The sequence below is a fragment of the Lotus japonicus genome, chromosome 4 (assembly GCF_012489685.1).
Source record: "Lotus japonicus ecotype B-129 chromosome 4, LjGifu_v1.2".
Classification (NCBI taxonomy): domain Eukaryota; kingdom Viridiplantae; phylum Streptophyta; class Magnoliopsida; order Fabales; family Fabaceae; genus Lotus; species Lotus japonicus.
This window is the reverse complement of record NC_080044.1, coordinates 28,915,810-28,987,898: the sequence shown is the minus strand read 5'-3', so window position 1 is coordinate 28,987,898 and position 72,089 is coordinate 28,915,810. Positions and strand designations below refer to the sequence as shown.

The window sequence follows — 72,089 nt, the reverse complement described above, 5'->3', positions numbered from 1 at the left end:
TCTACCTTGAGGATTTGAGACGGCAAGGCTATGAGATTTATATGGATGAATTCTTCAAGAAACTCCCAGATCCTCCTGATTTTGAATCTCCAGGAAGAGGAAGAGCAAGAGAAAGAAAGTTGAAGCCTCTGAGGAGAATGATCCCTCTGATGGTGATGACCATGATGATGAAGAACCACCGCCTCAGAAGAAGGCCAAGAAGGTCAGGATTGTGACTCAAGTCACTCATCTGCAACCAACTCAGGAGCCTGCTAGACCTGCACCCTCTACCAGAGTCACAAGATCTGCAGCTAGAGCTTCAAGTAAGTTTGTTGTTCTTTCAGATGATGATTTCAATTTGCTTGATGCAATTCATGATCAAACCAATCCTGAACCCACTCCAATCAATCAACCAACCTCTCCTCCTTCACCCCCTAGGGCTTCATTCTTCCAAACTTCCATTGAAGAAGAACCCCTATGGAAAATGCTCCAAGCAAACAAACCCTCTGCTTCCACCTCACCTATTATCCTTCCATACAATCCAGAAACCTCTGAACCACAAGTCATTGAAACACAAGCCTCCGATAAAACCACCTCTGAACCTAATACACACACTCACTCTGAACGTGAAATTCTTTCTCCTGGTCCCTCTGTTTCTTTTCCAACCAATGTTCCTTTCTCTTCTCCCTCAAATGAATCTGAAGCCAATCGCAAATTCTTTCAAATTGCAAGAGAAATGATTTATAAAATTCCTGCACATTTCATAACTGTTCCTAGTCCAAACCGCTACCCTGGACCAAGGCCAGAACCTCTGGTTGCTCCGGATTTCCCAATCCAAGCGGTACCTCTGGCCTCATTGCCACCTCCTCCTCCTCATTCTTTGCTTCCAGAAAATGCTGAATCAGTCTCAAACTATTCCTCAGATAAATCACCAAACCCTGAGACTGAAACCTCTCATCAAAACCCTGAGACCAAAACATCTGCACATCAGACTCTGCAGGTTGGCTCTCCATCTTAGGTAGCAAGTAGCAACCACTCTTCATCACCTGAACCAAACCTCTCACTTGTTCCCTACACCTACTATGGACCAACCACCCTCCTTGATTGCATCAACTCATTTAATTATGAAGCATCTTTAAAGGTTCGCAATGTGCATGGTCGCACTGACCTAAGTGAGCATCCAGACATGGTTGTTGAGGATTGGGATCGTCTGTTTTCTTGGATGGTTGACCAAGTTCTGGTGATGGTTGGATTTTTAAATGCTGAAAAAGATAAGTGTGTTGAAGCTGCAACTCAACGCCTCAGAAGAAGAAAAACTCTGAATGAACAGCTGATGAGAGAACAACTCTATACTGTTATTGAAGAAACCAGAAGGAAGAAAGAACAAGAAGAAAAAGCTGCACGGATTGAGGCAGAACAACTTGAAGTTGCAAGGTTGCAAGCTCTGGAGCAAGCATCAATATAACAAGCTGAAGCTGAGGCACTCAGAAATGAAGCACTTAGAATTGTTCCAGTTACTGATGTTGCTTCCACATCTGCTCAAGTTCCTCACTCTGATGAAGCTACAACATCTGCTCAACCTCAGTCAGATTCAAGGATTGATATCAATGAACAAAGGCTCAACTCTAATGAAGTTCTTCTTCAGAGTTTGAAAGAAATGTGCACAGAACTGCTTCGGAGGACACCTAAACCCTAGTTTTAGGAACTCTCTTCTCTTCTGTTTTTCTCTGTGTTGATTTATTTTCTTCCCGAATTATTTGTCTTGAACTATGTTTCTTTACCTTTTTCGTGTTATTCTATTATCATTTTCATTATGTGCTGCATAATATTTGTTCATCATAAAAATTTATTTCCACGCATTCTCATTAATTAATAAACAAACTTTTATTCATTAATAAGAAACTGCATTCTAAGCATTGCTACATTAAAAGAGAGGATTTCTCCTCATTTCTCTACACTGCCTACGCATCGCTGCTTTCTCAAGCTCTAGACGATGCTGCCTATACTCTAAGAGGACTAAGCTCTGGCGCAGCTCCTGCCTCTGAGGACCCGCCGCCACCGTCTCCAGAGCCGCCTCTATTGCTCTGATTTCCTCATACAGCTCCATCTCCTTCTGGAAGCAGACTTGCATTTCCTCCACGAATCTGAGGAAGCTCCTAAGGATGATGTCCATTTCTGGACTTAGGCTCATGCCTAATAGCTGGTTTGTAAGGGTATACACGCTCGGTTCCTCTGGATGGCGTACATTGATGAAGAGATCTTCATCAAAGGCTTTCTTTCTCAACTGCTCGATGCTTGCAATGAAGGATGCCATTGAAATTTTAAGATCAAGACAAAATGAGATGTGAAGACTGATATGGTTTAACTGCTATTTATAAGCTTAGTTCAGTCTACAGAAATTAATGTTGAAGCAGTTTCTCGAGGTTTATTTATTGGTAACAGAAGTTTACCTTAATTCCTTGGCCGGTGGTAAACGTTCAACCTCTTCACTTAATCTTCTGCATATGCATTAATTAAATACATTTTCATTAATTTTTTTTAGTTTCTCCATCTTTTTAAACTTAGACCTTCTCTAAGGGGGAGTACCTTGTACTTCAAGCTAAGTTTTTCACACCCCATACTTTTTGCTTGTAACACCCCGATTTCGGTGGCGTCACTTTAGTAACCAAAAATAAACTTAATGCGGAAAAACGTGAATATTTTTTTTTCGTCGATAATATAAACAAGACTGAAATAAATTAAATGCAAGTGCGAGAGATAACAGAACTAATATACAATATATATTACAGCCCCCGCTGTAAGTAGCAACCTCGTCACGAGTAACCTCCAGTGACGGAAAGTAGAAAGTGTAACGCCCGTAGGCAATATATACAAACCAACAGGAAAGGTTAAGTGTCCGCAACACAACCTTCAAAAATGAGACTAAGTTGGCCCAATGGCCTGAAAAGAAGACCTCATAAGTCCAACCAACTCTCTGTGATTCCTGTAAGGAAACCACACAAAAAGCTATAGGCGGGAAACTACCTTGTCCCCAAAGAAACAATGACAGTCAGAGCTAAGACTCTACTCCTACACTAATCCAATCTCGAGGAGCTCACACCAGCACTCCAAACTATGTGCTAGCATGATCGTCGTCTGAATCAGAATCCAGAACGACCAAGTCTATATACACTACCTGTCCTCCTCTCGCATCCGCGATGCGCTCCGGTGCTGGACTCACGGGCTTAGGGCCCGATCCATGATCATCTATAACAGCAACGGTGGGTGAACTGGACTCTGCAGAAATCCCTCCCACAGGCTCCTCCTCTGAGGGGTCCTCATCATCCGAAGACGACGGTGGTGGTGGTGCTCCTCCTAATCCTGGTCCGCAGTGCACACCGGGTGGCAAGTTGAAACTGACAGTGCATCTCCGCAGCACTCCTGACGTCAGGTATCCTACCCTATCTACATGGTCCTCCATGATCCGCCCCGAGTACGTCGCTCGATGGCTAGCGGGGTCAACCACCCACGAACCGGGGTCGTCCTGGTCTATCATCTCGTATCTAATCCCCCCCGAAGGGTGGACCATTGTGAACCAGTCCGCTATGGACATCTGACAAAGGGCGTTGTCCACCAAAACACACACAGAAGACGCGAGGGTCAACTCCAAAGAATTATGTAAATATTAAACCCAATAGGTACAGATAAGAGAATAGCCACTTAGGCTTATAACTAGAGATAGCATCCTAGGGTTGCATATTCCATAACGAACATAAATGACAGTAATAACAATTAACATGTTCCAAATAGGATTAACAAGTAACAATCACACTCAGCAACTAAGTTAGTATGCATGTTGCATGATATGAAGATGCCGGTTAACCCAGTTAACCAATATGCATTCCGGAACGGATGGACATCAACGGATCAGCCCTAGCACCAGCCACGGTGGGACCATTTCGGCCCGCGTGCCTCTTATACCAACAACAACGGTAGTCAGATCAGCATAAAACCCGAAGGCCTGCCATTTCGGTCTGCTACTAAGAGTCGCCTAGCAGCGCTCTTACGCGGAAATTCGGGTCTTATGACCATTTTGGAATCCGCCGTGGTCCGGCATCTCACCGTGTTTAAACCACTTAATGAGTGCATGCAATGCAGTGATTAGCCAAACAACGTCTCCGACCTCACTCGACACGTCGCCACGTGTTCTAGCTAAATTAATGTCTCTAAAAGCTTACCCTAAGGTAAAGTCGATTCTGCGACAAAAGACACTTCTTTACAACAACATAGTTACTCATGATGATCTCCAAATCATCCGACTCATCTCAATCCGATGGTCAAAACTGCTCAACGAGCAAAGAGTATCAACATACTCGGAAACTATCTGCTTCCCAGCTTATCTCTCAGATAGCCCAACAACACAACTGCTCCCAGTGCACAAGAGTATCAACATACTCGAAACTTCTTGATATTCTCAACACTTGGATCCAACGACACTTCTCGCTTTTCAAAACTAAGATTCGCATCCTAAGCTTCCTTTCGAGTTTATTATCATTATTTGAAGATTTAGAGGTTGTTTAATGTCTTATGAGTTTTCTTTACAAAATAATATCCTTTTAGTCTTATCGCAAATCTTATGAGTTTTCAACATCCAAATATCCCAATTAATTCCCCGAGAATGTCTCGATCCATATAACCATAACAAGACCCGAATCTCATTCGTCCTATCAAACTTTCCCCAAAATCTCAAAATAAAATCGGCATGACCTGCCCGCTATTCTCACTACTCAGAATCACAGATATCAGTGCAAGGACATAATTAAATCAGCACAATCAACAAACATCTCATATATCAACACATTCTAAAATAACCACGTAGCACTTAGCATATAAAGCATGCATCACACATCCTAGATTACCCACTTAGCACGTACCATGTAATTCAATCTCAAAAACATTCATTAGATGAATCATCTACATTGTCAGCCGAAGCCTCAGAAAACATTTTTCCAATCAAACACAAACAAGTGCATAAACAGTAAATCAATGTCGAAAGCATCGACCCTAAGTATTAACTAAAGATTCAGTGAGTAGCCCTCACCTGTTGATTCTCCAGGGTTGTCCTCGAACTCTTCTTCACAAGCAAAACCTTGTTCCTCGGGAAACTCTTCAAATGAACCTTTAAAGTAAAACCACAGAATTCTATCGGAAACTAAGCTATCAATGCTCACTAAGGTTACCCGAAGTAATACATACTCCGAGGTACGATAATCTAGCGCGAAAGGACAAGTTTTCGAAAAAGAAATTTTCCTTCCTCCCCCCTAGGGTGCTCGGCCACTATTGGTAATTAGGTGGGTCGATTTTTCTTCGATCAAACTTGGTTCCTAGGTTATTATTAGTCGTAACTAAGGGTATTCTAAACTCGGAAAAATTATCGGATCGAAAACTGTCGCAGGGGTATTTTGGTCAATATTTTTAACTCAGAATTTCAAAACTGAAATACCGAAAGGCAAATTGGATGGGGACGTCACCAACGACGTTTATGACAACTAATCCTACTAGCACTAAGCTAAGGCGATAGTTTTCAGCCCAAAGGACGAAGCTTTGCCCCAAAATGGGTATTTTAAGCAGAATTGAAACTCGACGGTAGTTTTTCGAGAATCGGCGCAGTATTATTAGCTAAACATACTCTGGAGAACGTAGGGAAGATGTTTAGAATCAAAAATGGAATTATCAGGATAGTTTTGCAAAAACCTCAAAACTATGAGCACAGAAAGACATCGAGAAAAGCTATGGAAAAGACGATCAGAGGTAAGGATTAGCGACTATACCTCGATACCTTCAAGCAGCAACTGTCGAATCAACGATCAAGCAAGAAATGAACAAAATCTTCTTTTTTCCTCCTCCTAGCAAACTCGCGGCCTTCTTGGGAGCAAATGGGTGAGTTTTGTGATTTTTTTCTCATTTCCTTGCTATATATAGAGGATGGAAAAACGCGGTAAAATGAAAGTTTCGCGATTCCGATTTTTCCGGCTTCATTCTCCGTGAATTCTAAGATATGTTTTGGCGAAAGAATTCCAAAACTAAAAAGAGGTCTCATTGTATTTTAGGCGACTAATGCAAAGTCGGTGTAAAACTATTTTACCCGATAAGTTGCTTTTTGCATCGGATGTCGGAATAGAAAACTTCCTTCGGAAGAAAGATTGAAATCATCAAGAGAAATGGGTGTACGCGTGTGGAATCTTCATTTGAAGCTCCGAATAGAAAAAGTCTTCATCGTCGGTTGATTCTAGGGTTTTTGAACTATCAGGGTTTTAGTTTCGGCAAACTTCCGATGATTGGAATCGGACGTTCGTAGATTCTAGAGTTTCGCCTCGAAACGATTGTCGTATAAGGAATAAGAGAAATTCTAACATTTCTCTGAAGATTTTTGGAATTAATTTCCATCGTGACTTTAAGTGAAAACTAGTTATTTACTAGGGTTTCTGACCTAGGTTTAAGCGTATATCGATCGTGCTATACCTTTTATCGATTTTGATACAATCCTTAGACTTTTCCTGAACTTTCTCCTTCACAAATTTATTCCTTCCGATAAACTCTTGTTCAGGTTTTTCTTCATGATACATCAAGCCTAGTCGTAAATGGAAATCTCTTCCACTTATTCTAAGCTTAAAAACTTGGGTCTTACATTGCTTATGACAAAAAGGGGTAGTATAACCCAGTTTTTCATGTGTAAGCTGTGCTAGTGTGATTTTTTTTCTTTTGGAGAATTTAAGAGTTCCACTCTTATGACCATAGATATGTCACTGAGCAAATACAAGGAATACATTTTCACTTCCTCTGAAGTGATACTAGTTGACTCTGATACCTTTACTCTGCTCATGATACTTATGCGCTCTGATTATTTCACTTTGTCTATGTCATAAATTATCACTCTGAACTCTTTTATGATTTAGCTCAGAATCTAGATATTACTAATATTTTCATTAAGTCCTAGATTCAGGGGGAGCTAAGCTTAGAATCAAGCTGTGACTTGGATTCGATATGAGCAACATAAACCATTCACCTCAGGATAAGTTTATCTCCATTCTCTAAACTCTAAGTGAATTCAGTTTATTGTTTAAGAATTGTTCATCAAAATACTTGGTTTTGTCATCATCAAAAAGGGGGAGATTGTAAGATCAAGTTTTGATCTAGTAGTACAACTCTATGTTTTGATGATTACAAGTTAACCTTTTGATATGAACAATTGTGGTACTCTAACGTGTTTTTCTGAGTGTGCTATTTACAGGCTCTGACCTCAACTCAATCTCACACAAATCAGAAGCACTGTGTATAAAGGGTAACCCAAGCAACGCTTTCGCATTCACCATGTTCAGTATGAACAGTGGAAAAGCTTCAGAAGTTCTGGAGCTATACAAACTCTGATGTGGACTCAGTCGCTAGAAGCTCTGAAGATCCAGAAGTTCTGATAGCCAAGAAACACTGAAGGTTCAGATGTTCTGATGGTGTAGAAGACTCTGAAGATCCAGAAGCTGAATAGTGGAAACTCTGAAGTCCAGAAGCAAGAAACTCTGAAGGCCATGTTCTTCCCTCTGAGTTCAGAATCAGAAGATACAATGGTCAGAGGATCTGTGCTTTCCCTCTGACTCTGATCAACCGGCTTCACAAGTTCCAATATGAAGCATTCCCCTGATCAGAAGTCTCCTAGGTTAAAAGGTCAAGTCGCTATCCAAGTACAAAAGCAAGTGTACCTTCCTGACGACCTACCTAACGTTCTCAGCCACAGCAGAAGCTGGATTTTCCAGAACTGCCCTCCAACGGTAGCATTTCCCATGCAACGCTCAACCCTAATCCTTGGAGTATATATAGAGGCTGAAGATTGAAAGAAGCGGCTAAGAAACTAAGAAGAAGCAATACACACGCGCAAGACATATTCAAAATATTCTAAGCTTTCTTTCATCTGAAATTCATTGTGTTTACTATCAGCTTTTTAGAAGCAAATCTCTTGTAAACATTTCCTTGATAAACAGTTTGTTTAGTTCCTTTAGGAGATCAAGGTTGATCGGATCCTAGAGAAGACTAAGAGAGTGAATCTTAGTGTGAGCTAAGTCAGTGTAATTGTTAGTCACTTGTAGGTTTCAAGTGCAGTTGTAACTCTTACCTGATTAGTGGATTGCCTTCATTCTAAGAAGGAAGAAATCACCTTAACGGGTGGACTGGAGTAGCTTGAGTGATTTATCAAGTGAACCAGGATAAAATCCTTGTGTGCTTTTCTATCTCTTATCTTTAGCACCTAAGTTCTCGAAAGATTTGTATAAATCTTTAAGGTGGTAGTTTTGTACTGAAAACGTTATTCAAACCCCCCCTTTCTACCGTTTTTCATACCTTCAATTGGTATCAGAGCGCAAGTTCTGATTACCACACCTAACAGTGTTCAGTGATCCGGGCCGGTGTGAAAAACAATGGCTGCCACCACCAGTGAAACTCAAAGGGATGGTTACAACGCAAAGCCTCCTATGTTCGATGGTCAAAGGTTCGAATATTGGAAAGATAGACTAGAAAGTTTCTTTCTGAGTTTCGATGCAGATCTCTGGGATATTATTGTGGATGGCTATGAGCGTCCAGTTGATGCAGATGGCAAGAAGATCCCAAGGTCAGAGATGACTGCAGATCAAAAGAAGCTGTACTCACAACATCACAAAGCAAGAGCAATTCTTCTAAGTGCTATCTCCTATGAGGAGTACCAGAAGATTACAGATCGTGAGTTTGCTAAAGGCATTTTTGATTCTCTGAAGATGTCTCATGAAGGAAACAAGAAAGTCAAAGAATCAAAGGCATTGTCTTTGATCCAAAAGTATGAATCCTTCATCATGGAGCCAAATGAGTCCATTGAAGAAATGTTCTCCAGATTTCAATTGCTTGTAGCTGGCATACGACCTCTCAACAAGAGCTACACAACAAAAGATCATGTCATAAGGGTCATCAGGTGTCTTCTTGAAAGTTGGATGCCTTTGGTGACTTCAATAGAGCTCACAAGAGACGTTGAGAATATGAGTTTAGAAGAACTCATCAGCATTTTGAAATGCCATGAGCTGAAGCGCTCAGAGATGCAAGATCTCAGGAAAAAGTCCATAGCCTTGAAATCCAAATCTGAAAAGGCTAAGGTTGAGAAGTCAAAGGCTCTTCAAGCTGAAGAAGAAGAATCTGAAGAAGCATCAGAAGATTCTGATGAAGATGAGCTGACTCTGATCTCCAAGAGACTCAACCGCATCTGGAAGCACAGGCAGAGCAAGTTCAAAGGCTCTGGAAAGGCAAGAGGAAAGTCTGAATCCTCAGGTCAGAAGAAGTCATCAATCAAGGAAGTCACTTGCTTTGAGTGCAAAGAATCAGGGCACTACAAAAGTGACTGTCCAAAATTGAAGAAGGACAAAAAGCCAAAGAAGCACTTCAAGACCAAGAAGAGTCTGATGGTAACATTTGATGAATCAGAGTCAGAGGATGTTGACTCTGATGGTGAAGTCCAAGGACTCATGGCAATTGTCAAAGACAAGGAAGCAGAGTCAAAGGAAGCTGTTGACTCTGACTCAGAATCAGAAGGAGATCCTAACTCAGACGATGAAAATGAGATATCCTTGATAGCTCCACTGAAACACCAATCATGGTATCTGGACAGTGGATGCTCGCGTCACATGACGGGAGAAAAGCGTATGTTCCGAGAGCTGAAACTTAAGCCTGGAGGCGAAGTTGGCTTCGGAGGAAATGAAAAGGGTAAAATTATTGGTACTGGTACTATTTGTGTAGATAGTAGTCCATGCATTGATAATGTTTTATTGGTAGACGGCTTAACACATAACTTATTGTCTATAAGTCAATTAGCTGACAAGGGTTATGATGTTATATTCAATCAAAAGTCCTGCCGGGCTGTAAGTCAGATCGATGGCTCTGTTCTGTTTAACAGCAAGAGGAAGAACAACATTTATAAGATCAGATTATCTGAGTTGGAGGCTCAGAATGTGAAGTTCCTTCTGTCTGTTAATGAAGAGCAGTGGGTATGGCATAGACGGTTAGGGCATGCCAGTATGAGAAAGATTTCTCAGCTGAGCAAGCTAAACCTTGTCAGGGGCTTACCCAATCTGAAGTTCGCTTCAGACGCTCTTTGTGAAGCATGTCAGAAAGGCAAATTCACAAAAGTCCCTTTCAAGGCAAAGAATGTTGTCTCAACCTCAAGGCCGTTGGAACTTCTGCATATCGACCTGTTTGGACCAGTGAAAACTGAGTCTATAGGTGGCAAGAGATATGGGATGGTTATCGTTGATGACTATAGCCGCTGGACATGGGTAAAGTTTCTAACCCGCAAGGATGAGTCTCATGCTGTGTTCTCTACCTTCATTGCTCAAGTGCAAAACGAGAAGGCTTGTAGAATTGTGCGTGTCAGGAGTGACCATGGTGGAGAGTTTGAGAATGACAAGTTTGAGAGGTTGTTTGATTCCTATGGAATTGCACATGATTTCTCTTGTCCCAGAACTCCTCAACAAAATGGTGTTGTTGAGAGGAAGAACAGAACTCTTCAGGAGATGGCTAGAACCATGCTCCAAGAAACTGGCATGGCTAAGCACTTTTGGGCAGAGGCAGTAAATACAGCATGTTACATTCAGAATAGAATCTCTGTAAGACTAATTCTGAATAAGACTCCTTATGAATTGTGGAAGAACATAAAACCCAACATTTCTTATTTTCATCCTTTTGGCTGTGTTTGTTATGTTCTCAATACTAAGGATAGATTGCATAAATTTGATGCTAAGTCTTCTAAGTGTCAATTACTTGGTTATTCTGATAGATCTAAAGGTTTTAGATTTTATAATACTGATGCTAAGACTATTGAAGAATCTATTCATGTTAGATTTGATGATAAGCTTGACTCTGACCAGTCAAAGCTAGTTGAAAAGTTTGCAGATTTAAGCATTAATGTTTCTGACAAAGGCAAAGCTCCAGAGGAAGTTGAGCCAGAGGAAGATGAACCAGAGGAAGAAGCTGGTCCCTCTAACTCACAAACTCTGAAGAAGAGCAGAATCACTGCAGCTCATCCTAAGGAATTGATTCTGGGCAACAAAGATGAACCAGTCAGAACCAGATCTGCCTTCAGACCCTCTGAAGAGACCTTGCTGAGTCTGAAAGGATTGGTGTCCTTAATTGAACCCAAGTCCATAGATGAAGCTCTTCAGGACAAGGATTGGATTCTGGCCATGGAAGAAGAACTGAATCAATTTTCCAAGAACGATGTTTGGAGTCTAGTGAAGAAGCCTGAGAATGTTCATGTTATTGGAACAAAATGGGTATTCAGAAACAAGCTGAATGAGAAAGGAGATGTAGTCAGAAACAAGGCAAGGCTAGTTGCTCAAGGCTACAACCAGCAGGAAGGAATAGACTACACTGAAACATTTGCTCCAGTAGCAAGACTGGAGGCAATCAGACTATTGATTTCTTTCTCAGTAAATCACAACATAATTCTACATCAGATGGACGTAAAGAGTGCCTTCCTAAATGGTTATATCTCAGAGGAAGTCTATGTTCATCAACCCCCAGGTTTTGAAGATGAAAAGAAACCAGACCATGTGTTCAAATTGAAGAAATCACTCTACGGTCTGAAGCAAGCCCCCAGAGCATGGTATGAGAGACTTAGCTCATTCCTTCTGGAGAATGCGTTTGTAAGGGGTAAAGTAGATACAACTCTCTTTTGCAAGACTTATAAAGATGATATCTTAATTGTACAAATTTATGTTGATGATATTATATTTGGTTCTGCAAATCAATCTCTATGCAAAGAATTTTCTGAGAAGATGCAGGCTGAATTTGAGATGAGTATGATGGGAGAATTAAAGTACTTTCTGGGAATACAAGTTGATCAAACACCAGAAGGAACATATATCCATCAGAGCAAGTACACTAAAGAACTTCTGAAGAAGTTCAATATGCTGGAATCTACAGTGGCCAAGACTCCAATGCATCCAACATGCATTCTGGAAAAAGAAGATATAAGTGGTAAAGTATGTCAGAAGCTCTATCGTGGCATGATAGGTTCACTTCTATACTTAACTGCATCTAGGCCAGACATATTATTTAGTGTTCATTTATGTGCTCGTTTCCAATCAGATCCAAGGGAAACCCACTTAACTGCTGTTAAGAGGATCCTAAGGTATCTGAAAGGCACCACTAACCTTGGCTTGATGTATAAGAAAACATCAGAGTATAAGCTTTCAGGTTATTGTGATGCTGATTATGCTGGAGATAGAACAGAGAGAAAAAGTACTTCTGGAAATTGTCAATTTCTGGGAAGCAATCTAGTCTCATGGGCAAGCAAGAGGCAATCAACCATTGCACTATCAACTGCAGAGGCAGAATATATCTCAGCAGCAATATGCAGCACTCAGATGCTCTGGATGAAACATCAGCTGGAGGATTATCAGATCCTTGAGAGCAATATCCCAATTTATTGTGATAACACTGCTGCAATCTCGTTGAGCAAGAATCCTATCTTGCATTCAAGGGCAAAGCACATTGAGGTAAAGTATCACTTCATTAGAGATTATGTGCAGAAGGGCGTACTTCTTCTGAAGTTTGTTGATACTGACCATCAATGGGCAGATATCTTTACAAAGCCCTTAGCTGAAGATAGATTTAATTTTATTCTGAAAAATCTAAACATGGACTTTTGTCCAGAGTGAAGATGGATCAGAACCTCTGACTATGATACTTCTTGATCAGAAGATGTCTAGTTCAGAAGGTAACTCAATCAGAGTGTGTGTGCCCACTGGTACTGACTCTGAAGCTGAGACAACAACACGTGCGTCAGAATTTCTGATGCATAGTTCCTTGTGCCCGTGTGACAGTCTGTTATGATTGCGTGTAGATATGCTTATCTCCTGTGTGTGATTGTGTATTTTACTGTTACTATCTATCTTTAATTTTCAACCGTTGATCTTAAAGTGCTTTTTGAATCAACAACGGTTATTTGATAAAACCCACTATACACACACGTTCTCTCTCACTTCCGGTTTTCACTCTCGCACTCTCTGCTTTTCAAAACCGCCTCCTTCGTGATTTCTCTCTCGATCTCTCCTCATCCTTCAAACTTCATCTTCTACCTCAAACCTTCAACCTCTTCAAAATGGTGAGACAAACCAGAAGATCTACTGCAGATGCACCTCAGTTCCCTCACATGGTAGTCGGTTTGGCAACGGGTCAACAGGGCTCTGAGAACCCAGCACAAGAACAAGCTCAAGCTCAAGAGGAGATTGTTCCTATTGCAGAACGGGGCTGTGCCGTTCACTGTGTATTTCCTCCTGAGGAACTCCAAGTCCTTGCAGAATGGAGATTCAACCTCGACAACTTGGCTGCAAATGGGTTTGATCTTCGTCCTGAAGTCCAAGCTCAAGGTTGGGGAAACTACTTCAATCGACTTCGAGGACCGGTGTATGAGAAGCTGGTAAAGGAATTCTGGAAGCACGCCAACTGTGATGACACTCAGGTGGTTTCTTACATACTGGGTAGGAAGATCATCATCACGGAGAAGTCATTCGTGAATCTGCTAGGTGCAGAAACTGCTCATGGGTATCGGTTCTCACTGACGGAATCGAAGCTGAAACCTAGAACCAAGGACATAGTCAACAAGGCCCTGTACACCACCTTCAAACCGGGCAAGACGAGCTACAAGGTGATGGACCTTCACCCCAAACTGAGAATCTGGCACAAGATCCTGCTCAACTGCATCAATCAGAGACCGAAGGGCAGTTCTCCAGATTACATCAACTTCAACCAGAAGGCGATGCTGTTTTTCATTCAAGACAAGGAGAAGATCTGCCTTCCCTACTTCTTGTTCTCCTATTTGAAGGAATGCATCCGGAAGTCTCGCACCACCGCCTCCATCAAGTCTGCAATCAAATATATCCCTTTTGGGAGGCTGCTCTCAGACTTTCTCATTGAAAGCAACTTGGTGCGAGATTTGATCGATGCTGGTTGCACAGAGGACTTGAGCACAATTGTCAGCGATGTCTTCACTGCCAACTCTCTGAAGAAGATGGGTTTGGTCCAGAAGAAGATTGCTCCTGCTCATGAGGACACATCTTCTGAGATCAGAGGAAGAAGAATGCCTCTGAATGACTACCCTCTGTGGACTCAAGCAGACCATCCTGAAGCCATCAGATGCTATGTTGAAGACCTCAGGGCTCAAGGATTCGAGATTGACCTTGATGATTTTGTCAGCAGACTTCCACCAGCTCCAGAGTATTCTTCTCCTCCAAAGAAGAAAACCAAGAGGAAGATGGTTCTGGAAGAATCCTCAGAGGAATCTGATGTCCCTCTGGTCAAGAAACCGAAGAGCAAGCCTGCTGCTGATGATGGTGATGATAGTGAGGATGGTCCTCCAAAGAAGAAGCAGAAGAAAGTCAGAATTGTGGTGAAGCCTACTCGGGTGGAACCAGCTGCTGCAGAGGTCAGAAGGACTGAACCTCCTGCCAGAGTGACTCGATCATCAGCACATACAAGTAAGCCTGCACTTGCCTCTGATGATGATTTGAATTTATTTGATGCACTCCCAATTTCTGCCTTACTCCAACACTCTTCAAATCCCCTCACTCCTATTCATGAAACCCAACCAGCCGCACAAACCACCACTCCACCACATTCCCCAAGATCTTCCTTCTTTCAACCTTCTCCTACTGAAGCACCTCTCTGGAATTTGCTTCAGAACCAACCCTCTAGGTCAGAAGATCCAACCTCTCTCCTTACCATTCCATATGACCCATCTCTTTCTGAACCACTCATCCAAAACCAACCAGAACCCAAACCAACAGAACCACAACCCAGAAGGTCTGATCACTCTGCTCCCAGAGCATCAGCACGTCCTGCTGTCAAAACCACGGATACAGACTCTTCATCAGCCTTCACACCTGTATCCTTCCCCATCAATGTGATTGACTCTCCTCCCTCCAATACCTCTGAATCAATTAGAAAATTCATGGAGGTTAGGAAAGAGAAGGTATCTGCCTTGGAAGAATATTACCTTACATGTCCAAGCCCTAGGCAATATCCTGGCCCTAGACCTGAACGTCTAGTTGACCCAGATGAACCTATCTTGGCCCATCCTATCCAAGAGGCAGATCCCCTAGTTCAACAAGCTCACCCTGTCCCTGACCAACAAGAGCCAATTCAACCAGACCCTGAACCCGAACAATCAGTATCTAACCAATCCTCGGTTAGATCACCTCACCCTCTGGTTGACACTTCAGACCCTCACGGTGGAACCTCTGAACCCAATGCTCCCATAATTAACATTGGTTCTCCACAAGGGGCCTCTGAAGCTCATAGCAGCAATCACCCAGCCTCTCCTGAGACCAACCTCTCCATAATTCCCTATACTCACCTTCAACCCACATCTCTCTCTGAGTGCATCAATATCTTCAATCATGAAGCCTCCTTGAGGCTCCGCAATGTGCACGGTCAGACTGACCTCAGTGAGAATGCTGAACATGTGGCTGATGAGTGGAACAATTTGAGCACTTGGCTGGTGGCTCAGTTTCCCGTTATGTTGCAGCTCCTGCATGCCGAGGGAAGTCAGAGCATTGAGGCTGCAAAGCAAAGGCTTGCTAGGAGGGTGGCTCTTCACGAACTAGAACAGAGAAACAAGCTTCTTGAAGCCATTGAAGAAGCCAAGAGAAAGAAAGAACAAGAAGAAGAAGCTGCACGTCAAGCAGCAGCTAAGGCTGAACAAGCCAGACTTGAGGCAGAGCGTCTTGAAGCTGAGGCTGAGGCAGAGCGACTTGCACCAGTTATGTTTACTCCTGCTGCTTCTGCTTCCATTCCAGAACCTCAAGCTGCTCAGAACGTTCCTTCCAGCTCTACTCCGACTAGCTCATCCAGACTCGACATCATGGAACACCGTCTTGACACTCATGAATCCATGTTGATTGAGATGAAGCAAATGATGATGGAACTTCTGCGCCGCACTGACAAACCTTAGTCTTAGGATCTCTTCTTTTTATTCTTTCGTTTACTTTGTTTTCCTTTTTGTTAAACTCTGTTTCTTTTTTATTTACTTATTTTCATTTGTTCGTTTGTGATTCTATATGCATCTATCTATATATATTTGTGTCACATATGTTTGCAAAACCTGTTTTATTCATAATTGTTCTATGTTTACATCATAATTCTTTCCATCATACATTATTCCCTATATCTAGAATGGAGGATCCTTCCTCATTCTTCTGCATTCTTGGCGCTGCTCCACTCTTTCCTTCTCCAGACGATCCAGTGTATACTCTATGTTGCCGAGTCTGATGCTCAGCTCATCTCTCTCTAGACCCTCTTCTGTCGTCTTAAGTCTCTTTTCCACAGTCTCCTTCTCTTCCAGCAGATTCAGCTCCCGCCGGCAAAGCCCCTGAATCTCCTCCACGAAGCAGAGGAACTCCTTCAGATCTTTCTCCATCTCTGGACCAAGATCTTCTTCCAGCAGTGTCTTCGTCAGCTCTTGTATGGTCTTTGTACCATCGGGATGTCTAATATTGAGGAACATATCTTCCTCAAACGCCTTCCTTCTGAGCTCTTCTAATGCCATTCTGTATGATGCCATTTTATTTTCTTCCTGAAAATTATTCGAGGTGTGAAGCTTACCTTTCTCTCCAACGTTTTTTATAGGCTTCACTTTCTCTCTGAAAGTTAATGCTCCTACAGTTTCTCGAGGTTAAGTTCTTGGTAACTGACCCTTCTATTTACTCACTTGACCGGTGGTAAACGCTCATCCCTTGCATTAACTCTTCTACGTATTATCGCCTAACTCTGATTCTTACATCGTCTTCATTTTCTTTCAACTTAGACCTTCTCTAAGGGGGAGTACCTTGTACTTCAAGCTAAGTTTTTCACACCCCAAGCTTTTTGCTTATGACAAAAAGGGGGAGTACACCCAGTTTTTGATGTGTAAGATGTGTTAGTGTGACTTATTTTTATTTTGGAGATTTTAAGAGTTCCACCTTCATGACCATAGATGTGTCACTGGGCAAATACAAGGAATACATTTCACTTCTTCAGAAGTGATTCTAAGTTGACTCTGATACCCAAGACTCTGATACCTTGTCCATGACTCTGATCACTTATGCGCTCTGATTATTCGTTTTTCATCTATGTCATAAGCTTTTCACTCTGAACTCTTATATGTTTTAGCTCAGAATCTAGACTTTACTAACGTTTTCATCAAGTATTAGATTCAGGGGGAGCTAAGCTCAGAATCAAGCAGTGACTTGAATTCAGAATGAGCAAGATAAACTATTCACATCAGGATAAGTCTTATTCTATATCTCTAAACTCTAAGTGAATTCAGTTTAATGTTTAAGAATTGTTCATCAAAAATCTTAGTTTTGTCATCATCAAAAAGGGGGAGATTGTAAGATCAAGTTTTGATCTAGTAGTACAACTCTATGTTTTGATGATTACAAGTTAACCTTTTGATATGAACAATTGTGGTACTCTAACGTGTTTTTCTGAGTGTGCTATTTACAGGCTCTGACCTCAACTCAATCTCACACAAATCATAAGCACTGTGTATAAAGGGTAACCCAAGCAACGCTTTCGCATTCACCATGTTCAGTATGAACAGTGGAAAAGCTTCAGAAGTTCTGGAGCTATACAAACTCTGATGTGGACTCAGTCGCTAGAAGCTCTGAAGATCCAGAAGTTCTGATAGCCAAGAAACACTGAAGGTTCAGATGTTCTGATGGTGTAGAAGACTCTGAAGATCCAGAAGCTGAATAGTGGAAACTCTGAAGTCCAGAAGCAAGAAACTCTGAAGGCCATGTTCTTCCCTCTGAGTTCAGAATCAGAAGATACAATGGTCAGAGGATCTGTGCTTTCCCTCTGACTCTGATCAACCGGCTTCACAAGTTCCAATATGAAGCATTCCCCTGATCAGAAGTCTCCTAGGTTAAAAGGTCAAGTCGCTATCAAAGTACAAAAGCAAGTGTACCTTCCTGACGACCTACCTAACGTTCTCAGCCACAGCAGAAGCTGGATTTTCCAGAACTGCCCTCCAACGGTAGCATTTCCCATGCAACGCTCAACCCTAATCCTTGGAGTATATATAGAGGCTGAAGATTGAAAGAAGCGGCTAAGAAACTAAGAAGAAGCAATACACACGCGCAAGACATATTCAAAATATTCTAAGCTTTCTTTCATCTGAAATTCATTGTGTTTACTATCAGCTTTTTAGAAGCAAATCTCTTGTAAACATTTCCTTGATAAACAGTTTGTTTAGTTCCTTTAGGAGATCAAGGTTGATCGGATCCTAGAGAAGACTAAGAGAGTGAATCTTAGTGTGAGCTAAGTCAGTGTAATTGTTAGTCACTTGTAGGTTTCAAGTGCAGTTGTAACTCTTACCTGATTAGTGGATTGCCTTCATTCTAAGAAGGAAGAAATCACCTTAACGGGTGGACTGGAGTAGCTTGAGTGATTTATCAAGTGAACCAGGATAAAATCCTTGTGTGCTTTTCTATCTCTTATCTTTAGCACCTAAGTTCTCGAAAGATTTGTATAAATCTTTAAGGTGGTAGTTTTGTACTGAAAACGTTATTCAAACCCCCCCTTTCTACCGTTTTTCATACCTTCAGAGATTGTAAGATCAACTTTTGATCTAGTAGTACAACTCTATGTTTTGATGATTACAAGTTAACTATTAAGTATGAACAATTATGGTACTCTAACGTTGTTTTCTGAGTGTTCAAATAACAGGCCATGACTCTGGACCTATCTCACAAGAATCAGAAGCACAATGCTCAAAGAGTAACCTCTGCAACGCTTTCGCACGTACTAAGTTCAATCTGAACAGTAGATCAAGCTTCATAAGATCTGAAGATTACAAAGCTCTGATATGGATTCAGCTCACTAGAAGCTCTAAACGATCAGACGTTCTGAAGGATCAGACGCTCTGAAGGATCAGAAGCTCTGAAGGATCAGACGCTCTGAAAGATCAGACGCTCTGAAGGATCAGAAGCTCTGAAGCATCAAAAGCTGAGTAGTGAAGACTCTGAAGTCCAAGAGTAAGCTGGCTCTGAAGACCAAGTACTTCTCCTCTGAGTCCAGAAGCAGAAGGTACAAAGGTCAGAGTATCCAAGCTTCCCTCTGACTCTGATCATCAAGCTTAACAAGTTCCAAGATGAAGCATCACTCTGATCAGAAGTCAACAAGGTTGAAGGTCATGTCGCTATCCAAAGTACAAAAGCAATTGTACCATTCCTGACGACCTTAACTAACTGATTCAGCCATAGCAGAACTTGGAAATTCCAGATCTGTCCTCCAACGGTAGCATCTCCATGCAACGTTCAAACCCTAATCCTTGGAGTATATAAAGAGGCTGAAGATTGAAAGATGTCGTCCAAGAAACCTATTCACGCGCAAGAAATATTTCAAATCTTCTTAGCAATCTTTCTTCAAATAGAACTAAGTGTGTTTACTATCAGCTTTTGAAGAAGCACTTATTTGTAAACCCAAAAACATTCAAACAGTTGTTTGATTTACCTTTAGGAGATCAAGGTTGATCGGATCCTAAAGAAGACTATGAGAGTGAATCTTAGTGATAGCTAAGTCAATGTATTGTTAGTCACTTTTGCAAGTAGCAAGTGCAGTTGTAACAAAACTCTGATTAGTGGATTGCCTTCATTCTAAGAAGGAAGAAATCACCTTAACAGGTGGACTGGATTAGCTTGAGGGATTTATTCAAGCGAACCAGGATAAAATCATTTGTGTGTTTTCCTTATCTCTTATCTCTGCACTTTTTTCACTAGTGTTTGAAAAGATTTATTTAAATCTCAAGTGGGTTGAGTTTTTAGTTGTAAAACGCTATTCAAACCCCCCTTTCTATCGTTTTTCATACCTTCACTTTGATAAGGGACTTTGTTGACGAATACATTGATTTCGTCTCCGCTGGTCTTGCACACGGAGCTGTGATTTTGATCCAGCTTGGGAAAGTAAAGATGAACCCAGGTATGATGCGTGTATAATTTTTCATTGACAAATTAGTGTTTTAAAATTTACTATTTAGTTATTTCGTAATTTATAAAATATATGTGCTGTTCACCGATGTAGGCACTACTGACAAATATATAGCTGCAATATTTGGTCCAACCAGAATTTTTTATCGAGCAGCTATTTGAAGAAGATTTAATGGTGAAGTAGCGCTCCCAGATCGTAGTCACCTTAACAGAATGAAGACCCAATTAACATAATAATTTCCAGCATTTTAAGCATTTGAGTTGTAGTGAAATTTTGAGGAGCTTTGTTTCTGTTCTTCACTATGATAAACCTAATTCATTTGTCAGTACTATTATGAAGATTTGTTTGGTTTATTTTGTTTTTGGAAAGAGAAGATGTCATACTTTTCCATAGTAACATATTGCACCACTATAGATGTCATTTGAAATTTAGCAAAGAGTACAAAGAAAATGAAAGCTATATGTTTCACCATGATTCTTATCATGATTCTTATCATAGTAACAACATTGACATGCCTTTCATAAAGATTTAAATGATCAATAGTTGCATACACATCATCCACAATTTCAAAAATACATCATCGACAAGATCTGTTTCGTTTCTTAATAGGCTACATCACAGGGAATTGAACTATTTTTCAAATAATTTGTGGACTGGACGAGACCTTAGGGTCCCTCGCCCAGGAGACCTGACCTTGGGTAGGGGACACGCCATGACCTTGGGCCTCCTTTCCCGAGGCCTTATTGGCCCATTTGGATAGGATAGAGGCGCCAAAGCCCAACTCCCGAATCTATAAATAAGGAGCGGTTACCAATTGTAAAGGACTCTTAGCTCATTGGAGAAATAGCAGCATTGAGATTCAGTTATATTTTCTCTCTCTAAGCAGTTAGAGTTTCTCTCTCTAAGCATTCACATCACTTTCCTCATACTTTGGGTACTAACTTCCCTCTCTATATTCTAGCACAGAACATTTGGCGCTATCTGTGGGGATGGTAGATTTCGATTCCCGGACTATGTGGATCGTGATTCGGTTGAGTAAAGCTCGTTTCTTAGTGCGATTTCTCTCCAGTTTTTCTTGATGGATCGTGATTTGGTTCCCGCGCGATTCACAATTTGATTTCGAGAAGTTCATGTTTCTGTGAAAATTGGTGCGATTCAGAGGCTTGTGGTTGAATTCTTGGTTCGTCAATAGAACCTGATGGAGCCATCTCACCGACGACGTGGCAAGGAACCAGAGCGAAGTTACATTTCTTCCCCGCGCACTGCGAGGCTGGATAGACATCGCTGTGCAGAAGCACCTCGAGCGTTAAGTGGCGACTTGAAGATGCAAAATGAGTGTTTACAAGAGCAGTTGAGGTACTATCACCTTCGGCAGTGGAATCAAGAGGAGGAGGAAGGTGCGGCTACGGCCGGAACCAAGCCTTTCTCGGCGGCAGTACGAGAGGTGACTGTCCCGGAAGGCATGACGAACCTCGTGTTGGAGGCGTACGACGGACAAACCAGTCTAAAGGATCATCTGTCTCATTTTGATGCGAAGATGGCGAAGTACACGGTTTCCGACGCTGTGAAATGCAGGATGCTTCCATCAACGTTTTGAGGCGCAGCAAAGGAACGGTTCACGAATCTGCCTCCAGGATCCATAGCTAAGTTCCGTGATTTCTCATCAAAATTCCTTGACCATGTCTCTGCAAGGACGTTCGAGGATCTGTTTGGTATTCGGCAGGAGGAACGTCAAACCTTGAAACAATATGTGAAACGATACAGTGTTGTATCCGCGAGGTTCGAGGAATTGCAGCCACGCGTGTGCGTGTGCGCTTTCAAAGGCGGTTTGGCCCAGGAAGAATTCTATTGGGAGCTGAGTAGGGAGCTGGCATGCTCAATGGTGGAAGTCCGCGCCCGAGCGCAGAACTACATCTTAAAAGAAGAAATTCAAGCGCACGAGAGGAGGGGCGAACGAGTGGCAAAGGTGTCGCTGACAAGGAAAAGGATACAAGACAAGGAAGCAAGTCACGAGCAGAGGTTTGAGGAAGCTGGCCGGTTCATAAAGAAGAATAAAGGATAGCTACTCCGCCCGAAAACGAGGGATAGAAAGCACTGGTGCCCTCGCCGAGAAGCGAAGGTAAGCCAGCGAATGAGGTCGGAGGGATGCTCAAACAAGGAGTTAGCAAAGTTACTTCTCGAGGCGGAAATTGAGAACATGAACAGAGTCGGCGAGCGCAGAAAGGACCCCGGAAGCAAGGCGAGGAATCCGCCGAGGTGGTGTGAGTACCACAACCTAGAGGGCCATAACACCATCGACTGTTTCATGCTGAAGGGACGAATCAGGCAGCTGATCAGGGAGAAACGGCCGCAAGAGGCGAAGGGGAAGGAATTTGAAGAAGCTAATAGCGGCGAGGGCGGAGGAATGATTGAAGCAACGAACACAATCGTTGGAGGTTTCGAAGTTTGTAACGACGTATCGGCGGCGGGCCGGGAGACAGTGGGGGCGACAACATCGGTACAGGTGTATCCAGAACCATTTGGGTGCCCACATCCAGAAATAGTGACATCCACCGCGGATTTCGAGGGAATCAAGGCCCATACGGACGATCCGGTAGTCGTAATAGTAAGAATAAAAGGTTTCAATGTACAGAGGGTGCTTTTAGACCAGGGCAGCTCGGTGGATATAATCTTTGAGGACGCATTCAGACAGATGGGGCTGACAGACAAGGATTTAAAGCCATACGCGGGAAGTTTGGTAGGTTTCTCCGGGAAGCAAGTTCAGTTACGTGGCTATGTAGAGTTGGATACAGTTTTCGGAGTGGGCGAGCACGCCGAGCTCTTGAGGATAAAATATCTGGTCCTACAAGTCGCGGCAGCTTATAACGTCATCATAGGGCGAGGTACCTTAAATTGCCTCCATGCAGTGATATCTACGGCCCACCTTGCGATAAAGTATCCCTTACTTTGCGGAAGGATAGGAAAACTGGCAGTACACCAAAAGGGGGCGAGGAAGTGCCATAGCCATTGCCTCAACCTGTATGGCAGAAAAGGAGCTGGCGACGGGCACAGGTGCCACGAGGTTGGGACGTCTGAAGGCGGTGAAGGCGAACAAGAGCGTTTGGGAGCACAGAGCCAGAGCGACGACGACGAAAGGAAGGGGAGAAATCAGGGCGAAGAATCCCGTAGGATAAGAGAAGGCAAGCTGGGATGACGAGGACTGGGACATGAACGCTACCAGTAGAGGAATACTGGAAATCGAGCCTAGACTCACCAAGGACCAAGTGTAAGGCCCGAGTTTTTAAGTTTATGCTAAGTGAATAAACTTCCTATTCACGATTAGGGTTGATGTAATGTGAAGGGAAACCTGAACGAAAGTTTATTAAATGAACTATATTTATGAAGGAGAAAGTTCAGGAAAAGTTCAAGGATTGCATTATGATCGATAAAAGTTATAGCACGATCGTTTTACGCTTAAACCTAGGTCAGAAACCCTAGTATATAGCTAATTTTCACTTTTAGGCACAACGGAAGTTAATTCCAAAAATCTTCAGAGAAATGTTAGAACTTCTCTTTTTCCATATATCACAATCGTTTCGAGGCGAAACTCTAGAATCTACGAACGTCCGATTCCAATCATCGGAAGTTTGCCGAAACCGAATCCCTGGTATGTCAAAACCCTAGAATCAACCGACAATGAAGACTTTTTCTATTCAGAGCTTCAAATGAATATTCTACACGCATACACCCATTTCTCTTGATGATTTCAATCTTTCTTCAGAAGGAAGTTTTCCATTCCGACATTCGATGCAAAAAGCAACTTATCGGGTAAAATAGTTTTACACCGACTTTGCACCGACTTTGCATTAGTTGCCAAAAATACAAGGAGACATCTTCTTAGCTTAGGAATTCCTTTGCCAAAACCTATCTTAGAATTCATGGAGAATGATGCCGGAAAAATCAGATTCGCGAAACTTTCATTTTCCCGCGAATTACCATTTTCTATATATAGCAAGCAAGTGAGAAAAAAACACAAAACTCCTCCATTTTCTCTCCAAGGCCGCGAGCTCCATAGAAGGAAGAGGAAGAAGAGCTTTTCTTCATTACTTGCTTGATCGTCGATCAATCAGTTGCTACTTCAAGGTTTCGAGGTATAGTCGCTAATCCTTACCTCTGATCGCTTTTACCATAGCTTTTCTGTAGAGTTTTCTGAGCGGATAGTTTATGGGTTTTTGCAAAACTATCCTGAATCTTTCATTTCTGATTCTAAACCTCTTCTATATGTGCCCAAGATCACTTCTGCCGGATTAGATTTTCCGTTATGTCGCCGGAATTCCGCCGGAATCAATTTTAGCCTTAAATACCCATTTTTGGAGTTTTTGGAGTAAAGCTTCAACCTTTAGGCTAAAAACTATCGCCTTAGCTTAGTGCTAGTAGGATTAGTTGTCATAAACGTCGTTGGTGACGTCCCTGCAAAATTTTATTTTTGGGATTTCAGTTTTGAAAATCCTAAGTTAAAAATCATGACCAAAATACCCCTGCGACAGTTTTCGATCCGATAATTTTTCCGAGTTCAGAATACCCTTAGTTACGGCTAATGATAGCATAGGAACCAAGTTTGATCGAAGAAAAATCGAGCCCCATAATTACCTAAAGTGGCCGAGCCCTATTAGGGGGGAGGAGGAAAATTTCCTTTTCCGAAAACTTGTCTTTTCGCGCTAGATTATCGTACCTTAGAGTATAGATTACTTCGAGTAACCTTAGTAAGTATCGATAGCTTAGTTTTCGATAGATTCTGATAGTATTTCTGTGACTTTGCTTTAAAGGAACTTTTGAGGAATTTCCTGAGGAGCAACGCTTTGCTTGTGAGGAAGAGTTAGAAGATAATCCTGGAGAATCTGCAGGTGAGGGCTTCTCACTGAATCTCTAGTTAATGCTTAGGGTCGATGTTTCGACATTGTTTACTGTTTATGCACTGGAATTGTGTGTGATTGGAAAATGTTTTCTGAGGCTTCGGCTGACAATGTAGATGATTCATCTACTGAATGTTTTTGATATTGTCTTACATGCTATGTGCTATGTGGGTAATCTAGGATGTGTGGTGCATGCTTTATATGCTAAGTGCTAAGTGTTTATGATGCGATTTATTGATATATGACATGTTGTTGATTGTGATTATTTAAATATGCTCTGTACTGGAATCTGAGATTCTGAATGGTGAGAATAGCGGGCAGGTCATGCCGATTTTATTTTGAGAGTTTTGAGAAAGTTTGATAGGACGAACGAGGTTCGGGCCTTAATTTTGTTTAGTGGATCGAGACATCCTCTGGAAGCGACTTGGGATTGGGAGATCCTGCAAATGTATAAGACTTGCGATAAGACAAAATGGAATCTATTTTATAAAGAAAATTCATAAGACCTTAAATAACCTCAAAATCTTTAAGTAATGATAACAACCTCGAAGGAAGGCATTGGAAGTCAAGTCATAGTTTTGGAAAAACGAGGAGTGTCGTCGGATCCAAGTGTTGAGGAGTTTGGTAAGTTCTGAGTATGTGGGTACTCCTTCGCTCGTTGAGCAGTTTGTTAGCCATCCAAGGGATGAGCCGAGAAGCTTCACTGAGGCGTGAGACCTTGTGAATGCGTGATACTCCACTGAGGCGTGAGACCTTGTGGAAAGCATGGACCTTCACTGAGGCATGAGACCTCGTGAACAGCATGAAGCTTCACTGAGGCGTGAGACCTTGTGAATGCGTGATACTCCACTGAGGCGTGAGACCTTGTGGAAAGCATGGACCTTCACTGAGGCGTGAGACCTCGTGAACAGCATGAAGCTTCACTGAGGCGTGAGACCTTGTGAATGCGGGATACTCCACTGAGGCGTGAGACCTTGTGGAAAGCGTGGAACTCCACTGAGGCGTGAGACCTTGTGAGAGCATGAAACTTCACTGAAGCGTGAGACTTCGTGAGAGCATTGATGACCCGAAGAGTCATCGTGAGTGGTTGCACTCATTTTATGATTATTGTATTTTGTCGCAGAATCGACTTTACCTTAGGGTAAGCTTTTAGAAACTTTAATTTACCTAGAACACGTGGCGACGTGTCGAGTGAGATCGGAGACGTTGGTTGACTAATCATCCTGCATTCATGCAACATTAATGGGGTATTAACACAGGACGTACTCTGGACCTCGTCGGATTCCAAAATGGTCATAAGACCCGGATTTCCGTGAAAGAGCGTTTGTAAACGTCTCTTGTAGCAGACCGAAATGGCAGACCTACGGGTTACGGCTGATCTGACTACCTTTGTGTGGTGTAAGAGGCACGCGGGCCGAAATGGCACCACCGTGGCTGGTGAAGGGCTGATCCGTTGATGTCCATCCGTTCCGGAATGCATATTGGTTGACTGGGTTAACCTGCATATCATTTCATGCAACATGCATACTGGCATAGTTGTTGAGTGTGTTTGATACTTGTTAGTTCTACTTGATGCATGTTAACTGTGATTTACCGTCGATATATCCTTGTGGAAATATGCAACCCTAGGATGTTATCCCTAGTCATAAGCCTAAGTGGCTATTATCTTATTTATTTTTATTGGTGTTATTATTTACATAATTCTTTGGAGTTGACCCTCGCGTCTTCTGTGTGTGCTTTGGCGAACAAACGCCCTTTGTCAGATGTCTTTGGCGGGCTGATTCATGATGGTTCATCCTTCGGGAGGAAATAGGGTTGAGATGCGGGAACTGGAGCGTATCGCGGTAGCGAGAGGAGGACGGATGGTGTACATAGACTAGGTCGTTCTGGATTCAGATTCGGGCGACGATCATGCTAGCATGTAGGTTTTAGTGCTGGTGTGAGCTCCTCGAGATGGGATTAGTGTAGGAGTAGAGTCTTAGCTCTGAACATCATTTGTTTTCTTCGGGGACAGGGTAGTTTCCCACCTATAGCTTTTTGTGTGGTTCTTTACGAGAATCACAGAGAGTTGGTTGGACTTAGGAGGTCTTGCTTCAGGCCGATGGGCCAGCTTATTCTCAGTTTTGAGGGATGGTGTTGCGGACACTTGACCTTTCTTGTAGATTGTACCTTTTGCCTTCGGGCGTTACACTTTTCTTTCCGTCACTGGAGGTTTACTCGTGACGAGGTTGCTACTTACAGCGGGGGCTGTTTATATATATTGTATATTAGTTTTATTGCTTTTCGCTTTTGGGTTTTATTTAATTCAGTCTTGTCCTAGTTATTATGAAAAAAAAATATTTACGTTTTTCCGCATTAAGTTTACTTTTGGTTACTAAAGTGACGCCACCGAAATCGGGGTGTTACACCAAGAACAACGCTTGAGTGAACTCGTAGAAGATAACGTTGACCTCTTCAATTGGGGTGTGAGACCCAAGTTTTTAAGTTAGAATAAACTGAATAAAATTCCTATTCACGATTAGTCGATGTAACGTGAAGGAAAAACCTGAACAAGTTTATCGAATGGAATCAATTTATGAAGGAGAAAGTTCAGAAAAAGGCTAAGGATTGTATTAAAGTCGATATAAGTTATAGCACGATAAATATTTACTTATATTCGGAACGAGAGTGATCCTAAACAATTAAATTATAATTAAAGACACGATGGAAATTAATTCCAAAAATCTTCAGAGAAATGTTAGAACATCTCTTGATCATCTATAAACAAGCGTTTCAATACGAAACCCTAGAATGTATGAACGTCAAATTCCAATACTCGGAAGTTTGCCGAAACTAAATCACTGATAGTTCAAGAAACCTAAAATCAACCGACAATGAAGACTTTTTCTATTCGGAGCTTCAAATGAAGATTCCACAAGCGTACACCCATTTCTCTTGACATTTCCAATCTTTCTTCAGAACGAAGTTTTCTCATCCGACGTCAACTGCAAAAAGTAATTTTTCGGGATAAATCGATTTACACCGATTTTGGATCGTTTGATTTAATTCCAAGAAACCTGTATTGAGTTCAGGAATTCTGTCGCCAGAACCTATCTTAGAATTCTCCGAGGAATACGTAGGAAAAATCGGAATCGCGAAATTTTCATTTTTCCGCATTTTCCAAAACCTATAAATAGCAAGAAAATGAAAAATTTTGCAAAAACTTCACCATTTTCTTCCCAAAACCCGCGAGCAACCCAAGAGGAGGAGGAGGAAGTGATTTTCGCCGTTTCTTGCCCGATTGCTTCACCGTTCGTTGCTATTCGAAGACTACGAGGTATAGATACTATCCCTCACTTCTGATCGTCAATTCTGTCGTCTTTCTGTGCTCAAAGTTTTGAGCTTTTGTAAAACTGTCCAAATAGCTTGATTTTAGTGTCTAAACATATTCCCTACGTACCCAAGAGTACTTCTAGCGGATTACATTTTGCCGAATGTCGCCGAAATGCCGCTGGAATTCATTTCTGTTGGAAAAACCCATTTCTATACAAAGTCTCATCCTTTAAGCTGAAAACTCTCGACTTAGCTTAGCGCTAGTAGGATTAGTTGTCATAAACGTCGTTGGTAACGTCCCCATCCAATTTGTTTTTCGAAATTCAAATTTTGAAATTCTGAGCTGAAAGTATTGACCAAAATACCCCTGCGACAGTTTTCGATCCGAAAATTTTTCCGAGCTTAGAATCGTCTTAGTTACGACTAATGATAACCTAGGAACCAAGTTTGATCGAAGAAAAATCGACACACACAATTGTGATGTGTGGCCGAGAGCTCCTCCTTAGGGGGAGGAAAATTTCATTTTTCGAAAACTTGTCTTAACGCGTTAGATTATCGTACTTCGAGGTTTATAATGCTTTGTGTAACCCTAGTCTCCCTAGAAATAAACGAATGTGTTGCACCGGAATCGAAAAGTACAGTTAGGAGATTACCGTCAATCTCGCAATTCCCTCTGATCAGACCATCAACTCCCTCAGCCTCTTCACCATCCATGGTGTAAACTCTTGCTTTGGCAGCAAGGCGCTTTCCTCGAGCAGTGTTGACAGACGGTTCAGTCTTGGGTGAAGGTATAAAAAACGGTAGAAAGGGGGGGTTTGAATAACGTTTTCAGTATAAAACTTCCACCTTAAAGATTTTGACAAATCTTTCGAGAACTTAAGTGCTAAAGATAAGAGATAGAAAAGCACACAAGGATTTTATCCTGGTTCACTTGATAAATCACTCAAGCTACTCCAGTCCACCCGTTAAGGTGATTTCTTCCTTCTTCGAATGAAGGCAATCCACTAATCAGGTAAGAGTTACAACTGCACTTGAAACCTACAAGTGACTAACAATTACACTGACTTAGCTCACACTAAGATTCACTCTCTTAGTCTTCTCTAGGATCCGATCAGCCTTGATCTCCTAAAGGAACTAAACAAACTGTTTATCAAAGAATTGTTTACAAGAGATTTGCTTCTAAAAAGCTGATAGTAAACTCAATGAATTTTCGATGAAAGAAAGCTTAGAAGAATTTAAGATTGTCTTGCGCGTATGTGAATGCTTCTAGCCGCTTCTTTCAGTCTTCAGCCTCTTTATATATACCAAGGATTAGGGTTGAGCGTTGCATGGGAAATGCTACCGTTGGAGGGCAGTTCTGGAAAATCCAGCTTCTGCTGTGGCTGAGAACGTTAGGTAGGTCGTCAGGAAGGTACAGTTGCTTTTGTACTTGGATAGCGACGCGACCTTTAAACCTAGGAGACTTCTGATCAGGGGAATGCTTCATATTGGAACTTGTGAAGCCGGTTGATCAGAGTCAGAGGGAAAGCCCAGATCCTCTGACCATTGTTTCTTCTGATTCTGAACTCAGAGGGAAGAACATGGTCTTGAGAGTATCTTGCTTTTGGACATCAGAACTTCACTAATCAGCTTCTGGATCTTCAGAGTCTTCTACACCATCAGAACATCTGAGCCTTTAGTGTTTCTTGGTTATCAGACTTTCTGGATCTTCAGAGCTTCTAGTGACTGAGTCCACATCAGAGTTTGTATACCTTCAGAACTTCTGAAGCTTTTCCACTGTTCATACTGAACATGGTGAATGCGAAAGCGTTGCTTGGGTCACTCTTTATACACAGTGCTTCTGATTTGTGTGAGATTGAGTTGAGGTCAGAGCCTGTAAATAGCACACTCAGAAAAACACGTTAGAGTACCACAATTGTTCATATCAAAAGGTTAACTTGTAATCATCAAAACATAGAGTTGTACTACTAGATCAAAACTTGATCTTACAATCTCCCCCTTTTTGATGATGACAAAACTAAGATTTTTGATGAACAATTCTTAAACATTAAACTGAATTCACTCAGAGTTTAGAGATATAGAATAAGACTTATCCTGATGTGAATAGTTTATCTTGCTCATTCTGAATTCAAGTCACTGCTTGATTCTGAGCTTAGCTCCCCCTGAATCTAATACTTGATGAAAACGTTAGTAAAGTCTAGATTCTGAGCTAAATGATATAAGAGTTCAGAGTGAAAAACTTATGACATAGATGAAAATCGAATAATCAGAGCGCATAAGTAATCAGAGCCACGGACAAGGTATCAGAGTCTTGGGTATCAGAGACAACTTAGAATCACTTCAGAAGAAGTGAAATGTATTCCTTGTATTTGCCCAGTGACACATCTATGGTCATGAAGGTGGAACTCTTAAATTCTCCAAAAGAAAAAATAAATCACACTAACACATCTTACACATCAAAAACTGGGTTTACTCCCCCTTTTTGTCATAAGCAAAAAGCTTGGGGTGTGAAAAACTTAGCTTGAAGTACAAGGTACTCCCCCTTAGAGAAGGTCTAAGTTTAAAGAAAAAGAAAATTATGCAAGAATCAGAGTTAGGCGAAATAAATAGAAGAGTTAATGCAAGAGAAGAACGTTTATCACCGGTCAAGGGAGTAAAGAGAAGGGTCAGTTACCAAGAACTTAACCTCGAGAAACTGTAGGAGCATTAACTTTCAGAGAGAAAGTGAAGCCTATATAAAGTGTTGGAGAGAAAGGTAAGCTTCACACCTCGAACAATTTTCAGTAAAAAAAAAATGGCATCATACATCGTAGCACTAGAAGAGCTGAGGAAGAAGGCCTTTGAGGAGGACTTGTTCCTGAACATCAGGCATCCAGAGGGTACAACGACCATCGCGGAGCTAACACGGACACTGCTGGAAGAGGACCTGCGTCCAGAGGTGAAGAGAGACCTGAGGGAATTTCTTGCCTTCGTTGAGGAGGTGCAAGAACTCAGCCGGCTTGAACTCAAGCTGCTGGAAGAAAAAGAGATCTTGGAAGAGAAGCTCAAGACTTCAGAAGAGATTCTGGAGAGGGATGAGCTAAAGGACAGGCTCAACAGCATCCAGCATGCACTGGAGCGTCTGGAGAAGGATAGGTCAGAGCAGCGCCAGGAGTGCAGAAGAATGAGGAGAGATCCTCCATTCTAGACTTTAGGGAAAGAATGTATGATGTAAACATAAAGATATTATGAATAAAAAGATTTTGGCAAACATATGTGACACAAGTATATATAGATATGCATAGATAATCACAAACGAACAAAGTAGAATAAGTAAATAAAAAGAAACAGAGTTTAACAAAAATAAAACAACGTTAAAGAAAAAGAAAAACGAAGAGATCCTAGAAACTAAGGTTTATCAGTTCGTCGCAGAAGTTCCATCATCATGTGCTTCATCTCAATTAGCATGGATTCATGAATGTCAAGACGCTGTTCCATGATGTCGAGTCTGGACGAGCTTGACTGAGTAGAACCGGAAGGAACATTCTGAGCAGCTTGAGGATCTGGAATGGAAGCAGAAGCATCAGGAGTAAACACTACTGGTGCAAGTGCTTGGCATCTAAGAGCTTCAGCCTCAGCTTCAAGTCGTTCTGCCTCTAGTCTGGCTTGTTCAGCTTGAGCTGCTGCTTGACGTGCAGCTTCTTCTGCTTGAGCTTTCTTTCTCTTGGCTTCTTCAATAGCTTCAAGAAGCTTATTTCTCTGTTCTTGTTCATGAAGAGCCACCCTTCGAGCAAACCTTTGCTTTGCAGCCTCAATCCTCTGACTTCCCTCTGCATGCAGGAGCTGCATCATAATTGGAACTTGAGCTACTAGCCAAGTGCCCAGAGTGTTCCACTCATCAGCCACACGTTCAGCATTCTCACTGAGGTCAGTCTGACCGTGCACATTGCGTAGCCTCAAAGAGGCTTCATGATAGAAAATATTGATGCACTCAGAGAGAGATGTGGGTCGGAGGTGAGTATAGGGAATTATGGAGAGGTTGGTTTCAGGAGAGGCTGGGTGATTGCTGCTGTGGGCTTCAGAGGCACCTTGTGGAGAACCAATGTTAAACATTTGAGCATTGGGTTCAAAGGTTCCAAGGTGAGGTTCTGAAGTTTCAACCAGAGGATGGGGTGATCTAACCGAGGATTGGTTAGACACTGATTGTTCGGGTTCAGGTTCTGGTTGAATAGGTTCTTGTTGGTCAGGGGCAGGGTGAGCTTGTTGAGCCAAAGGATTGGCCAAGATAGATTCATCTGGGTCAACTAGACGTTCAGGTCTAGGGCCAGGATATCTCCTAGGGCTTGGACAAGTGAGGTAATATTCTTCTAAGGTAGACACCTTTTCTTTTCTGACCTCCATGAATTTTCTAATGGATTCAGAGTTATTGGAGGGAGAAGAATCAGCAACATGGGTTGGGAAGGATACAGGTGTATAGGCTGTGGAAGAGTCTGTATCAGTAGTTCTGGGAGCCAGACGTTCTGATGCTCTTGGGACAGAGTGATCAGAGGTTCTGGGTCCAGGTTGTGTGTGGGTAGGCTCTGGTTGTTCAAGTGGGTTGTATGGAATGGTAATGGGAGAGGTAGGTTCTTCTGACCTAGAGGGTTGGTTCTGAAGCAAATTCCAGAGAGGTGCTTCAGTAGGGGAAGGTTGAAAGAATGAAGATCTTGGGGAATGTGGTGGAGAGGTGGTTTGTGCAGCTGGTTGGGATTCAGGAATAGGAGTGAGGGGATTTGAAGAGTGTTTGAGCATGGCAGAAATAGGGAGTGCATCAAATAAATTCAAATCATCATCAGACGCAAGTGCAGACTTACTTGAAAGTGTTGATGATCTTGTCACTCTGGCAGGAGGTTCAGTCCTTCTGACCACTTCAACAGCTGGTTCCACCCGAGTAGGCTTCACCACGATTCTGACCTGCGTCTTCTTCTTCTTAGGAGGACCATCCTCATTATCACTATCATCACCATCATCAGGCTTTCTCTTCTTCTTTTTGACCAGAGGGACATCTGATTCCTCAGAAGATTCTTCTAGGAGCATCTTCCTCTGAACTTTCTTCTTGGGAGGAGAAGGAAACTCTGGGGCTGGCGGCAGTCTGCTGAAGAAGTCATCGAGATCAATCTCGAATCCTTGAGCCCTTAGGTCTTCAACATAGCACCTAATGGCGTCAGGATTGTCTGCCTGCGTCCACAGAGGGTAGTCATTCAGAGGCATCCTTCTGCTTCTGATCTCAGAAGATGTGTCTTCATGGGCAGGAGCAATCTTCTTCTTGATTAGGCCCATCTTCTTTAGAGAGTTTGCCGTGAAGACATCACTGACAATGGTGCTCAGATCCTCTGTGCATCCAGCATTTATCAGATCTTGAACGAGGCCACTCTCAATGAAGAGATCAGACAAGAGTCTCCCGAAGGGAATATACTTGATCGCTGACTTGATGGAGGCAGTGGTACGAGACTTCCGGATACATTCCTTCAAGTAGGAGAACAGGAAGTAGGGAAGGCAGATCTTCTTCTGGTCTTGGATGAAGAACAACATCACCTTCTGGTTGAAGTTGATGTAGTCTGGAGAACTGCCCTTTGGTCTCTGGTTTATGCAGTGGAGCAAAATTTTGTGCCAGATCCTGAGCTTGGGATGAAGGTCCATCACCTTGTAATTCGTCTTGCCCGGTTTGTAATTTGTGTACAGGGCCTGGTTGATTGTATCTTTAGTGCTGGGTTTCAGCTTCGATTCCGTGAGTTGGAAACGATACCCAAAAGCAGTATCTGCACCCAGCAAATTCACGAAAGACTTCTCAGTGATGATGATCTTTCTTCCAAGAATGTAAGATACCACCTGAGTATCATCGCAGTCGGCGTGCTTCCAGAATTCCTTTACCAGTTTCTCATACACCGATCCTCGAAGTCTGTTGAAGTAATCTCCCCAACCTTGAGCTTGGACTTCAGGACGAAGATCATACCCATTTGTAGCCAGGTTGTCGAGGTTAAATCTCCATTCTGCCAGGACTTGAAGTTCCTCAGGAGCATATACGCAGTGAACGGCACAGCCCCGTTCTGCAATTGGAACAATCTGCTCTTGAGCTTGACCTTGATCTTGTGTCGGATTCTCAGGACCCCTTTGACCCGTTGCTAGACCAACTACCATGTGAGGGAACTGGGGTGCATCTGCAGTAGATCTTCTGGTTTGACTCACCATTTTTGAAGCGGTTGAAGGTTTAAGGTAGAAGATGAAGATTGAAAGATGAAGAGAGATCGAGAGAGAAATCGAGGAAAAGCGGTTTTGAAAAGCAGAGATAAAGAGAGTAAAAACCGGAAGTGAACGAGATCGTGTGTGTATAGTGGGTTTTAACAAATAACCGTTGTTGATTCAAAAAGCACTTTAAGATCAACGGTTGAAAATTAAAGATAGATAGTAACAGTAAATACACAAATCACACACAGGAGAGAAGCACATCTACACGCAATCATAACAGACTGTCACACGGGCACAAGGAACTATGCATCAGACATACTGACACACGTGTTGTTGTCTCAGCTTCAGAGTCAGTACCAGTGGGTACACACACTCTGATTGAGTTACCTTCTGGACTAGACATCTTCTGATCAAGAAGTATCATAGTCAGAGGTTCTGATCCATCTTCACTCTGGACAAAAGTCCATGTTTAGATTTTTCAGAATAAAATTAAATCTATCCTCTGCTAAGGGCTTTGTAAAGATATCTGCCCATTGATGGTCAGTATCAACAAACTTCAGAAGAAGTACGCCCTTCTGTACATAATCTCTAATAAAGTGATACTTTACCTCAATGTGCTTTGCCCTTGAATGCAAGATAGGATTCTTACTCAATGAGATTGCAGCAGTGTTATCACAATAGATTGGGATATTGCTCTCAAGGATCTGATAATCCTCCAGCTGATGTTTCATCCAGAGCATCTGAGTGCTGCATATTGCTGCTGAGATATATTCTGCTTCTGCAGTTGATAGTGCAATGGTTGATTGCCTCTTGCTTGCCCATGAGACTAGATTGCTTCCCAGAAATTGACAATTTCCAGAAGTACTTTTTCTCTCTGTTCTATCTTCAGCATAATCAGCATCACAGTAACCTGAAAGCTTATACTCTGATGTTTTCTTATACATCAAGCCAAGGTTAGTGGTGCCTTTCAGATACCTTAGGATCCTCTTAACAGCAGTTAAGTGGGTTTCCCTTGGATCTGATTGGAAACGAGCACATAAATGAACACTAAATAGTATGTCTGGCCTAGATGCAGTTAAGTATAGAAGTGAACCTATCATGCCACGATAGAGCTTCTGACATACTTTATCACTTTTATTGTAAGACCTGGATTTTCAGAACAAGTTAAGTTTCCGACTCATACGTAGAATCAGTGTAAGCGTGACAGGAGTTTGACATTTGAGAAAGATTAATGAAGAAGAAAGTTCAGGAATTGCTCGAGGAATGTGGCGTTGCTTCTTTCGGAGCTAGTGCGAGTCGTCTGCACACCTGCCTTATGGCGAGCGTGTCCAGAATAGGCTATTTCGCTCTTAAAGCAACGTTTTGAGTGAGATTTCGAACTCTCGGAAAATTTAAAGATTCTCTTTATTTTTCCATCGACCAGCGTTTCATTTCGGAACTCTGGACTGTACGCACGATAGGTTTCACTTTTCGGATGTCCGCCGACGCTAATTTCTTTGCTTCGAAACCCTATTTTCGAGCAATGGATGAAGACTTTTTCTATTCGGGACTTCCAACGAAGATTCCGTCCGCGTTGCCAGACTTGTTTCGACATTTCCAATCTTTCTTCTGTTGGAAGTTTTGTCGTCTGAGCATCACAGCAAAAAGTATTTTTTCAGGACAGTCTAACTTACACCGCTTTTGAGATTTTCGATATCGTTTTTCCCATATCATAGATATTTGTTTTGAGTTCTGGATTTCTGACGCCAGAATCTCTCTTAGAATTCCTTGGTGAACGTGCTGCAAAAATCGGAATCGCGAAATTTTCATTTTCCCGCGATTTCGCCCGCCTATAAATAGCGCGAAAAAGCAAAATCCTCTCATTTCTTTCCTCAAAGGGCCGCGAGTTTGGAGAGCAAGGGAGAAGAGGAATTTTCGCGAAATCTTGACCAATCTTCGTGCAGTTCGTCCCTACTTCTAGGTATCAAGGTAACTAACACGATTCCTACCTCTGATTGTTGTTTCTGTTGCGTTTCTGAAGTCGTTTCTGTGCTCTAAGTTTTGAGCTTTTTCTAAAATTGTCCGATTTCTCTGATTTCTCGCTTGGGTTATGTTCCTTATGTTCCCCTGAGTCTAAAACCTCTGTCAGAAAACTCTGATTGCGATTCAGTTGTCCAGGATCTGAAAAATTGACTCAAAACTCTTTTTGTCTCACATTTCGAAACTTTATTGTCGTAAAGCTATAATCTGACTTCGTGCCTTTAGGATTTGTTGTCACGGATGTCATGAGCATCGTTACTGTCAAATCTGTTTTCAGAACTGATAACTTTGAAGTTTTGAGCCTTTATTTTGGACCAAAATGCCCCTGCGTAGTCGTATTTTCGACCCGATTGTCCGAAAATTGTTCCGACAGTTTCTTTTCCTTAGTTTTACCCTAAAACTACCTTGTAAACTGATTTGATCGAAGAAAAAGAGCCGAAGCCCTTTTCTCCTTATGGCCGTGGGTTTTCCTAAGGGGGGGGAAGTTTTTCGGTTTCGAAAACTTGTCTTTTCGTACCTGATTGTCGTATTCTGAAGCTTTAATGCTTTGTCTATCGTTTATGTATTGTTTTGCGATCGAGCTAATCGATTTTGTTTGGATTCTGCTTTGTTTTTCCCCGAGGTTCAGTTGAAGGAACTTTGGAAGACTCAGAGCTATTGTTTGAGGAGAACTTTGTTTACGAAGCTGGAACAGCTCGAGGTTAGGGCAACTTACATATTAGCTATGACTGCATGATAGGCGTCGATAAATTCGACTTATGTTTTATCTGATGTTGTATTTGATGATGAGTTGATGTTATGATGCTTTTCCATACTTGTGATGTTGTGCTTTTGTTGGATTGAGCGTTTTGACGCAATTTCGGAGTGGAGATTCATTGATCTGGTGATCTTTGATATTTCGGGTTGGATGAACAACCCTAGGCAAGTCCAAATGTGGGGTTTGAGACTTAGCCATATGTTGGAATTCTTAGACTTTCCCCGGGAAATGTATTTTGGGTGCTTGATCTTTGAAAACTTAGAATGATAGAGCTTTGAAAAACTAAAGACTTGGGAAACTTAGACTTTGAGAAATAAACTCATAACTTGACTAATTCGAATTGAAACAATTTTTATTAACGTTTAAGCATAGGAGAACTGAAGGATTACGAAAGACGGGGAAAAGTCGACTTTGTTGTGGGTTTGGAGAGTTATCGGAATTGGGGGAAGCCACTAAGGTGAGCTATGGTGATGATTGAAAGTCACCGAGTACTCTGGTACTCTTGGGGAGTGTTGTGGAGCCGTGTTGTATTGACCGACACCTAGTGCTCTTGTTGTTTGGGCTGTGTTGTATTGACCGACACTAGACCCTTGTGTATTCTGTGGATGGAGTTGTGTTGTATTGACCGACACTTACTCCGAGTTGTGTTGTATTGACCGACACTAACTCATGGGTTTGTTGAGATTGGGTTTTGAGCTAGACACTTTCGTGGTAAGGACGATTCATTGTTTGGCTAACCACGTTGCATTCAATCGGGTGAATAACGGGAATGGTTCACCTGTGCATATCATGGTGAATAACGGGAATGGTTCACCTTGCATTAATGATGAATAACGGGAATGGTTCATCATTCGGTGAATAACGGGAATGGTTCACCAAGGATGAATAACGGGAATGGTTCATCCAGGATGGATTTCATCCAGGATGGATAACGGGAATGGTCCATCCATAGTGAAAATGCTTCACTTGTGGCGAACGGGAACGCGTCACAAATCCGGATACATATTGTGCATTTCACGCATACATTCATGCTGACTGAGATTGTGTGCTGTTTGTTTATTGAAGCAATGTTAGAGCCATAACATGCTAGGATTGTTTATATGTATATATATCAACATATATCTATACCCCATATCACATGTTGAGTGTATACCTACTTATTGCTGTGAGTTGACCCTAGCGCCTTGGCTTTGTTTGTATGTTTGTGTTTGGGCGGTCGGCCTGCTGCCAGATGTCGATGGTGTTCGATGGTCTCTCCCTCGGGGGGGATCAGATATGAGCTGCTGGATCGGGATGCCCCCACCGCTTGGGTGATCGATGTAGCTGGTCACCGGGCGACGTATCGGGGAAGGGTCATGGAGGACCGGACTGACGAGCGTGGACGTCTGACGAAAGGAGTTCTATGGCGCATAGAGTTGAGCTTCAACTTGCCGACTTCAGATCGTTGTGGGTTTGGCACTGGGAGGTTAGGTTCGGGCAGGCGTCATGTTTTGTGTAGAGCTCTGATTCGTTTTGCTTTTGGGATCGGGTAGGTTTCCGACGCATGACTTTTCATGTGGTTCTCTTACTGAGGGATCACAGTGAGTCAGTTGGACCATAGGGGTCTTTGCTTAGGCCATATTGAGGCCGACTTTCTCCCAGTGGATTGTAATTATAACCTTTTCACTCACACTTCTGGATCTGTAACTATTTGCCTACGGGCACACCACTTTGGAGTCACTGCGAGTGCGCGTGACATGGAAGTGCAGCTGAGGCTGTACATGTGTATATATTTGTGTGTTGGTTAGTTTAGTGGTTGGGTTTTGTCTTTATTTTCTATTGCTTGATTTAAAAGGTATCAAACGAAAAAAAATTACCTGTTTTCAGCGTGAAGTCTATTTTTGGTTACTAAAGTGACACCTGGAAATCGGGGTGTTACATTTATCTTCTTTCTCCAGAATGCATGTAGGATGCATTGGAGTCTTGGCCACTGTAGATTCCAGCATATTGAACTTCTTCAGAAGTTCTTTAGTGTACTTGCTCTGATGGATATATGTTCCTTCTGGTGTTTGATCAACTTGGATTCCCAGAAAGTACTTTAATTCTCCCATCATACTCATCTCAAATTCAGCCTGCATCATCTCAGAAAATTCTTTGCATAGAGATTGATTAGCAGAACCAAATATAATATCATCAACATAAATTTGCATAATTAAGATATCATCTTTATAAGTCTTGCAAAAAAGAGTTGTATCTACTTTACCCCTTACAAACTCATTCTCCAGAAGGAATGAGCTAAGTCTCTCATACCATGCTCTGGGAGCTTGCTTCAGACCGTAGAGTGATTTCTTCAATTTGAACACATGGTCTGGTTTCTTCTCATCTTCAAAACCTGGGGGTTGATGAACATAGACTTCCTCTGAGATATAACCATTTAGGAAGGCACTCTTTACGTCCATCTGATGTAGAACTATGTTGTGATTTACTGAGAAAGAGATCAACAGTCTGATTGCCTCCAGTCTTGCTACTGGAGCAAATGTTTCAGTGTAGTCTATTCCTTCCTGCTGGCTGTAGCCTTGAGCAACTAGCCTTGCCTTGTTTCTGACTACATCTCCTTTCTCATTCAGCTTGTTTCTGAATACCCATTTCGTTCCAATAACATGGACACTCTCAGGCTTCTTCACTAAGCTCCAAACATCGTTCTTGGAAAATTGATTCAATTCTTCTTCCATGGCCAGAATCCAATCCTTGTCCTGAAGAGCTTCATCTATGGACTTGGGTTCAATTAAGGACACCAATCCTTTCAGACTGAGCAAGGTCTCTTCAGAGGGTCTGAAGGCAGATCTGGTTCTGACTGGTTCGTCTTTGTTGCCCAGAATCAATTCCTTAGGGTGAGCTGCAGTGATTCTGCTCTTCTTCAGAGTTTGTGAGTTAGAGGGACCAGCTTCTTCCTCTGGTTCATCTTCCTCTGGCTCATCTTCCTCTGGAGCTTTGCCTTTGTCAGAAACATTAATGCTTAAATCTGCAAACTTTTCAACTAGCTTTGACTGGTTAGAGTCAAGCTTATCGTCAAATCTAACATGAATAGATTCTTCAATAGTCTTAGCATCAGTATTATAAAATCTAAAACCTTTAGATCTCTCAGAGTAACCGAGTAATAGACACTTAGAAGACTTAGCATCAAATTTATGCAATTTATCCTTAGTATTGAGAACATAACAAACACAGCCAAAAGGATGAAAATAAGAAATGTTGGGTTTTATGTTCTTCCACAATTCATAAGGAGTCTTATTCAGAATTGGTCTCACAGAGATTCTGTTCTGAATGTAACATGCTGTATTTACTGCCTCTGCCCAAAAGTGCTTAGCCATGCCAGTTTCTTGGAGCATGGTTCTAGCCATCTCCTGAAGAGTTCTGTTCTTCCTCTCAACAACACCATTTTGTTGAGGAGTTCTGGGACAAGAGAAATCATGTGCAATTCCATAGGAATCAAACAGACTCTCAAACTTGTCATTCTCAAACTCTCCACCATGGTCACTTCTGACACGCACAATCCTACAAGCCTTCTCGTTTTGCACTTGAGCAATGAAGGTAGAGAACACAGCATGAGACTCATCCTTGCGGGTTAGAAACTTTACCCATGTCCAGCGGCTATAGTCATCAACGATAACCATTCCATATCTCTTGCCACCTATAGACTCAGTTTTCACTGGTCCAAAAAGGTCGATATGCAGAAGTTCCAACGGCCTTGAGGTTGAGACAACATTCTTTGCCTTGAAAGGGACTTTTGTGAATTTGCCTTTCTGACATGCTTCACAAAGAGCGTCTGAAGCGAACTTCAGATTGGGTAAGCCCCTGACAAGGTTTAGCTTGCTCAGCTGAGAAATCTTTCTCATACTGGCATGCCCTAACCGTCTATGCCATACCCACTGCTCTTCATTAACAGACAGAAGGCACTTCACATTCTGAGCCTCCAACTCAGATAATCTGATCTTATAAATGTTGTTCTTCCTCTTGCTGTTAAACAGAACAGAGCCATCGATTTGACTTACAGCCCGGCAGGACTTTTGATTGAATATAACATCATAACCCTTGTCAGCTAATTGACTTATAGACAATAAGTTATGTGTTAAGCCGTCTACCAATAACACATTATCAATGAATGGACTACTATCTACACAAATAGTACCAGTACCAACAATTTTACCCTTTTCATTTCCTCCAAAGCCAACTTCGCCTCCAGGCTTAAGTTTCAGCTCTTGGAACATACGCCTTTCTCCCGTCATGTGACGCGAGCATCCACTGTCCAGATACCATGATTGGTGTTTCAGTGGAGCTATCAAGGATATCTGCAACATAGATAATCTTGTCCTTAGGTACCCACTTTCTGGGTCCTCTCTTGTTAGTTACCCCAGAGGTTCTGATCACCTTGGGTGTCTCAACATGATATTTTAAAGGAATATTTGCATGATATTTAGTCATAGAGAAGGATCCCTTTTTAAGAGGGTTTTTATCAACTTTAGCAGGTACAGGATCAGGCAATATGGTACCAGAGGGAACAAAGCATTCATACAAGGATTTAGCTTTAGACACAGAGGGCTCATTTCTAATTGGTTTAGAATAGCCAATGCCATGCATTCCATTTCTGCTTACGCCATAGATCATTGAAGCCATTAAGCTTCTATTCACGCTTTTAGCTAGGAATCTTTGAAAATACTTTTCATACTTAGATTCATTTCTACAATCAGAGGCATCACAGGCAACAATTTCTTCTAACTTAGCAATCTGGTTCTTAAGCACAGAGTTAGAATTGATCAAGGCATGATTATCATTTTTCAAATCAGAAATAATTTTCTCATGTTCAGAAGGAGTCTTGGAAACAGCAGATAAGTTCTTTTTAAGCTTCTTATGCTTAGACAATAAGGAGTTATACTTATCCATAATATCAGACAATGCATGTTTCAGTTCAGAGGTAGAGAAAGAAGCGAATACCTCATTTTCATCGTCTGAGTTAGGATTTCCTTCTGATTCTGAGTCAGAGTCAACAGCTCCCTTTGACTCTGCTTCCTTGTCTTTGACAATAGCCATGAGTCCTTGGACTTCACCATCAGAGTCAACATCCTCTGACTCTGATTCATCAAATGTCACCATCAGACTCTTCTTCGTCTTGAAGTGCTTCTTTGGCTTCTTGTCCTTCTTCAATCTTGGACAGTCACTTTTGTAGTGCCCTGATTCTTTGCACTCAAAGCATGTGACTTCCTTAAGTGAGGACTTCTTCTGACCTGAGGATTCAGACTTTCCTCTTGCCTTTCCAGAGCCTTTGTATTTGCTCTGCCTGTGCTTCCAGATGCGATTGAGTCTCTTGGAGATCAGAGTCAGCTCATCTTCATCAGAATCTTCTGATGCTTCTTCAGATTCCTCTTCTTCAGCTTGAAGAGCTTTTGACTTCTCAACCTTAGCCTTTTCAGATTTAGATTTCAAGGCTATGGACTTTTTCCTCAGATCTTGCATCTCTGAGCGCTTCAGCTCATGGCATTTCAAAATGCTGATGAGTTCTTCTAAACTCATATTCTCAACATCTCTCGTGAGCTCTATTGAAGTCACTAAAGGCATCCAACTTTCAGGAAGACACCTGATGACCCTTATGACATGATCTTTTGTTGTGTAGCTCTTGTTGAGAGGTCGTATGCCAGCTACAAGCAACTGAAATCTGGAGAACATTTCTTCAATGGACTCATTTGGCTCCATGATGAAGGATTCATACTTTTGGATCAAAGACAATGCCTTTGATTCTTTGACTTTCTTGTTTCCTTCATGAGACATCTTCAGAGATTCGAAAATGCCTTTTGCAAACTCACGATCTGTAATCTTCTGGTACTCTTCATAGGAAATAGCACTTAGAAGAATTGCTCTTGCTTTGTGATGTTGTGAGTACAGCTTCTTTTGATCTGCAGTCATCTCTGACCTTGGGATCTTCTTGCCATCTGCATCAACTGGACGCTCGTAGCCATCCACAATAATATCCCAGAGATCTGCATCGAAACCCAGAAAGAAACTTTCCAGTCTATCTTTCCAATATTCGAACCTTTGACCGTCGAACATAGGAGGCTTTGCATTGTAACCATCTCTTTGAGTTTCACTGGTGGTGGCAGCCATTGTTTTTCACACCGGCCCGGATCACTGAACACTGTTAGGTGTGGTAATCAGAACTTGCGCTCTGATACCAATTGAAGGTATGAAAAACGGTAGAAAGGGGGGGTTTGAATAACGTTTTCAGTATAAAACTTCCACCTTAAAGATTTTGACAAATCTTTCGAGAACTTAAGTGCTAAAGATAAGAGATAGAAAAGCACACAAGGATTTTATCCTGGTTCACTTGATAAATCACTCAAGCTACTCCAGTCCACCCGTTAAGGTGATTTCTTCCTTCTTAGAATGAAGGCAATCCACTAATCAGGTAAGAGTTACAACTGCACTTGAAACCTACAAGTGACTAACAATTACACTGACTTAGCTCACACTAAGATTCACTCTCTTAGTCTTCTCTAGGATCCGATCAGCCTTGATCTCCTAAAGGAACTAAACAAACTGTTTATCAAAGAATTGTTTACAAGAGATTTGCTTCTAAAAAGCTGATAGTAAACTCAATGAATTTTCGATGAAAGAAAGCTTAGAAGAATTTAAGATTGTCTTGCGCGTATGTGAATGCTTCTAGCCGCTTCTTTCAGTCTTCAGCCTCTTTATATATACCAAGGATTAGGGTTGAGCGTTGCATGGGAAATGCTACCGTTGGAGGGCAGTTCTGGAAAATCCAGCTTCTGCTGTGGCTGAGAACGTTAGGTAGGTCGTCAGGAAGGTACAGTTGCTTTTGTACTTGGATAGCGACGCGACCTTTAAACCTAGGAGACTTCTGATCAGGGGAATGCTTCATATTGGAACTTGTGAAGCCGGTTGATCAGAGTCAGAGGGAAAGCCCAGATCCTCTGACCATTGTTTCTTCTGATTCTGAACTCAGAGGGAAGAACATGGTCTTCAGAGTATCTTGCTTCTGGACATCAGAACTTCACTAATCAGCTTCTGGATCTTCAGAGTCTTCTACACCATCAGAACATCTGAGCCTTCAGTGTTTCTTGGTTATCAGCCTTTCTGGATCTTCAGAGCTTCTAGTGACTGAGTCCACATCAGAGTTTGTATACCTTCAGAACTTCTGAAGCTTTTCCACTGTTCATACTGAACATGGTGAATGCGAAAGCGTTGCTTGGGTCACTCTTTATACACAGTGCTTCTGATTTGTGTGAGATTGAGTTGAGGTCAGAGCCTGTAAATAGCACACTCAGAAAAACACGTTAGAGTACCACAATTGTTCATATCAAAAGGTTAACTTGTAATCATCAAAACATAGAGTTGTACTACTAGATCAAAACTTGATCTTACATTGGGTGCCCTACACTAACTAGCAGTGTGTCCAAACTTGTCACAGTTAAAGCACTTAGGCCTCGTGTCTGTACACGCATTAGCATAGTGCCCCAGCTTTCCACACTTGAAGAAACAATTCACATCTCGGTTCACAGCCTGATTTCCAGAACCACCAGCAGTACCAGCCATAGGTCTGTAAGATCCTGGGGTAAACCCCCTCCCAGCAGGACGTTGATACGGCTTCATGTTCTGAAATCTTCCTTTGCCTTGGTAGTTTTGAGAACCTGATCTCACTGGTCCTCCCATTCCAGCACAGTTCAACCTCTTATTCTTCATCAGTTCAACTTCTGTGGCTTTCTCAACAAGCGACTGAAAACGCATGATTCCCAACGGCCTCACGGAATCCTCAATATCTGGCCTCAGTCCATTGACAAAACGCTTACACATGTAGCGCTCATCGACATGATCATTGAAGAATTGGAAATGCTTGGCCAAAGACTCCAACTTAGAAGCGAATTCAGGTACAGACATGCTCCCTTGACGAAGTGTCAGGAACTGTGCCTCTCGCTCATCCCGAGCACTAGTTGGAAAATACTTTTCCAGAAAAGCAGTTCGGAAATAATTCCAGTTGATCTCTTCATTGTAGCTTCCATGATTCCCCTGGCGCCTCTCCACCAGTACTCAACATCACCAAAAAGCAGATAAGTAGCCATGCCAACCTTGGCACCTTCAGCAGTTTGCAATACACCGAAAATCTTCTCAATCTCCTGGATCCAAAGATCCGCTTTCTCAGGGTTAGTACCACCCGAGAACTTAGGAGGATCTTGTCTCCTGAAATCATTCAGACCCTTGTTCTAATCCAGAGTTACTTCTCTCTGACGCTGATGCTGATCACGTGCTTCTTCAGCAGCACGCCTCATAGCATTATCATTCGCCTGTGCAGTCACAACTTGGGCCATAGTGGCCATCATCTCAGCTAGTTGGTTAGTGTTCACCATGTTCTGTTAAGTCAAACAAACAGTTAATACTCATCATAAGATAGCATCTAACATAACTATACAATATGATTAAGTAATAACTTCAATCAATTCTAAGCGAAAAATCGCTTGCAGACAATCAATTTTCACTCTTTGCAGAGTCACACAACCTAGCACAGAAGACCTATTCCCCAAAGACTCCCGAAAGACTCGACAAGCTCTGATACCACAATGTAACACCCCGATTTCGGCGACGTCACTTTAGTAACCAAAAAGAAATTTAAAGCGGAAAAACGTGAATATTTTTTTTTTTGATCGATATTTGTTTTAAGTAAATAAAAGACTTGTCGGAATAAAGACTTATCGACGAAAGATAAACATGACTAATTTACAGATATATATACAATCCCCACAGTAAGTAACATGCTACGTCACGAGTGACCTCCAGTGACGGAAAGTAGTGCCTGACGGCAAATATGAACAGACAAAATATAAGGTCAGTATTATGAATACAGTCCTCCAAACTAAAGTAGGTCAGCCCAAAAACAGCCCGAAGACCTCCTAGTCCGACCAACTCCCTGTGACTCCCGTAAAGAGAACCACACAAAAAGCTAAAGGTCGGGGACCTACCCTGCCCCAAAATGAGAAAACTGAAGATCAGAGCCACGACACTATTCCTACCCTAATCCTGACTAGAGGAGCACACCACAGCACTCCCAGCTATGCATCACCAAGATCGTCGTCTGAATCTGAATCCAAGACGACTAGGTCTATGACTGCATCTGTCTCCACAGCTGGTACGGCGGGTACGGTACCCGATCCCAAATCAACAACAGCCGCGACGGTGGGTGAGCCAGAGTCAGATGAAGTCCCTCCTACAGGCAACTCCTCCGAAGGGTCCTCCTCGTCCTCAGGCGACAGTGGTGGTGGTACTACAACTCAGGGCCACAGTGCACGCCCAGTGGTAGGTTGAAGCTGACTGTGTAGCGTCTCAAGACTCCTTGCGTCAAGTTTCCCATTCTGTCGACGCGATCCTCCATTATTCGCCCCGAATAAATAGCTCGGAGACCGGCGGGGTCGACCACCCATGAGCCCGGGGTGTCCGTATCCAACAACTCGTACCCAGTCCTCCTCGAAGGGACGACCATCTCGAACCAATCGGCCATCGACATCTGACCAAAGGCGTAGTCCGCCCAAACACACACAGAAGGCGCGAGGGTCAACTCCAAAGAATTACATAAGTAATACATCCAATAGGTAAAGTTTAAGCAATAGCTACATAGGCTTAAATATGAATAACAACATTATGAATTGTATATCCTGTCAAATGAAAATAAATGACATTTGCTGGCAATTAACATATCTCAAACAATATTATCATGTATCAAATACACTCAGCAACTAAGTCAGCATGAATGGTGCATGAAGTGCAATGCTAAGGAACAAGATGCAATCCGGAGGGATGGGCACCAACGAGTCAGCCCTAACACCAGCCATGGTCGGACCATTTCTGCTCGGGCGTCTCTTATACCAAACAAAATGTAGTCAGATCAGCAGTGAACCCGTAGGTCTGCCATTTCCGTCTGCTACTAAGAATCACCGCAGTGTTCTTATGTGGAAATCCGGGTCTTATGACCATTTTTGAATCCACCGAGGTCCGGCATCCCACCGTATATTAACCTCAAAATGAGTGCATGAATGCAAAGTGATTAGCCAAACAACGTCTCCGACCTCACTCGTCACGTCGTCACGTGTTCTAGCTAACTTATTGTCTCTAAAAAGAATACCCTAAGGTAAATGTCGATTCTGCGACAAAAGACAATTAATTATCAAAAGTAACTCATGATGATTTCTCGAATCATCCGACTCATCTCCATCCGATGGTCAAAAACTGCTCAGCGAGCAAAAAGTACCAATGTACTTGGAAACTACCCGTTTCCGGCTTATCCTTCAGATAGCCCAAACAACAAAACTGCTCATCGAGCAAAAGAGCATCACAGTACTCAGAAACTTATTAATTTTCTCGACTTATCCTTTAGATAGTCAAACAACAAAACTGCTCCTCGAGCAAAGAGTATCAATATACTCGGAAACTTATTAGTTTCCCCAAAACTTGGACTCGGCGACACTTCTCTTTTTCCAAAACTAATATTCAAGTCCTAAGCTCTTATTTGAGATTGTGATCATTATTTAAAGGTTCAGAGGTTATTTAGTGTCTTATGAGTTTTCCTTGTAAAAACAGTTTCCATTTAGTTTTATCTCTAACCTTATGAGTTTAAAAGATCCCGTAATCCCAAGTAACTCCCAGAGAAGGTCTCGATCCATCAAAACAATAACAAGGCCCGAAACTTTGTTCGTCTCATCAAACTTTCTCAAAATCTCATGATAAGTTCTGGCATAATTGCCCGTTTTATCCTCTCTGACGTACAACAGATATATGTGTATTTGCATAATCAACGCAACACAATCCAACAGTCATGGCACATATATCAACACATTGTAGAATAACCATTTAGCACATAGCATGTGAATAAATATCAACACATCCTAGATTAACCATTTAGCACATAGCATGTGAATCAATCTCAAAAACAATTCAAGCGATAAATGATTATCAATTGTCAACCGTAGCGTCAGAAAACATTTTTCCCAGTCAAACACAATCAAGTGCATAAACAGTAAATCAAGTCGAATTCGTCGACACCTAAGTCATTATCTAGTATTCAGTGAGTAGCCCTCACCTGTAGGTTCTCCAGCTTGTTCCTCAAAACCTCCTTCACGATCTTCCTGGTTGACCCCGCCGGTCACCGAGCTATTTATTCAGAGCGAATAATAGGATCGCGTCGACAGAATGGGAAACTTGACGCAAGGAGTCTTGAGACACTACACAGTCAGCTTCAACCTACCACCGGGCGTGCACTGTGGCCCTGGAGTTGTAGTACCACCACCACCGTCGCCTGAGGACGAAGAGGACCCTTCGGAGGAGTTGCCTATAGGAGGGACTTCATCTGACTCTAGCTCACCCACCGTCGCGGCTGCTGTTGATTTGGGATCGGGTACCGTACCCGCCGTACCAGCTGTGGAGACAGATGCAGTCATAGACCTAGTCGTCTTGGATTCAGATTCAGACGACGATCTTGGTGATGCGTAGCTGGGAGTGCTGTGGTGTGCTCCTCTAGTCAGGATTAGGGTAGGAGTAGTGTCGTGGCTCTGATCTTCAGTTTTCTCATTTTGGGGCAGGGTAGGTCCCCGGCCTTTAGCTTTTTGTGTGGTTCTCTTTACGGGAGTCACAGGGAGTTAGTCGGACTAGGAGGTGTTCGGGCTGTTTTTGGGCTGACCTACTTTCGTTTGGAGGACTGTATTCAGAATACTGACCTTATATTTTGTCAGTACATATTTGCCATCAGGCACTACTTTCCGTCACTCGAGGTCACTCGTGACGTAGCATGTTACTTACTGTGGAGATTGTATATATATCTGTAAATTAGTCATGTTTATCTTTCGTCGATAAGTCTTTTATTTACTTAAAACAAATATCGATCGAAAAAAAAAATATTCACGTTTTTCCGCTTTAAATTTCTTTTTGGTTACTAAAGTGACGCCACCGAAATCGGGGTGTTACATGGGGGAAAAGAGGAACTGTTTGTGGGGAGCCGCCTGCATTTGCTTGGCCCCCTCGGAAGGCAGGAAAGGGAGAAACTCATCACCAGACCAGGAATGAAGGAAAGGAAAGAGCACAAGGAAGGGGTAACAAGAGGGAGGCCGAGCAACAAAAGGATGGGGACAGAAGACCAACGAAGTCAGCTCGGCCCGCCAATCGCGAGGAAGGGCAGGGACAGATCCCTCGCCACGGCTGAGAAGGCAAAGAGGGCGAGGAAGACAAGATGCTGGGAGTAATACTCGGATTGAAAAGGAGACCAAAAAGCAAGGACCAAAATAAAGATGCACTCTTTTTCTCCGACACGGGAGTTTTTTAACGAGGCATCCCTCGATGTAAAAATTTAAACAAATCAAATACAAAAGGATATTCTTAGCAATACTCCTAACTATCGAACTGAGACGGCAGCCTGGTGGGAAAAATTCCTTGAAGGTGGCGATCCCAACACGACCTTGATGTCTGGGGATCGCTCCGGAAAGTCCGGCGCTGACCGTAGCCCATGCAGGCGACGTGTGCGGATGAGCTTCCCGTCGCCACTCGTTGGCGGCGTGCGCGAATAAAGCTCCTTATCCAAAGAACCTCCCCGAAATTCGGGCAAGTCGAGTCTTCCTGAAACGCGGGAAGCATTTTTAACTAGGCCAAAAGTCTCGGGTAAACTCATATGACCATTGGGCCCCGAGCAACTGTAAGTCCCCACCTAATAATGCTGGAGGGGCCGCACCTGCTCTTACGGGAAATATTGGTGCGAACGAAAGCCTCGGTAAAATACCGAGCGAAAGCCCTAGTTATGTGTAGCACACTCTCGAAAAATACTCACACAAAACCGAGAAACTAGCACTGAAAACACATGCTAAGCGGCGACGAACGAAAGACGAAGATAAGTAGCGGGCTGCCCGCCTCTCCCGCTTAACTATCCTTCGCTCATTTAATTATTCATTCATTCCTTCATTTATCTGTTTACGTCGTTACGATTTTCTAACTTGGTTATTTGTTTGTTTGCATAATTCTAATAGTGCACGTCAAAACAATTCGGGAAACAAAAATTTTATTCAAATACTTGACTTAATACATTTAAAAAGGGGGGTCTTTCCTCATTTTCCTACATTCTTTGCGCTGCTCTGTCCTCTCAAGCTCCAACCGGTATTGCTTGTACTCTAAGTTGCAGAGTTTCCGGCTCAGCTCCTGCTTCTCAGGACCTTCTTCCACCGTCTCCAGAGTTGTTATCACTGTTCCTTTCTCCTCTAGCAGATCCAGCTTCCGCCGGCAGAGCTCTTGAAATTCCTCCACGAAGCAGAGAAAATCTCGGAGGATAGCATCCATCTTAGGACTCAGATCCATTCCCAACAGCTTGTTGGTCAGGTCGTAGACGTTGGGATCTTCCGGATGCCTGACGTTGATGAAGAGGTCTTCATCAAAAGCTTTATTCCTGAGCTCTTCCAAGTAGGCAATGTAGGATTCCATTTCCTTGATGTTTTAAAAAGCAGATGAGATGTGAAAATTGTGCGTTTTGGTTCTTATTTATAAGCCCGGATCAGTCTCCGGAAGTTATTGATGGAGCAGTTTCTCGATGAGTTTTTCTTATAAAAGGAGCGACTTGCAACATGGTCAACAGTGAACTGTTGGAACGTGGGAAAGAAGCACTTGGGCAGACGTTTGAAATTCCCTAAGAGGAACGTCCCGCATAGTTTATCTTCCGGTGGGAGGCGTACAATTAAGACTCACAGCAAAAGCAGTAAAAACTTGGGGTCCTCATAAAAAAAAAACAAAAAAAGAGAAAAAAAAGGAAGACCCTTGGTACAAAGATAACAAAGATAATCTAAGGACTCCTATCATTTTTAGTTGGCTCTACGTGTTCTTCCGTCAGGAAACGCTCGGCGACGAAGCCTGAAGGATCGTCGGGCCCGACCAACCCTGTGGGTGTAACCCTCTTAAATACTCCCATCTGGCTGAGATCAATCAGAGGATGGAGATGTTCGACTTGGGCTTTGGCAAGGAAGAAGCCTCGGCCGCGTTCAGAAGCGGCAGCAACAGCAGCCTCTGACCTCAATCTTTCTTCTAAGGCCTTCGCGTCAAGAAGGGCTTGAGTCTTCGCTGAGGATAGAAGATCATCTTTGTTCGCCAGGTCAGATCGAAGGTTTTCAAGGTCGGCCTCTGTCAAAGCTATTTGGTCTACTTTCGCGCTCGATTCTAGCTGCGCCTCCTACCGCAGCTCTGCAAGAGTTTTCTCCAATTCAGAAATCCTCCTATCGCGGAACTCTAAGCTAACTTCAGCACGAGCGGACTGCTCGGCTAGTTCTTTGGAAAAGGAGTTTTCCTTGGCGATCAGTTGAGCGGCGAGCACTTCGCGATCCTCAGCAAGTTGAGAATTGAGAGCGCGGAGGCGCGCCACTTCGGATCGTAATTCGTCAACATCCTGGGCGGAGCGCCTATAGCAGAGGAACGCGTGGAGCACTCCCGCCACAACCCCTCTAGAGACATTATCCAAACCACGCTGCTTAACAACTTCATCCATTCGTGCCATTTGAGCTGATGTCAAAGTTAGAGAATACGGGAATCCCCGACTCACAGACCCTGAGGAGAGGATGGAAGTATGAACAGATGGAGGAGGGGCGTTGGCGGAAGATGCCAGGTTTGGACCAAGCGGCGATGAGATAACTGTTGGACGGGAAAGAGAGCCGTCGACAAGACCGTGTTGGGCTGGAATGGTCCCTAAAGGCTCGCCGAAATTCAACCTTTTTGGGGAAGGGCTGAAGGTATGAAAAACGATAGAAAGAGGGGTTTGAATAACGTTTTATAACAAAAAAGATAACCCACTTGAGATTTAAATAAATCTCTTCAATCACCAAAGATAAAAGTGCAGAGATAAGAGATAAGGAAAGCACACAGATGATTTTATCCTGGTTCACTTGATAAATCCCTCAAGCTAATCCAGTCCACCCGTTAAGGGGATTTCTTCCTTCTTAGAATGAAGGCAATCCACTAATCAGAGTTTTGTTACAACTGCATTTGCTACCTGCAAAGTGACTAACAATACACTGACTTAGCTACCACTAAGATTCACTCTCTTAGTCTTCTCTAGGATCCGATCAACCTTGATCTCCTAAAGGTAAAACAAACAACTGTTTGAAGGTTTTGGGTTTACAAATAAATGCTTCTTGGAAAGCTAATAGTAAACACACTTAGTTCTATTGAAGAAAGATTGCTAAGAAGATTTTAAATATTTCTTGCGCGTGAATAGGTTTCTTAGACGACATCTTTCAATCTTCAAGCTCTTTATATACTCCAAGGATTAGGGTTTGAACGTTGCATGGAGATGCTACCGTTGGAGGGCAGATCTGGGATTTCCAGGTTCTGCTGTGGCTGAATCAGTTTGGTAGGGTCGTCAGGAATGGTACAATTGCTTTTGTACTTTGGATAGCGACACGACCTTTATCCTTGTTGACTTCTGATCTGAGTGACACTTCATCTTGAAACTTGTGAAGCTTGATGATCAGAGTCAGAGGGAAGTTTGGATCCTCTGACCTTTGTACCTTCTGCTTCTGGACTCAGAGGAGAAGTACTTGGTCTTCAGAGCCAGCTTACTCTTGGACTTCAGAATCTTCACTACTCAGCTTATGATCCTTCAGAGCGTCTGATCCTTCAGAGCGTCTGATCCTTTAGAGCGTCTGATCCTTTAGAGCGTCTAGTGAGCTGAATCCATATCAGAGCTTTATGATCTTCAGATCTTCTGAAGCTTGATCTACTGTTCAGATTTAACATAGTACGTGCGCAAGCATTGCAGAGGTTACTCTTTGAACATTGTGCTTCTGAAATATGTGAAGTAGAACCAGAATCTTGGCCTGTCATTTGAACACTCAGAAAAAAACGTTAGAGTACCATAATTGTTCATACTTAATAGTTAACTTGTAATCATCAAAACATAGAGTTGTACTAATATATTAGAACTTGATCTTACAATCTCTCCCTTTTTGATGATGACGAAACCAAGTATTTTGATGAACAATTCTTAAACAATAAACTGAATTCACTCAGAGTTTAGAGAATAGAGAAAAACTTATCCTGAGGTGAATGGTTTATGTTGCTCATTCTTAATCCAAGTCACAACTTAATTCTGAGCTTAGCTCCCCCTGAATCTAGGACTTAATGAAAATATTAGTAATATCTAGATTTTGAGCTAAATAATACAAGAGTTCAGAGTACGAATATATGACACAGATGAGATGAAATAATCAGAGCGCATAAGTATTCAGAGTCATGAGCAGAGTAAAGATATCAGAGTCAACTAATATCACTTCAGAGGAAGTAAAAATGTATTCCTTGTATTTTCCTAGTGACACATCTATGGTCATAAAGATGGAACTCTTAAATTCTCCAAAAGGAAAAAGAAATCACACTAGCACAGCTTACACATCAAAAACTGGGTTATACTCCCCCTTTTTGTCATAAGCAAAAAGCATGGGGTGTGAAAAACTTAGCTTGAAGTACAGGGTACTCCCTCTTAGAGAATGTCTAAGTTTAAAAAAATGGAGAAAATAAAATTTAAAGAAAACGTATTTAATTCATGAATGCATATGCAAAAGATTAAATGAAGAGGTTGAACGTTTACCACTGGCCAAGGAGTTAAGGTAAACTTCTGTTACCAATAAATAATCCTCGAGAAACTGCTTCAGCATTAACTTCTGTAGACTGAACTGAGCTGATAAATAGCTGTGAAACCATATCAGTCTTCACATCTCATTTGCACTTGAACTTAGAATTGCAATGGCATCCTTCATAGCATGCATCTAGCAGTTGAGGAAGAAAGCCTTTGATGAAGATCTCTTCATCAATGTACGCCATCCAGAGGAACCGAGCGTCTATACGCTGACAAACCGGCTATTAGGCATGAGCCTAAGTCCAGAAATGGACAACATCCTCAGACGCTTCCTCAGATTCATGGAAGAAATGCAGTTTTGCTTCCAGAATGAGCTGGAACTGTATGTGGAAATCAGAGCAATAGAGGCGGCTCTGGAGACGGTGGCGGAGGGTCCTGAGAGGCAGGAGTTGCGCCAGAGCTTAGTCCTTTTAGAGCATAGGCAGCATCGTCTGGAGTTTGAGAAAGCAGCGATGCGTAGGCAGTGTAGAGAATTGAGGAAAAATCCTCCCTTTTAATGTAGCAATGCGTTGTATGCAATTATCTCATTAATAAAAGAGCTTGTTTGTTGATTAATGTGTATGAGTGTAAATAATTTTATGATGAACAAGTCTTATGCAACACATAATGAAAACGATAAGTGAATAAACATAAAATAGATAAAGAGACATAGTTCAAGAAGAAAACAAATAAACATAGATAAAAACAGAAGAAAAAAAAAAGAGTTCCTAAATCTAGGGTTTAGGTGTCCTCCTTAGAAGCTTGGTGCACATTTCTTTCAGACTCTGAAGAAGAACTTCATGAGAATCAAGCCTCTGTTCAATGATATCGATCCTTGAATCTGACTGAGGTTGAGCAGATGTTGTAGCTTGATCAGAGTGAGGAACTTGAGCAGATGTGGAGGCAACATCAGTAACTGGAACAATTCTAAGTGCTTGATGTCCGAGTGCCTCAGCTTCAGCTTGTAATATTGCTGCTTGTTCCAGAGCTTGCAATCTTGCAGCTTCACGTTGTTCTGCCTCAATCCGTGCAACTTCTTCTTCTTGTTCTTTCTTCTTTCTGGTTTCTTCAATAAAAGTATAGAGCTGTTCTCTCATCAGCTGTTCATTCAGAGCTTGTCTTCTTCTGATGAGTTGCTTTGCAGCTTCAACACACTTATCTTTTTCAGCATTAAAATACCCAACCATCACTGGAACTTGGTCAACCATCCAAGAACACAAACGATCCCAGTCCTCAACAACCATGTCAGGATGCTCACTTAGATCAGTGCGACCATGCACATTACGAACCCTTAAAGATGCTTCATGATTAAATGAGTTGATGCAATCAAGGAGGGTGGTTGGTCCAGAGTAGGTGTAGGGAACAAGGGAGAGGTTTGGTTCAGGTGATGAAGAGTGATTGCTACTTGCTACCTCAGAAGGAGAACCAATCTGCAGAGTCTGATGTACAGATATGTTGGTCTCATGGTTTAGATGAGAGGTTTAAGTCTCAGGGTTTGAGGATTTGTTTGGGGAATGATTTGAGACTGATTCATCATTCTCTGGAAGTGGAGAATGAGGAGGAGGAGGTGGAGGAGGCATTGAAGCCAAAGGGACTGCTTGGATTGGGAAATCCGGAGCAACCAGAAGTTCTGGCCTGGGTCCAGGGTAGCGGTTTGGACTAGGAACAGTAATGAAATGTGTCGGAATTTCTGAAATCATTTCTCTTGCAATTTGAAAGAATTTCCGATTGGCTTCAGATTCATTTGAGGGAGTAGAGAAAGGAACATTGGTTGGAAAAGAAACAGAGGGACCAGGAGAGAGAATTTCACGTTCAGAGTGAGTATGTGTATGTGGTTCAGAGGTGGTTTTATCATAGGCTTGTGTTTCAATGACTTGCGGTTCAGAGGCTTCTGGATTGTATGGAAGTATAATAGGTGAGGTGGAAGCAGAGGGTTTGTTTGCTTGGAGAATTTTCCAGAGGGGTTCTTCCTCAATGGAATGTTGGAAGAATGAGGCCCTAGGGGGTGAAGGATGAGACGTAGGTTGATTGATTGGAGTGGGTTCAGGATTGGTTTGATTATGAATTGTATCAAGCAAATTTAAATCATCATCTGAAAGAACAAAAAACTTACTTGAAGCTCTAGCTGCAGATCTTGTGACTCTGGTAGAAGGTGCAGTTCTAGCAGGCTCCTAAGTTGGTTGCAGATGAGTGACCTGAGTCAAAATCCTGACCTTCTTGGCCTTCTTCTGAGGCGGTGGTTCATCATCATCATTGTCATCACCATCAGAGGGATCATTCTCCTCAGAGGCTTCAACTTGCTTTCTCTTAGTCTTCCTCTTCCTGGGAGATTCAAAGTCAGGAGGATCTGGAAGAGTCCTGAAAAATTCATCCACATCAATCTCATAGCCTTGCAGCCTCAAATCAGCAAGATAAATTCTGATTGCCTCTAGGTCATCAGCCTTGGACCAGAGGGGGTAGTCCTTCAGATGGGTTCTTCTTCTTGGTCTTGCATCAACAATTTTGACTTCAGCCTTTGTTTCTATCAGGCCCATTCTCTTCATGGAAGTAGGAGTGAAGACATCCCCAGTAATTGTTGTCAAGTCTTCAGTGGATTTTCGCAGATCCTTTATCAGTTTGCTTTCAATGAAGAAGTCAGAAAGCAGTCTGCCAAATGGTATGTATTTGATTGCAGACTTGGGTGAAGCGGTGGTTCTTGACTTCTTGATGCACTCCTTCAGATAGGAGAAGAGAAATTAGGGCAGGCAGACTTTGTGGTGCTCCTTGATGAAGAAGAGCAACACCTTTGAGTGAAGTTGATATAATCTGGAGAGCTCCCCTTTGGCCTTTGATTCATGCAGTTGAGCAGAATCTTGTGTCAGATTCTCAATTCAGGATGAAGATTCTTGGTCTTGCAGTCATTTTTCCCTGGCTTCCATGTAGAATAAAGAGCCATGTTGACTACCTCTTTGGTTTTTGGTTTGACTTTTGATTCCTGCAACTGGAATCTGTAGCCATTGCTGAAGGTGTGAAAAACGACTAGAAGGGGGGGGGGGGTTGAATAGAGTTTTGAATATAAAAACTTTCCCTTCAAGATTTAAAGTAAATCTTTTCGGTTTCTTTGAGATAGAAGGTGTAGCAGATAAAGATTGAGAGAAGAGAAAAGCATACAAGTATTTTATCCTGGTTCACTTGATAAATCCCTCAAGCTAATCCAGTCCACCCGTTAAGGTGATTTCTTCCTTCTTAGAATGAAGGCAATCCACTAATCAGATAATTGTTACAACTGCACTTGAAACCTACAAGTGACTAACAATACACTGACTTAGCTATCACTAAGATTCACCCTCTTAGTCTTCTCTAGGATCCGATCAACCTTGATCTCCTAAAGGAATCACCACTAAGATACACAGATCCTAGTCTTCTTAAGGATACTGACCTACCCGGTCCCTTAAGGAAAATCAAACAACTGTTTGAGGTTGGTGTTTACAAAGGTTGCTTCTGAATAAGCTGAGTGTAAACTAAATAAGAACAGATGAAGAAAGTAGAGGCTTGAATCTTTTCTTGTATTGCAGCTCTTGGTTTATCTCTCCTCCTTCTTAATCTTTCTTCTCTTCTTCAGCCTTAAATAGTCCAAGGTGCAAAGGATATTTCTGTTGAGAGAATGTGACCGTTGGAGGGCATTTCTGGAACTTCCAGAACCTGCTGTGGCTGAACCTTGGTAGGTAGGCTTGTCAGAATAGTACACTGCTCTTGTACTACTTGATAGAGACATTTGCCTTTAACCATTGACTTCTGATCGGAGGAAAGCTTTGTGTTGGAACATGTGAAGCTTGTTGATCAGAGTCAGAGGGAAGCTTGGATCTTCTGACCTTCGTAACTTCTGCTTCTGAACCTTCAGAGCTTCTGGACCTTCAGAGCCTTTGGTCCTTCAGAGCTTCTGGTCCTTAAGAGCTTCTGGTCTTCAGATCTTCTGATCCTCAGAACTTCTGATCCTCAGATCTTCTGGTCATCAGATCTTCTGATCTTCAGAACTTCTGATCCTCAGATCTTCTGATCTTCAGAACTTCTGATCTTCAGATCTTCTGGTCTTCAGATCTTCTGATCTTCAGAACTTCTGATCTTCAGATCTTCTGATGAATATATCTTCTGGTATCAGAATCAGAACCTGTTTGTCAAAACACTCAAGACAAACGTTAGAGTATCATAATTGTTCATCCACAAATAAATACTTGTTATCATCAAAATATAGAGTTGTCCCACATGACCAAATCTTGATCTTACAATTGCTTGTTTCTTCACCCAGAAGACTTACAAACGACTTCTCAGAAATGATGCTCCTCTTCCCCAGGACAAATGACACTACTTGTTGCTTGACGAACGCACTGTCGCGGGTGCGTGTCAAAGTATTCTGCTTTGAATGCAGTACAAGGTGTTGAACACCAGGATCGATCTCACGAGGACTCGATAAATTATTAATTGATATTAGAGTAAAACAAAAGCAAATAAAAAAGGGGTTGGTTGATTTGATTGAAAAGTAAGCAAACATAAATTAAAAGATATTTAATTCAGATAAGAGAAAGTGTTAGTCCTCGGATTATAACATTCAAGTGCAACAAACCTTCATTGGTTACAAAAGATTAATTCTTCCTCATTGTTTCCCTAATTCGTGAGAGTTGATTAACTAAGCGAAAATCAATTCACAGTTTCCTAAACTAAGCGATTAAGAAACAGTTACGAACTAACATGAACTAAGCGAACATGCATCAACTCTTATTTCTAAAACTACGGAATTAAGCAAACCCTAGATCAGAAATAGAGATGAAGAGAATTAATAAAGAAGAAATTTGCATTAAGAACAAAACCTCAAGTTTGCAAACACAAGAATATTAAAAATCCTAAAACTAACTATGGAGTTTAGCAACTCATACTAGAAAAGATGGAGAGAGATATTAGGAGAAGGTGGAGGAGGTGATGGTGAGATGTGGTGAGGTGGTGGTAAGGTGGTCTAACAAAAGCTTAAACTCACTTATTTATACTAATAAATAAACTTGTTCATCAAGTAACAATCTTTGTTATCTAAATCTTTTCTAAATCTTCACAAAATCGGGCCCACATAAAGGAGTAAGCTGCTAAACAATCAGGCATTCGCGGGTCCCACAAGAAGTCTGAATCTTCAATTGAGGTAAACATGAGAGTTGTAGCTCTTTAAGTCAGCTTCGCGGGCCTTCAATCGGATCCTAATTCGGGGTTTTGTAGCCCAAGATATGATCATTTTAGTGCAGACTGTTCCAAACTCGCAGGATTAGCGACAGCAACTTTGCAAGGCAATTCTGACCATGTTAGAAGCTTGTTCTCGAATTTCGATGAACATGACAGTTGTAGGGCTTCGAGTTAGCTTTCCAACGACATATTATGGGCCTTATTTCGATATTTCTAGCTCCATATTCAATCTGTTCTAGCAAAACAGTCACAGAAACTAAGTGTAGAATTAAGCACTTTTCCATGAATAATCCAAATAAACACTAATGGTCAAAACATGGCTAAGTCATAAAAATTAAGCACAAAAATATATATAATGAAGCTTAGAAAGACACACGTAAAGTGCACATATTATGCGCTTATCAAATACCCCCACACTTAACCTTTTGCACTCCTGGGCAAAACTTAACTTCAAAGAAGATTCAGAAAATCAATTATGATAACAAGTACTTCCTAAAACATAAAAACTCAGCTCACACTTATCTTTGAGAGGTAGAAATTCAGATTTATGAGCAAGAAAACAACCACTTCATTTTCCACAAAGATTAGACAAATTAGATTCCATCACCTACATTCCAAGCCAACAAGAAATTTCAAATTGAATATCAAAGTTGGATGCAAGTGTTATACTCTCTACTCTCAAGTGTTTGGGCTTGTGTTTAATCATGTTTAAGCAACTCTCATCATCTCATGAAAACATGCATCTATCATAGGCTTGACAAGATTCTAACACACCAATTAAATTGAACAAATGCATACAAAGATCAAATGACTTTTGAAGGTTGTAATGAGGCTAAGGTCAAGGAAGGATTTTTGAAAGATATTTAGAGTTAAAACCTTAGGAAAAATAAGAGCAATGGGGAAAAATTCAAATTAAACTTACTCACAACCCCAAGAATTAACACATTCTTCCTTTTCACAACTTTTTTTTTCAACTTCCACTTCCTTTTCTTTCTTTAGTACCTTCCTTCACTTTGTAACTTATCTTTTTTTCTTTCTTTTTTGACATTTGCATATTTTTCCTTTTTTTTTTCAACTTCTTTTCAGCTTGCTTACAATTTATCCTCAAGGAAGGCACCTCTTTTGAGCAACTTAGACCATGCACTCAAATAAATCACCCCCGCACTTGTTGAATACTCATTCCCAAGTCAATTCCAAAGCTCTTACATTTCCTAAGGTAAGGTATCATCATTGTTTTTCACTTAGGCTTGTAATGAGCTACAAAAGAATAGAGATATTAGGCTCAAAGGGGCTAAAACAAAGGTTAAAACATGCAAGGTTAGCTTTTTAGGCCAATAGCTTATTGAAAAAGAATGCCTTATCACATCAAAGTAGGAAAATGAACAACAATTTCAGTCAGAATCAAGTCAAGTTCTGCAGTGCATATAAACATGAGGAAATCATACAAGAAAGAAGAGAATCATGGCAAAGATATTACCATTCAAGTGTTTGGTCCAAAATCTCACAAGGTAGTCTCACATGGCAAGCATATAACACAATGAATCCAACAAATCAGTTCTCAATGCAAATCATGATGAACTCAAAATGCAAGCAACTTCATCCAAAAGAGACATGAAACTTAACAAGCAAAAATGGTTATATTGCTCACAAACTCAACATCTCTAAAAATCAATGAAAAGTGTGAACTATTTTATTGAAAACAATAAAAACAAAGCAAATAAATTGAAATTGCAAACTATCCTAACTGAGGTTCTACTACTCCTAAATAAGATTCCCACCCCCACACTTAAATCACACATTGTCCACAATGTGAGGCACAAATCATCAAATAAATTAGACAAGTGTAATAAAAGAGAAAGGTTAGGAAAAACCAGGGATCAAGGGAGCTGGCGAGGCATGAAACCTGATAATGCTCTGAATCTGCTATCACCTGGGTCCGATGGAGGCCTTGCATTAAGAGGAAGCTCATAGTCTTGAGGCACAACAACGACAATCCACAAGTCAGGTGGCTTTCGAGGGATCTCATCTGCAACAATCTTAACAAACTCAAACTGTTCTCTAGCACCTTCAACATGACTCATGACAATGTTCAGTTTGAGTGAAAACTTTTTCCAAGCATGTGTACCACCTGAAATAAGAGTAAATGAAAAATTAGTACATTCAACAATCAACTCTTTGTCTGGAGGCTTTGGTAGAGGTTTCAAAAAGTATTCCTCCATTGAGGTTGGCTCCTTGCAATCAATTGACTCTCCAATAAGCACGACTTTTTCAAAAATGTCTAGATTAATTAAAAGCGGCTTATGTGGAAAAATTGCTAATTTAGATCCACGTTCTACATCCGTCTTCTTAACTGCATTCACTGCAAAACACTTCTTGAAATCATCCAACAACTTATTTTCTTCTTCACCATGATACATCTTCCCACTCTCATAAGTTCTATGTGGAAGAGGGAGATGTATTTCTTGTTGGTTGGCTTCATCATTAGAATCAGCATCAGAAGCAACATCGACTTGAAACTCGTTAATATCACCAGAACCATCAGTGCTAGCATCAAGATGAGTATCAACACAAGGATTAACTTTATCATCAATCTCCGCATCAACTTCATGTTGCAATGTGGGAGCGTGTGCAACTAGCTCGTTAACTGGAGCTTGTGAATTCGCAGTATCTTGCAGGTGTTGATTAGCACTTGCATTGAGATTTGCAGACATTTGGTTCAACATGTCTTGAATTTCTTGCAATATGGAAGGTTCCTCGTGTCGAGGTTGTTGAAACTGGGCTTGGTTTGCTTCATATTGCTTTGAAAGGTCTTCCAAAAATTGGGGTGGATCATTCCAAGGTTGATGGAATTCCTCTTGTGAATGATGTGGATCATGAAAAGGATATTGAAATTCCTCTTGCAGGTAGTAGCATGGTGGTGCATAAATAGGCTGTTGGAATTGCCCTTATGGATGATAGCAAGGTGGGTCACACCAAATATTTTCAAAATTCTTTTGTGGATAATATTGAGGTGACTCAAACTGTTGTTGATGGCTCTTGAGCAACATTTGTGTAACAGAAAATTGTATCTCGTCGAGTTTGGCTTCTAGCTCATCAAGTTTAGCTTCCATCACTGCAAAAGTTCCACAAACCAACACTTGTGTTCCGTTATTATCTATTTTTTTTACCACAACAAAAAGAAAGAAAAAAAATCGTTAGTGGGAAAAGAAAAAAAAAACGTTAGTAACAAAAAAAAATAATAAAAGAAAAACAAGAGTTCAACGTTACTAAAAAAACAAGAAAAAAAAAAATAAGGGTTGAACGAGACCTGAAACAATAAAATAAAAAAAAGGTTAGTAAAAAAAAACAAATCTAGTAATAATAATAAGAATAATAATAATGAAGGGAAAGAAGATAGAAAAGATAGGAAAATAAAATAAAAGAGAGAAAAGATAGAGATATAAGAATAGAAGATTCTGATATAAAAATAGAAGATAGGAAAGAGAATTAGAAGATATGAGATAGAGATAGAAGATATGAGATAGATATATAAGATATAGATATAAAATAAAAACAACCAACAATCTATTAAATAAAAAAAAAATCTAATATATAAAAAAAATCTAATCCTAACCGCTAGCCCTTTTTTTTTTTTTATAAAAACGAAAATAAAATAAATAAAACAAAAAAAATAAATAAAAATACTCTAAAAACAATTAATAATCACCGAAGTCCCCGGCAACGGCGCCAATTTGACGAACGCGTGTCAAAGTATTCTGCTTTGAATGCAGTACAAGGTGTTGAACACCAGGATCGATTTCACGAGGACTCGATAAATTATTAATTGATATTAGAGTAAAACAAAAGCAAATAAAAAAGGGGTTGGTTGATTTGATTGAAAAGTAAGCAAACATAAATTAAAAGATATTTAATTCAGATAAGAGAAAGTGTTAGTCCTCGGATTATAACATTCAAGTGCAACAAACCTTCATTGGTTACAAAAGATTAATTCTTCCTCATTGTTTCCCTAATTCGTGAGAGTTGATTAACTAAGCGAAAATCAATTCACAGTTTTCTAAACTAAGCGATTAAGAAACAGTTACGAACTAACATGAACTAAGCGAACATGCATCAACTCTTATTTCTAAAACTACGGAATTAAGCAAACCCTAGATCAGAAATAGAGATGAAGAGAATTAATAAAGAAGAAATTTGCATTAAGAACAAAACCTCAAGTTTGCAAACACAAGAATATTAAAAATCCTAAGACTAACTATGGAGTTTAGCAACTCATACTAGAAAAGATGGAGAGAGATATTAGGAGAAGGTGGAGGAGGTGATGGTGAGATGTGGTGAGGTGGTGGTAAGGTGGTCTAACAAAAGCCTAAACTCACTTATTTATACTAATAAATAAACTTGTTCATCAAGTAACAATCTTTGTTATCTAAATCTTTTCTAAATCTTCACAAAATCGGGCCCACATAAAGGAGTAAGCTGCTAAACAATCAGGCATTCGCGGGTCCCACAAGAAGTCTGAATCTTCAATTGAGGTAAACATGAGAGTTGTAGCTCTTTAAGTCAGCTTCGCGGGCCTTCAATCGGATCCTAATTCGGAGTTCTGTAGCCCAAGATATGATCATTTTAGTGCAGACTGTTCCAAACTCGCAGGATTAGCGACAGCAACTTTGCAAGGCAATTCTGACCATGTTAGAAGCTTGTTCTCGAATTTCGGTGAACATGGAAGTTGTAGGGCTTCGAGTTAGCTTTCCAACGACATATTATGGGCCTTATTTCGATATTTCTAGCTCCATATTCAATCTGTTCTAGCAAAACAGTCACAGAAACTAAAAGTGTAGAATTAAGCACTTTTCCATGAATAATCCAAATAAACACTAATGGTCAAAACATGGCTAAGTCATAACAATTAAGCACAAAAATATATATAATGAAGCTTAGAAAGATACATGTAAAGTGCATCTATTATGCGCTTATCAATGCTCATTGCAGTCAGTGTGCTTCTAGAATTCCTTCACGAGTTTATCATAAACTGAACCATGGAGTCTTTGGAAATACCCTTCTCAGCCTTGAGCTTGAACTTCAGGACGAAGATCAATTCCATTGTCAGCAATGTTGTCTAGGTCAAATCTCCATTCAGCAAGAACTTGGAGGTCTTCAAGAGGGAAGACGCCGGTAACTGTACATCTTCTCTGAGAAAGGGGAATAACATCTTCCGCGTCTTGGACTTGTGCTTGAGCATCCTCAATCGATCTAGGACGCAGAACAGGACCCACTTGCCCTGTTGGAAGACCCACAACCATTCTGGGAAAAACTCTTCCATCGGCGGAATCAGATCGTTCACCGGAGTCAGCTCTTTCAGAATTTGCCATTGTTGAAGGTAGAAGGTTTGTGTAGAATAGAGATGAGTGTAAGCGAGAGAGAATCAAAGAGAAAGAGGGTTTTTCAAACAGGAGAGAGAAGCAAAAGACGTGAATGATGGAGAACGTGTGTGCATAGTGGTTTTAGAAAGTAACCGTTGTTGATTGTAAAAACAAAAGTCAAATCAACAGTTGAAAATTAAGAACATCATTATGAACAGTTAATACACAAATCACACGGTGGAGAAAAAACACATCAACACTCATTACAACAGATTGTCAGCACAGGCACAAGGAACGATGTATCATAGTAATTGTCACACGCTTACTGTCTCGTCTCAGAGTAAGCACCAATGGGTACTTATCTTCTGACTGAGTTACCTTCTGAACTAGACATCTTCTGATGAGGAAGCATCATAGTCAGAGGTTCTGATTCATCTTCACGCTGGACAAAAGTCCATATTCAGATTTTTCAGTATAAATTTAAATCTATCCTCTGCTAAGGGCTTTGTAAAAATATCTGCCCATTGATGGTCAGTATCAACAAACTTCAGAAGAAGCACGCCCTTCTGAACATAATCTCTAATAAAGTGATACTTTACCTCAATGTGTTTTGCCATTGAGTGTAAGATTGGATTCTTACTAAGTGAGATAGCAGCAGTGTTATCACAATAAATTGGAATGTTGCTCTCAAGGATTTGATAATCCTCTAGCTGATGTTTCATCCAGAGCATCTGAGTGCTGCAAATAGCTGCTAAGATATATTCTGCCTCTGTAGTGGATTGTGCAATAGTAGACTGCCTCTTGCTTTCCCATGAGACTAAGTTACTTCCCAGAAATTGACAATTTCCAGAAGTACTCTTTCTTTCAGTTCTATCTCCAGCATAATCAGCATCACAATAACCTGAAAGCTTATACTCTGATGTTTTCTTATACATCAAGCCAAGGTTAGTGGTACCTTTCAGATATTTGAGAATTCTATTAACAGCAGTTAAGTGAGTTTCTCTAGGATCTGATTGGAATCTAGCACATAAGTGTACACTAAACAGAATATCTGGCCTAGATGTAATTAAGTATAGAAGTGAACCTATCATTCCACGATAGAGCTTCTGACATACTTTCCCACTGGCATCTTCTTTCTCCAGAATGCATGTAGGATGCATAGGAGTCTTAGCAATTATTGATTCTGTCATATTGAACTTCTTCAGAAGTTCCTTTGTGTACTTGCTCTGATGGATGTAAGTAGCTTCTGGTTTTTGATCAACTTGTATTCCCAGAAATTACTTGAGTTCTCCCATCATACCCATTTCAAATTCAGCCTGCATCATCTCAGAAAATTCTTTGCAAAGAGATGGATTAGCTGATCCAAATATAATATCATCAACATAAATTTGCACAATTAAGATATCATCTCTGTAAGTTTTGCAAAAGAGAGTTGTATCTACTTTACCCCTTACAAACTCATTTTCCAGAAGGAATGAGCTGAGTCTCTCATACCATGCTCTGGGAGCTTGCTTCAGACCATAGAGAGATTTCTTCAATTTGAAAACATGGTCAGGGTTTTTCTCATCTTCAAAACCAGGAGGTTGGTGCACATATACTTCCTCTGAGATGTATCCATTCAGGAAGGCACTCTTAACATCCATCTGATGAAGAATTATGTTGTGATTCACTGAGAAGGAGATCAGAAGTCTGATTGCTTCCAATCTTACTATTGGAGCAAATGTTTCAGTATAATCTATTCCTTCTTGCTGAATGTAGCCTTGAGCAAATAGTCTTAATTTGTTTCTGACTACATCTCCTTTTTCATTCCGCTTGTTTCTAAATACCCATTTGGTTCCAATGATGTGAGCGCCTTGAGGTTTCTTGACAAGGTTCCAAACATCATTCTTGGAGAATTGGTTCAGTTCTTCTTCCATTGCCAAAATCCAGTCTTTGTCTTGAAGAGCTTCATCAATTGATTTTGGTTCAATTAATGATACCAATCCCTTCAGACTAAGTAGAGTCTCTTCAGAGGGTCTGAATGCTGATCTGGTTCTGACTGGTTCATCTTTGTTTCCCATAATCAACTCCTTAGGGTGAGAGGCAACAATTCTGCTCTTCTTCTGAGGCTGTGAATCAGAGGGACCAACTTCCTCTGGAGAGTCTTCCTCTGGCTCAGCTTCCTCTGGAGCTTTGCCTTTGTCAGAAACATTAATACTCATATCTGTAAACTTTTCAACTAGCTTTGACTGATCAGAGTCAGGCTTATCATCAAATCTAACATGAATAGATTCTTCAATAGTTTTAGCATCAGTATTATAAATTCTAAAACTTTTAGATCGTTTAGAGTAACCAAGTAATAGACATTTAGAAGATTTAGAATCAAACTTATGTAATCTATCCTTAGTATTCAGAGCATAGAAAACGCAACCAAAAGGATGAAAGTAAGAAATGTTGGGTTTAACTTTCTTCCACAATTCATAAGGAGTCTTATTCAGAATTGGTCTGATAGAGATTCTATTCTGAATGTAACATGCTGTGTTTACTGCCTCAGCCCAGAAGTGCTTTGCCATGTCAGTTTCTTGAAGCATGGTTCTAGCCATCTCTTGAAGAGTTCTATTCTTCCTCTCAACAACACCATTCTGTTGAGGAGTTCTAGGACAAGAGAAATCATGTGCAATTCCGTAGGAATCAAACAGACTCTCAAACTCTCCACCATGATCACTTCTGACACGCATAATCCTGCAAGCCTTCTCGTTTTGCACTTGGGCAATAAAGGTAGAGAACACAGAATGAGACTCATCATTGCGGGATAGAAATTTTACCAATGTCCAGCGGCTATAGTCGTCAACAATGACCATCCCATATCTCTTGCCACCTATAGACTCAGTTTTCACTGGTCCAAAAAGGTCGATATGCAGAAGTTCTAACGGCCTTGAGGTGGAAACAACATTCTTTGCCTTGAAAGGGACTTTTGTAAATTTGCCTTTCTGACATGCTTCACAAAGAGCATCTGAAGAAAACTTCAGAGTGGGTAAACCCCTGACAAGGTCAAGCTTACTCAGCTGAGAAATCTTTCTCATACTGACATGCCCTAACCGTCTATGCCATACCCATTGCTCCTCATTAACAGACAGAAGGCATTTTACTTTCTAAGTTTTCAACTCAGATAATCTGATCTTATAAGTGTTGTTCCTCCTCTTGCTGTTAAAAAGAACAGAGCCATCGATCTGACTTACAGCCCTGCAAGACTTTTGATTGAAGATAATATCATAACCCTTGTCAGCTAATTGACTTATAGACAATAAGTTGTGATTTAATCCATCTACTAACAGGACATTATCAATGCATGGACTATTATCTACACCAATAGTACCAGAACCAACAATTTTACCCTTCTCGTTTCCTCCAAAGCCAACTTCGCCTCCAGGCTTAAGTTTTAGCTCTTGGAACATACGCGAGCATCCACTGTCCAGATACCATGATTGGTGTTTCGGTGGAGCGATCAAGGATATCTGGAACATAGACAATCTTATCCTTGACGATGCCTAATGGGCTTACCGAACCGCTTTTAAAACTCCGATTGGTACCTCTCCTTTCCACCTAGTTTTTGGGAAAACGTGTCACTTACCGGTGGAATTAGAACACAAGGCCTATTGGGCCATAAGGAAATTGAATTTTGATCGGAAAGTTGCTAGCGAAAAGAGACTCTTGCAATTGAATGAGCTTGATGAGTTTCGACTCCGAGCTTATTAGAGTGCTAGCATCTACAAGGAAAAGACAGAGAAGTGGCATGATAGGAAGATTTTGAATAGGGAATTTTCCTCAGGGCAATTAGTGTTGCTCTTCAATTCTAGATTGAGGCTATTCCCTGGGAAATTGAAGTCTAGATGGACTGGACCCTTTGTGGTCAAGAGGGTGTTCCTTCACTGTGAATGGGCAAAGGTTGAAAGTGTACTTAGGTGGTGAGGTACTGAAGTTAGAAACCATGTTTTTCAAACCTCCAACTTGACAAGGAGGATAGTCTACCTAAGACTATAACAATGGGCTGCTTGGGAGACAACCCAAGTTTTGTTTTATTCTGCATGTTGGTTGTTGTGTTTTTGCAGGGAATGGGAGCCTGAAGTTAAAAAAAAAAAGCGGTTCCGAGGCCTCTGTTATGTTTGGTAAAAGAGGTTACCCCTACTCTCTACGCAAAGTTCATGCATTTTTAGCATATTTGTCCTTTGTAGAGTTTCTTTAGTTGTTCAATCATGCATCTTTGCATATAGAGTCTTTTGTGTCTGGGTTGTTATTTCCCTATACTTTAATGGCATGCTTCTGAGTTTTGCTCTCTCACATGATGCTTGTTTTGAACATGTTTTTAAGAGGATACTTTGTGCTGTTTTTGGGGGAGCGTTTGTATGATGGGAAAGAGAGGATGAGACTTCATTCTTCGAAGTGTTGTCTTGAGGATAGAGTTAATGTGAGTCAATAAGGGTCCATCTTTGACCCTTCACTATATGATCTCCCTGGAGGATCCTGACTCACTTGCACTTTTTGGTTCTATGTTGAATTTATTCTTTGCATGTTGTAGGAGACTTGCGTTCTTGAGACTTGTAGGTTTTCTTGGATTTCAGAGTTTGTACTGTGCATTTTTGCCCCTAGTCGACCCTACTGAGCCTTTTGGAGAGTTCTTTGTTACACTTGTTGTGTGGGCTGGCTATTTGGTTGGAAAAATGGGGATTTGTGGTCTTTGAATTGTTTTGGAGCTAGGTAAAGTTTGAAATGTCTCTTGCCCCAAAAAAAAAAAAAACAGAAGATGAAAAAGAAAAAAAAACTCCTAATCAAGTTGGAGTTAAAAAAAAAAACGAGAAAAACAAAAGAAAGTTGAAAAAGGGGGTCAAGAGACTTGCGTTAGAAAAGTTTGTTGTTGAAAGCTCCGGGGTATCTAATAAGATCACACTCAAACTTGTGCAGCCTTAGTCTTCCTTAGGGACCACCTACCTTGTGCTTTACCTAGCCAACACTACAACCCTTTTAAAGTCTCATTGAATAATGCATTGTCAACTTTAGTTGCTTTTGAGTGAATGATTCTCAGAACCTATGAACTTGCTTGTGTGCTCAGTGCACTAAACAATTGTCTCATGCTAGGATGTTAGTTCTAAATGCTTCTCATAGTGGACTCTAATTCTTCTTTATCTAAGAGTTGCATGAAGATGATTGTTGAATCTTTTTCTTGGAACTAACTGCATTCACTTGATCCCCCGGTTTTCTTAAGTTGTGTATCCCTCTTTTGCCATGTGTGTTGGGAGTAATTCATGGAGCTTGAGGGCAAGCTTATCTTAGTGACGCTCGAGGGCGAGCTGTCGTTGAGTATAGTGGTGTGATGACCCTAGTTTGGTAGTGTTTTTTGGGTTATTTCGTAGTTTATTTTGAGTCTTTTTATTGAGTCTCATGTATTGTTTCATGCATTTCCATGCATTTTTACTTTATTAATGTTTTGCTCGATTTTGGTAATTTCATAGTTTTATAGGGACCATTCTTGCATTTTAAGTAAGGTTAGGACTTGCATTTGTTTTCCATGGATTTGTGAGGACTAAGGTGGTTAAAGACCCTTTGAATTTCTTGATTTTTCTCTTGTCTTGGTCTTTTAGTGCTTCAGCAGATAACTCATGGAAAAGGAAGGCCAAGATGCAAAGGAATTGAAGGAAGCATTCAAAGGAGGAGTTACAAAAGCTGAAAAGCCACCAGCAACGTGAAGCTGGCACTCCAGCGCCCTCACCTGGCGCTCCAGCGCCAGCACTCCAGAAGCTTGGAGCTTTGCTTCTGCCATATGGGCACCCAAGCGCCCCAGGGCAGCGCTTGAGCGCCCCAGTGCGCCCAGATTGCCTATAAATTGACTTTTTGTCATTTCTTTTGTACCTTTTCTCATTTTATCATATTTCAATAAGTTAGAAGAGAGAGTTTGAGTTATGGAGCTTGAGGAACTTTTCCTAGGCCTTATGTTCCAGGGTTTATCTTCATCTTCTTGTATGGATTCCATAGCCATGCTTGGCTAAAAAACCCCTTTGTTTTGGGTTCTTTGTAAGACTTTGGATGTTTTAGCTTTTAATTCCTTTCCTATTCGTAATGTTCTGAGTAAACCCTTGAATCTCACTTCTATGCTTAATCTTTCAAGCATGAATGCATGCTAGCTTCTTACTTTTCTATAATCATAACGATAGTTTGTTATAGAATTGGGACTTGTTGTGAGATTACTCCTTCTATACTTGCTGCTAGGAATAGAGGAAGAGTTGGGGTTGGTTGGCCTGAATTGTATGTTTATTGCTTCTATCAAATGCTTAGGTTATCAAGGAATTGAACCTATCTTTTGGTTAGAAAGGGTTTTCTTTACGAGGCATCGATAGATGACTATCTAGGCTAGAACTTCAAGGAGAGACTCAGGATTTATTGGATAGGAAGGTTTGCTAAAACTGAATTAGTTGAACAAGAACCCAAGACAATCTCATTTCTGAATTTCGATCACTTTACTACTTGTTCATTTATCTGTTACATAATCAAAGAAACAACCAATCTTAAAAACTGAATTTTACTCGCTTTTTAACCTTGAACTTGACTCTTAAACTGAATTCACATTCCATTTCCCTGTGGTTCGATAATTTAAAACCCGGAGATATCTGTGCACTTGCAGATTGACCAACAAGTTTTTGGCGCCGTTGCCGGGGAATTGTTTTGCGATTTTTGGTTTAAGTTTTAAGTTTTTGGTTTTGTTTTAAGTTTTTAACTTGTCTAGAATTGGTGCTACTAATCTTCCTCCATTGAGTGTCATTCGCAGGTTGCTTTCAAGAGAGGCACCACCATGGGTGGCCGCATGACAGAGGAGGAGATGCAAGCCCACATTGAGGCAAGGATCCAAGAGAGTATTACCCTCCGTTTGCGTGAACAAGAAGTTGAGAATGTCAACCGGACTCTTCGGGAACTAACTTCGGGGTCTATTAGATTTGATTATCCCGGAAGTATTGTCATCCCCGAAGGAGTTGGGAACTTTGAGTTGAGACCGGCATTCATCAACATGGTGAGCCAAAGCCAATATGGTGGAGGTTCCTCGGAAGATCCTCTTGCTCATATGGAGAAGTTCATCCGGAATTGCAACACTTATCGTGTGGTGAATGTTCCTTCGGAAGCAATCCGGTTGAGCCTATTTCCCTTCTCTTTGAAGGACGTAGCAGAGGAATGGCTAAATTCACAACCTCAAGGGAGTCTCACTACTTGGGAAGACCTTGCAGAAAAATTCACAACGAGGTTCTTTCCGAGGTCTCTTTTGAGGAAATTGAAGAATGATATCATGACCTTCGCACAATCCATAGATGAAAATCTTTATGAGGCTTGGGAGCACTTTAAGAAGCTTTTGAGGAAATGTCCTCAACACAATCTCACCCAAGCAGAATGTGTGGCGAAGTTCTATGATGGTTTACTATATTCATCAAGGTTTGGCTTGGACGCGGCCTCGAATGGGGAGTTCGACGCTCTGCCCTCACAAGCGGGGTATGATTTGATAGAGAAGATGGCGGTGAGGGCCATGAACTCCGAGAATGAACGCCAAATCCGAAGAAGTTCTTTTGAAATTGAAGCTTATGACAAGATCATGGCCTCCAACACACAACTCTCCGAGGAAATGGCGGTAATCCGGAAACATATAGAGGAGACCAAGTCAAGTGGAGCCAAGATAA

The 72,089-nt window shown here is 41.4% G+C and overlaps 1 non-coding gene across 1 annotated transcript; it reads right to left on the bottom strand.

The window, feature by feature from the left end:
• Positions 1-71,686: 71,686 nt before the first annotated feature.
• Positions 71,687-71,793, bottom strand: LOC130716353 (small nucleolar RNA R71). The gene has a single exon (XR_009011970.1). It is a non-coding gene; the product is annotated as a small nucleolar RNA R71 (small nucleolar RNA).
• Positions 71,794-72,089: the final 296 nt, after the last annotated feature.